Source organism: Pseudorasbora parva, chromosome 7 (assembly GCF_024679245.1).
Source record: "Pseudorasbora parva isolate DD20220531a chromosome 7, ASM2467924v1, whole genome shotgun sequence".
In the NCBI taxonomy this organism is placed as follows: domain Eukaryota; kingdom Metazoa; phylum Chordata; class Actinopteri; order Cypriniformes; family Gobionidae; genus Pseudorasbora; species Pseudorasbora parva.
This window is the reverse complement of record NC_090178.1, coordinates 24300932-24372370: the sequence shown is the minus strand read 5'-3', so window position 1 is coordinate 24372370 and position 71439 is coordinate 24300932. Positions and strand designations below refer to the sequence as shown.

Below are 71439 nucleotides of genomic sequence, written 5' to 3'. Positions count from 1 at the left end.
TTTTTTATAACTATGCACTATGTAGTATTTTTGCAGTAAAATATCCAAAAACCACTAGGCCAGTGTTATATATTTTGTTACAATATCCCAAATGTTTCCAAATATTGGTAAATTGGGAGAAAATTGCTATTTTAACATGTCACATGTTAACATGAACATGTCACAGCAGCACCGAGCGAACACACTGAGTAACGTCATAACATAATTTTAAACAAACTTAAATGTATCTAATATGATTAACAGAGCTGCTTTACCTTAAACTCATGAAAAGCGGAAATAGTGCACACGCCCGGCGACTGTGTCCCGTCCCGTCATAATAAAAGTCCCGGTGCTCGCGAGCCGAGTGTTTGTATAACAATCGCTCCAGCGGCCGTGCTCAGCTCCACAACACTCGGTCGTGCTCTGCTTCACACTACAGTAACGTTAATAAGCGCATCCATCAACATGATTTCTGCCCGAGTCCTATTGTCCACCGGCTGTGAGGTGAAGACCACATGTCCCAAAATGCTGCACTCAAACTTTGCGTCATCCAACTACACCTTTGTTTTGAATAGGCGCCCTCCAGTGGACGGAAAGTTGCATAGTGCACCTTTAAGTTAATTTATGATTTGTTGTCTGAAATAAAGAAATAAAAGTATCTGTAATATAATGAAATGCATATCATCATATTTGTTTCATTGCATCATACTGCATCGAATCGCATTGAATCAAATCGAAAACGGATCGCACTGCATCGTAACAGGTGTGTATCATATCGTATCGCATCGCTAGCTGCTTCATGTATCTTTAATGTATCGTATCGTTGGCTATGCATCGAGATGTGTATCGCATCAGGCTCAGTTATGTAGTGCAGAATGTGTTCTGTTTTATTGTGCCTGTCTAGTGGTTATAGTATGGGTTCTTACAGGAGCTTGACATCTGTCATTTAATGGAATAGAGCTCAAATTGTGAAAGATAACTTAAAAATAGCATATTAAAATGATTTCTGAATGCTCGTGTGACACTCAAGACTGTAGTAATGATGTTGAAAAGTCAGTCACAAAAATAAATTACATTTTACAATATATTCACATAAAAAACGTTAATGTTTCTTTATGCATTGTCTGATGAATAATGTAAAAGGCATAAAATCTGAGAAATTCAAAAAGGTCAGCAGTAGCCAGTTTACGTCCCTGAAAATAAATGTATGTCATTAAAAAAAAAAAAAAAAAATCGTAGGGGAGAGCAGGAGCAAAAGTAAAAATTTTCAGAAAAAACAATCACTTTGAAAATATGCTGCACATTGTTACTTTTGACCCCATCAGTTCGGACAAAAGTAACACAGGACTCTATGATGCAGGATTGCGTGGGGAATTTCTGGGTATGTTTCGAGTCCTGGGAGTTATTTTGTAGAAGTTAAACAAGGAGCAATTCTACGAGCAGAGGAGTTTGGGGAGGTGAGGCAGACAGTAGCTGCAACTGTACAGTTGAAATCAGCCCCAGATACATCCAAATCGGTTGAGGAAATTAAAAAGGAGGTTTAATCCAAAAGTTTAATTTGGTGGTTGCTAATGGGTTAGTTATTCCACATATTGGATATACTGAGGTGGATTTGAACATATATGGGACCAGTGGCGTAACTTTGTTTTAAAAAAGTGGGTGGGACATAAATTGCGTATCATGCACGCGAAAAACTGCGTACTATATGCACGCCAAAGCTCATTTAGACGTGTGAGGGGCGCTCATACGTCAAAATTAGCTTTGGCGTGTATATGGTAGGCAGTTTTTCGCATGCATATGATATGCACAATATGGCGTGTTAAGGGGGGTTGCATTGCTGATACAATGTTATATCAGATGTAAAATATGTACAATAACAATTGCAGAAAAATTAGTATCAAGATTTAGTCTGGAAATCAATTAAATAGTTCATTTATTGATATAGATCTCGTTTAATAATTGCATCTAAACACAATATAGCGTTGTGCCAAGAATTTTCACGTGAATAAAGGCATATAGATTTGCACACTTTGCTTATAATCCCTGGTCTAGTCTGTTAAACTTGTTAGAAATTCTCGTTTCTAATCTGCCCTCGTAGCCTATTTTTTCTCTCAACAAAACCGAATATCATCAGTACATCAAGAGTAGGGACTGTTTTTGTGCATTTTGTTTCGTGATCTGACCGGAACAAATAGAAAGTCTCTGCAACGGCGATATTAGCGTTAAATTAAAGCGCTCGTTTGAGTGAAGACTGCATGAGCCGGGAGAGAAATCTGCTCCACTGATAACAGCGGCAACGAGCGCCAGATCGCCTCTTAACAAACGAACAAAATGATACTCTTCTAGTTAACCAAAGATGTTTTGTTTGTATTAGTTAGGTTCATCCGTGAAGCAAGATTTTAAAAAAAGTGGTGGGGACATGTTCCACCTGTGCCACCCGTAAATTACGCCTATGTATGGGACGTTTATACCAAAAACGGGAGCTTTGATTGTTATGGTATGAATGTGAGTGCAGAGATTTACTGATGACGCATGCTGGGAATAGTTGTGTGGGATCTAAAGGTAAACTTAAGGTTAAGGTGTGGCATCAGATGTTTTCGGTTTGTGAAGATCTAAGTTTGCTGATGAGTCAGGACAGATAAGTTCAATTTATTGACCACAAGGATGACGAAAGATGATACCAGCACAGTCAGAGGTGGTGATAGAGGTATGTGCATGACCTGATAGGAAGGATTATGTGGGTTTTGCAGAAACTTGTCAAGATGAATTGCCAGGTCAGTTATTGTTAGCCAAATAACTGAGCACAGTTTCATAAGGGAGAGTTATGGTTATAATTATTTTATTCTTTGTCGAATAGGGCAGATTTTTAATGATGATCTGTGTCCAAGTCGGCAAAAAGATGCCGAGTTAAGACCATTAGAGAATGAGACCGTGGAGGTTGGGGTAAGGCAGAACAGAGTGCAGGATGTAGAACAAGAGCAAGTGTTTGGGTCGGTAAGAGTCCCATTAGATCCACTGCAATTTATTACTGAACAACAAGAGAAGATTGCCAAATTGTTATCCAAGCACCAGAGGGTTTTTCAGAACATGATGAGGATTATGGGTGCACTGATATAGTGTTACATGTGATACCAACAGGTAATGCAGCCCCAATGAGAGAACGGTGTAATAGGATTCCACCTAATTTTACCAAGAAGTGAGGGGACTTTTAAAAATCTTGCAAATGGTATTATTAGGGAGGGTTATAGCCTTTGGCAGCACCTGGCAGGTTGGGGTGCACCCAGCTGATAAGGAGAAAACCGCCTTTTTGACCCCCATGGGGTTATATGAATTTAATCGGATGCCAATGAGGCTATGCAAAGCTTCAGGAACATTTCAGAAACTGCTTGAAAGTTGCCTGGGTGATCAAAATTTTGAAACATTGTTGCTCTATTTGGATGATATAATTGTCTTCTCTCATTCTTTTGAGGCCCACATTTGTCATCTGGAGAATTTCGGTTTTAAAGAAAAGACTAAGTGCTCTCTATTCCAGGATAAAGTGCATTATTTAGGTCACGTGATTGCAGAAGGAGGGGTGTCACCAGACCCAGAAAAGTTACGAGCAGTGGAGGCCTGGACAACTCCTCAGAATATCACCCAGCTGCGTGCATTCCTGGGCTTAGGTTATTATAGACGTTTTATTAAAACATTTTCCCAGATTGCAGTACTCAATGCTGTGGGGGACATCAAAATGACACACTCGACCGGTCACAGGTAAACAAGACTGCTGGGCATGGGGAGAGTCACAGGACATGGCATTTGAGAAATTAAAGGAGAGTCTTCTGCAAGCACCCACTGGCTTATGCTGATTTTCAGTTGCCATTTTTGTTGTAGACTGCTGCTTGGGAGCAGTGCTGGCACAGGTACAAGAGGGGAGGGATAGAGTAATCTATGCAAGCAAAATGTCACATAACCTGCTTTAGTGTAACCTTTATTTAACCAGGGAATGAAGCACATTGAGATTAAGAATCTCTTTTATAAGAGTGTCCTGACCAAGAGTGACAGCAACACATCTCACGTGGGTTTAAAAGATAACACCCATACATACATAAATATTTACACACAAAGAATTGAAAAACAACCCCACTGTCCTTGATCTTGCCATAGTAAGCATGCAGTTAATCCAGTTCTAGTGTGTCATTGTGAAATGAAAGGTGAGAAAAGTTCACATTTTAAATTTGGGCCTTTTATCTTTAAAAGTCCAAAAAATGGTGCTCTTTAGAGTCAAAAATAAGCCTGTTAGGGGCTAACAGTTTATAACCCAAGACCAGTAGTGAGAAATGAAGACAAAGAGTCAGGATTGTAATTAATTAAAATAAAATTTTACTTAAGAATAGTTTGCAGTTTCAAAAAGCAGAAGCCAGCTTCAAGTCTCACAATGAGTTCGTAGGTTCGTAGGCCCTCTCTCACCGTCTTGTTGCCCCGCTCTATCGTACATACAATTGTCTCAACAGTTATACTGTTTTCAAGGTCTATCCATGTCATTCTGATTAGCTCAGATAACATGCAACGTAAGCAACTTTCCACACAAAGACAGATAGGAGCACATATCGCAAAAATCGGTAGACTGGTCGTCTCCCAATAACTATTATTGCATCACTTGTGACCTCATAGGCCACAGAAAAGCGGCTTCAAGTCTGTTATCATCCGCAGAAATGTCCATCTCCAACATAAGGCATGCATAGATATGGCACACACACACACACACACACTCATAAACCATGAATAGATAGGGTACATGTAACGATTGTAGTTTCTGATGTGGCCTCTACACGTCCCACACAACCGTCACAAACGTAATGGACAACACGTACAAAATTCTGGTTGCCTGTAATTTTATTCTCCACAGCAATGATGTTCTGAGGAATACATTAAAATGTATTATACTGGCTGAATACACTGCAGACATAAACCACCACAGCAGTGTCAGCCATTTTCTGCTGAACTACATTCAAAATAATTCCATGTTAAAATAAAAACAATAACCATGAAAAATCGCATACCTGAGGAATACATAAAAATGTATTATATTGGTTGAATACACTGCAGACATATACCACTGAAATCAGAAAAGCATAAAATGAATAAACTCTCTCATTAAGGGTAACTGTGCGTTCAGTATGAGACACGAGGCACAACATTAATTACCATTTGAAACAAAATCGCATTAATCAGTCTTTTATCACATTTTTAAACATAATACATAGAGAAGAGAAGAAGCACCATAGACATAATATACGTAGACGCCCCATAGGCTTCCGCTGCCTATTGGAGCGGACATATCAGCGCCCCCCACATTTATTTCTACTGAGGAAGATGTATTCTCAACTACAATGATCATAACTCCCAGAGTTTTTACCGGATTTTCACACAGTTTGGTTTGTTACAAACTGTAGAGACTTAGTTATGATACAGGATGCTGTCACACATTGAAAAATTCTGCTTTCATGTAGAAAGACTTTGTATTACGAGCTTTAACTAAGACATATGGTAGACTATGACATATTGATAAATGTACAAATGAATTAATTTTATATTTTAATAATGAAACCAGTTTGATTGTTCATTTGAATTTATTTCTCTCACACACTCACACAGGCATATTGATAAATGTATAAATTTATGAATTTTATATTTTAATAAAGAAACAATTTTTTTTCACTTAGATTTATTTCTCTTTCACACACACACACACACACACACACACACACACACACACACACACACACACACACACACACACACACACACACACACACACACACACACACCTTCTGTTACACATACAAGCTCCCATATATACTGTACCAGCTCAGAATTATTATTTTTGTAAAGGCCTAAAGTAAACGTTATAATTCCAGGTCATTCCAGCATCTTACATTACCCTGTCAGGCTTGCAAATGGGACTGGGGAGCTAAAATCCTTTAAAAAGAACTGTTTTGCACAGCTTCTTGCGTATGCTTGCACTCTGTAACTCCAGGGTAGTTAATTTTTAATTTAGTTAATTGCTCGCTCTCCATTGACTCTGAATGCTAGCGTTGAGTGGACAGACCCAACCAATATGGCGGCGACACTGGATCACGCTCCAGCACATCATGGGGGGTCTACGTATATGATGTCTATAGCTGTGTCTCATTTCAGAAGGCTGTGTCCTCCAGAGGTCGCATTCGAAGGATGCATACGTCATAAGGCCGTCTCATTTAAAAAAAAATGAGCAGGACACTCCAAATGCGACCTCCGAATGCGTCCTTCTTTCACAGGAATTCGGAGTGTGCATGAGGAGTATCCTTCACGGCTGGAGATAACCCACAATTCTTTGCATCTCCGTTAACAACCGTCATATTTTTTTTTATATTATATGAAAAAACGGCACCACCGCCAGATATACATGCGAGCGTAGGTGTGGTGTTTAAATTAAGTACGCTTTTTTGTTGTTTTTTTTAATCTCTATTACATCAAACAGACAGGGATGGGCAGTATTTCAAATACATGTATTTAAAATACGTATTTGAAATACAAAATACTATTTTGTATTTTGTATTTTAAAGCCTTTGGAAAAAATCGAATGTAATTTGTATTTAAATACATTTAAGATGAGTATTTTTGTATTTTCAAAATACTCAAAATACTTTGAGCCAGTCAACCTCTTTATCAGGAGCTGTTTTCATGCATCTACTAGTTCAGACCAGACACGCCCCTCCCCCCAACATTCATTCAGGTGAGCCGCAGCTGTACAACCCTAGCCTGACAAGCCTGACCCACATCAAGACGTTTGGTCTGGAAACTCTCCATTGACAGCTCAATCTGAGGGGCGGATAAACGGTTGTCTGTCAAACTCCCTCTGCACGCGATAGGATAGCGCTACAACCAACCAGAGCAACGAAGGTGAAGCGGAGCTCGCTGACAGATTAAACATTCGCCGTATCCGGTCGGCTAAACTCTGAACACATCTTCCCTTCTTAAGAATGACTTCAGTGCCGTTCTTTGTTCTTTTCTCAGAGAAAAGCTTAACTCAAGTCTTCCAGAGTCACGGCCAAAGCTGATTCGAAAGACCGCCGTTCGCCAGCGTCTGTGTTTACTAGAAGCACGCAAACCAGTGTTGCCAACTATTTTCCAAGGAAAGTAGCTAAAGCCTGCCCAAAAAAATCGCTAAATGTCGCTAGATGACGTCATGCGTTAATTAGCATATTAGTGACGTCATCACGCCGTCCTTGCGTTCAGTCTGCCTGACGTTTTTTCTCTCCTAAATCGTGCTCATTTTCTATATTTTACAATAATATAATACAGCCGACTGTCCAATAAATGTTTTCATTTCCTATACCTTTTTGTCATACAATATATGATATAGTGAATTACAAAAAAATTATATGTGTAAAATCTGAATTGAGAAACTGGATGAACTAAAGCTCTGTACAGTGAGTAATATAAGTGATAAGCACAAGAGATGGAACTCATCATAACTAATTTATTTAAATATAAAATAAAAGAAGCAGATAACATTAAGTGAGAAATCGATGGCAACCTTGTGTGCTCATATGTGTAGCTCGCTCATTCACGTCTGTCAGCTGCTGTCTGTAGGCGCGAGGAGCTCCCCTCAGCCATTCACTGAACAGGGCAGACGCAGAGAGAGGTGTGTGTGACGGCAGAGGGGAAAAAAGACCTCGCGCTCGCAGGACAGTACTGGCGACATTTGTAAACTAAAGTAGCTGAAGTTTGTCCAAAAAGTCACTAGATTTGTCGCTAGTCGCTTTTTTGAAAATAAGTCGCTAGAGGGGTCTGAAAAGCCACTAAAGATAGCGACAAAGTCGCCAAGTTGGCAACACTGACGCAAACGCAACTCTGCCGTCATTATGTTAAGCCCCGCCCACCGACTCTATACACGATGTGATTGGCCCGACCAGAGTTTGGTTTTTACAGCTCAGAAGTGTATTGAGAGTTTCTAGACGGCACTCGTAGCAGATTAGATTTGCTGCCGCTAGGGTGCGTCTAGATTTCTAGGCTAGTACAACCCAGCCTTGGATCGGCAACTTTACAAAATTGTTGGAATAAGGTGAGGATGTCATGGTCAATTCTACTTGTTGATTAAAGTAGCTTGTCAAATGTGTTTGAAGTATTAACGTTACTGCATGTTAGGGATGAGTGATATCATATGACAATACATATCGTAGATTCGTAGCAATAATATAAAATGTGAATCGTTGGAACTTTTTCTAAATCATTTACATAGATAGGCCTATCGGGGTAAGCACATATATATGTGCAGCTTTTAGTGGGCAGGAATAATTGGAATGTTGGAGTGGAAAAAGAAGTGAGGGCGAATGAGTTATTGACGTAATTTGTGTTATTATAACTGCCGCTAAAGGAAATTCAAAATCAAATTGAAAACGAAAGTTTCTAAGCAGTTGCACACATCTAAATGCTTTTTGGCATTCAGAATAGGCCCAGATAGATTACAGCCTAATATGGATACCTTCACTGAATTGCCAATTTCACATGTATTTGGTGTATTTTCAAAATACAAAATACTGTATTTGTATTTAAATACATTTTTTCACACAGTATTTTGTATTTGTATTTAAATACATTTTTCCACACAGTATTTTGTATTTGTATTTTAAATACATTTCCATGTATTTATGCCCATCTCTGCAAACAGATAGTTGTGGTAAACAGGATTACAACTGTTTAGTGCATTTTAAACGTTTAGAACAGTACATTGCTGTCAAGACAAGAAACATTTCATAGTCATTTTCAAGTTATAAATAATTTTCATTCATATAACTGGCGTGAGATCGCAACGAGGCTGAACTTGTTGGCATAGCAACGTGATACTTCTTGCCTTTGTGTCCTACGAAGGACATCTCGTTTAATTCTGATTGAGGACACTCCGTATACTGCATCCTACACAGGACGTGTCCTACGGAAGACGCAGCCTTCGAAATTTAACCAAATGAGACACAGCTTATGAGAAGCATGCTTACCCACAGCAGTGTCAGCCATTTTCTGCTGAACTACGGTAAGCATGCAAGGACAAAATAACGAATGTCTGCAACGCAATAACCATTAGGGGGCACTAAAACACCATTTGATTCATTTTAACCTCTAATTTCATGTAATTAAACACCATGAATACATCTAGAGTTACTTTTCTTTTTAACTCTGTTATATACACACACATCTAAAAATCCAGAGAATACTGGTGTCTGGGAATATCTTAACTTATTATAGACAAAAACATTTCTACTATTACTACATCTAGTATAGAAGTGTCATTCTAAGTCATTCTATTCTTTAGTAAAGATACATAAAAATAGGTACTTTCTGTAAAACCCTAATAGTCACGTAGAAAAGCACTTATGTGACCCTAAGGTCATGTTTAAAAAGGCGTCACATTAACACATGCTAAAGGGGTCCTCTCCCTTCCGTGCTCTATGTTCCTTTGTTGCCAGGGTGTTTACAACCCTCAAGGACGGGCCTGTCAGTGCACTAACACAGACATCCAAATGGCACCTAGAAATGTGGATTTAAAAATACACAGCAAGCAAATGCACCAAAATCTTCCAAATCACTTATAAATATAAATTATAATAAATATAAAGGTATTATAGATCATCTGATTTACTGAATGTAGAAATGGTTATGACTTTATAACCTAACGTAAGACCGGACAACCAGAGAATGAACAAGGGAGAACTTAAATAAATAAAAACACTGATGACTGGAATGACGAGGGACACAGGTGAGAATGATCAAGATAACTAAACACAGCTGAACAGAACTAGACTAACGAGGGTAACCAAGGAAACAGAGAAAGTAGCTGGGAAAAGGAACAAAGGAACATGACAACGAAGGAAAACACAACCAAAACAGACTGGACATGTGATATTACTCTCCCCTCCCAGTAGACGCATCCTTGCACCATAGAAGTCCAACAGTGGAGGTGGGGTGGGCACTGGGACCAGACTGACTGAGAAGCTTCCAGGGTGGAGCAGTGGGCGGCCATGGTGGGTCAGGAGCCTCTATGGGCCATTATGGGTCAGGAGCCTCTATGGGCCATGGCGGGTCAGGAGTCTCTATGGGCCATGGTGGGCCAGGAGTCTCTAAGGGCCATGGTGGGCCAGGAGTCTCTATGGGCCATGGCGGGTCAGGAGTCTCTATGGGCCATGGTGGGTCAGGAGTCTTTATGGGGCATGATGGGTCGGGAGCCCCTATGGGCCATGGCGGGTCAGGAGTCTCTATGGGGCATGATGGGTAAGGAGTCACTGTGGGCGATGGTGGTTCAGGAGTCTTGAAGATCCATGGCGGGTCAGGAGTCTCTAAGGGCCATGGCAGATCAGGAGTCTCTATGGGCCATGGCGGGTCAGGAGTCTCTATGGGCCATGGCGGGTCAGGAGTCTCTATGGGCCATGGCGGGTCAAGAGTCTCTATGGGCCATGACGGGTCAGGAGTCTCTATGGGCCATGGTGGGTCAGTAGTCTCTACGGGCCATGGCGGGTCAGGAGTCTCTATGGGCCATGGCGGGTCAGGAGTCTCGAAGAGCCATTGGCAGGTCAGGAGTCTCTATGGGCCATGAAAGATCAGGAGTCTTTATAGGCCATGCTGGGTTAGGAGTCTCTTTGGGCCATGGCGGGTTAGGAGTCTCTATGGGCCATTGCAGATCAGGAGTCTCTATGGGCCATGGCAGGTTACGAGTTTCTATGGGCCATGACGGTTCAGGAGTCTCTAAGGGCCATGACGGGTCAGGAGTCTCTATGGGCCATGGTGGGCCAGGAGTCTCTATGGGCCATGGCGGGTCAGGAGTCTCTATGGGCCATGCGGGTCAGGAGTCTCTACGGGCCATGGCGGGTCACGAGTCTTTATGGGGCATGATGGGTTGGGAGCCCCTATGGGCCATGGCGGGTCAGGAGTCTCTATGGGGCATGATGGGTCAGGAGTCACTGTGGGCGATGGTGGTTCAGGAGTCTTGAAGATCCATGGTGGGTCAGGAGTCTCTAAGGGCCATGGCAGATCAGGAGTCTCTATGGGCCATGGCGGGTTACGAGTCTCTATGGGCCATGACGGTTCAGGAGTCTCTAAGGGCCATGGCAGATCAGGAGTTTCTATGGGCCATGCGGGTCAGGAGTCTCTAGGGGCCATGGCGGGTCAGGAGTCTCAAAGAGCCATTGGCAGGTCAGGAGTCTCTATGGGCCATTAAAGATCAGGAATCTCTATGGGCCATGCCGGTTTAGGAGTCTCTTTGGGCCATGACGGTTCAGGAGTCTCTAAGGGCCATGGCGGGTCAGGGGTCTCATTGGGCCATGGTGGTTCAGGGGCGGTTCAGGAGTTCATCTCTCGGGAGTCTTTATCTCACTCAAAAATTACCAAAGAGTCGATATTTTACCTTTTTAAAACTTAAATCTTCTGTAGTTACATTGTGTACTAAGACCGATGGAAAAATGTTCTACTTTACTCTTATTCCTGCATAATAATCAAGGAACTTTGCTGCCGTACCATGGGTGCAGCAGGCACAATGATATTATGCAGCGCCTGAAAATAGGCTAACTTCCACCGTATATATTTGAATTGGAATACACTGACGATGAGCTTATGGAATGTGAGAGGCAAGAAAGTGTGGCTGAGGGGAGGAGAAGAGCAGATTAGAAACTTTACAATACACAGAACCATGGATAATCGCACAGGTAAATCCACTACCTAATTTACTGGCTGCAACTCTGCAATTGAACAAACATAGGCTGAATCCGAAATCGCCCCCCTAAACCTTCATTCACTATTCCCTACATTAGTCCACTAATACAGTAGTGAATGAAAATGAGTGAGTAAATTCGGACAGCCGCTTTGTGTACATCAGCTATACACTCGTTATTTCGGTGCAATGTGGGATTCAATGCGTGCACTTAATAACGTCCACTATGGTTTCAGACACCACTACAATGGCTGTCCCCTCAAATAATGCCCAATTTTGAGGGTATAGTCTAGTGGGCGATTTCAGATTCAAGTTAGCTAGTTGGGGACTTTTTTTAGGAAATGCATAAAAGCATTGCGCCTGATGCACCCATGGTAATGCAGCAAAGAATGAGAGAAGTTCCAAGCCATATTGGCCTAGAAAATCATAACTTTTCATTTTCAGTCTGTCTTAGTAAAATATGCCTTTTCATCATATGACTGAGGTCTAAGGATGTCCTAAAATATACACCATAGTTAAGAGATTTGTTTGCTAAAAACAAAATTGAAACTGCATGGTGAACCCATTCGAGGACCAAATTAACTGAATGCAGACTGGAGGGTTAGTCCTAGAGCTTTTCCTGGCCAATCTGAGACGTCCAACATATTATTTATGCACCAAGAGAAAACCACAGAATACGACAGCCAATATGGGGAAGAGACGAATAAAAATAAATTAAAAAAACATAGAAAAAATATTCTGTCTAAAACTGATGCTAAAATTAAAATGGTCAACAAAAGAAGGTAAATCTGCTGTATATATACACACACCTCTTATCGTTGATTAGCTTGATGTGCTCCACTCGTGTTTAATTAGGTTTAATTATCTGAGCGTGCTCCACCCTGTGTTTAATTAGGTTTAATTATCTGCACATGCTCCTCCCGAAATTTTGTTAATAAAAACTTCACTTATACTCACAAACAGCCATGGAGGTGTTACTGGCAATACTACAGTAGGGCAAACAGTTACTTATTCCAATTTGATGAGCCTCTTTATATGATTTCCATCCAAAGCAATTCAGATTTTATATTCTTGTTCCTATCAATTCTCTAATACTCATTCTGACTCAAACTTAACTTAACTGGATGTACTGTACTTCTGAATGGCTTTTTGCAGTTTCCCAATATACCAATTTTAGTTCTAACCTATGACACGCAATGGCATGCCACTTTTTGGCATCCTCATTTTACCCTGTAGAGCTGACACAGGTGATGTTTTAAATGCTCCACAGCATATTCTTAATGCTTGATTTAAAAAAAAAAAAAAAAAAAATATATATATATATATATATATATATATATATATATATATATATATATATATATATATATATATATATATATATATATATATATATATATATATACTTTATCAAGCAGAGATGCTGAGGCTGTTCCATAAATCATACTCCCATAATCTACTGCAGACTTTATGAGTGTACAGTATATTATTTTCAAAGACTGCCGGTCAGCACCCCAATCTATACCTGCCAAACACCTCAAAACATTAATTCCTCACTTACTTGTATCTGTTATCTGTTGGATGTGTGATGCAAAAGTTATTTCTGAATCCATCCAAATACAAACCCGATTCCAAAAAAATTGGGAAACTGTACAGATTGTGAATAAAAAAAGAATTCAATAATTTACAAATCTCATAAACTTATATTTTATTCAGAATGGGATATAGATAACATATCAAATGTTGAAAGTGAGACATTTTGAAATGTCCTTCCAACTATTGGCTCGTTTTGGATTTCATGAGAGCTACACATTCCAAAAAAGTTGGGACAGGTAGCAATTAGAGGCTGTAAAAGTTAAATGTACATATAAGGAACAGCTGGAGGACCAATTTGCAGCTTATTAGGTCAATTGGCAACATGATTGGGTATAAAAAGAGCCTCTCAGAGTGACAGTGTCTCTCAGAAGTCAAGATGGGCAGAGGATCCCCAATTACCTCAATGCTGCAACGAAAAATAGTGTAGCAATATCAGAAAGGAGTTTCTCAGTGAAAAATTTCAAAACGTTTGAGGTTATCATCTACAGAGCATAATATCATCTAGGGCTGGGTGATAAATCAATTTTATCGATTAACTCGAGTCTGTAGTTTACGTCGACTTGTGTGAATGAAAATCGGTTTCCACTTTAGTGGAAGTGTCTAGTGCAGAATTCTCTGTTATAAACCACAGATATCAGATCAAACAGAGCTGACGTTGAGACCTGGAGAAACATTGAGCCAACATGAGCGAAGGTCAGGGGTTTCAGTCACAAATTACTAACATTCACTATGATTTACTGTAGTAACGCCACATGGATTTAAAGTTGTTGTTGTCATTATCTCAGGATTTATACAACCTTTTGAGATTGAAATTCAAGCACTTTCCAAGGGTTTTCAAGAGCTTCACACTTGTTTCCAGCACTTCAAAGCTATAAATATCCAATTTTTATATTATTTTTAATGTGATGATTTGTAAAACTAAAGGTTTAAAGTGGTATTGTGGTATTGTGGAAGAAATAGACAAATGTTTTTTGCTGTTTGGTTTTTGTTTTTGTTTTTAATGTGTGTAGACCATTTTGATTGAACACAACTCGCTCAAGGGTCTTTGCAATGAAAGGCAGAAGGGATACCGGTCGGTAGTTTTCTAAAAGTGCTGGATTCAGAGAGGGTTTCTTAAGCAGTGGGGTTACCCGAGCCTGCTTAAATGCTGTGGGAAAGGTTCCCGTGTGAAGAGAAGTGTTGACAATGTGAGTGAGTGCAGGAGTGATTGAAGAAGAAATGGCCTGAAGGAGGTGAGTGGGTATAGGATCAAGTGGACAGGTAGTAGGGTGATTTGAAAGGATGAGTTTAGAAATATCTGCCTCGGAGAGCGGAGAGAAGGATGGAAGCGTGTTCGTGTTAGTTGTTGAGATGTGCTTGTCAGTTTGTGATGAGGAGAACTGTTTGCTGATGAGGGATGTTTTGTTTGTGAAAAATGATGCAAAGTCATCAGCTGTAAGAGTTGATGAAGGAGGGGGAGGAGGAGGACAAAGGAGAGAGGAGAATGTTTTAAAGAGTTTGCGAGAGTCAGAGCATTTGTTGATTTTGTTGTGGTAGTATGTTGTTTTAGCAGTGGAGACATTTGTAGAGAAAGAAGAGAGAAGAGACTGATACAAGGTAAGGTCAGTATAGTTTTTAGATTTCCGCCATTTCCTCTCTGCCGAGTCCAGAGCGATGTTCACGGAGAACATCAGACAGCCAGGGGGCAGATGGGGTGGGGCGGGCTGGTCTGGATGAAAGGGGGCAAAAACTGTCTAAGGAGGATGTTAGAGTGGAGCAAAGAGTGTCGGTAGCACTGTTAGTGTCCAGTGCTGAGAACTGAGCAGGTGGAGGGAGTGAAGATGAAACCATAGTGGATAGGCGAGAGGGAGAGAGTGATACAAAGACGTTGTTCGCATACCTCCGTTGGATGCGAAAACACCATAGGCACAGCTGATGATGTCAGTACTATGCGATCCACTCCTTACTTTGTAAAATCATCAGGGGAAAAATTATCGCTGCAGACCCTCCACAACTTTAGTACATTTATGGCTGTGTTGATATCCAGCCGAAGAGCAATCAACCATAACTCCATGAGAGCACGCTCATAAATTGGGAATTTGTGAAAACTCACCTCAAATTGTATTGAAAAACACCTTTGCTGATATTGAGGTGGATCCAGGTAGAGTTAGGGACAGGTGTGGTGGTGTGAGTCAGTTTAAGGGTAGGGTTATGTGTAAGGGAAGTGCCAACTGTGTAATTACAAATTTAACTACAGAAATTAATTACAGACGTAATTACATGCATTTTTACAAATGTAAGTACAATGTAAAAACATGCATGTACACAATAAGTACATTGTATCAAATGATTAATTACAATGTTAGTACATAGTAAAATAAAACTACCCGCTGAAAACATTTTTAGACCAATGCATAGTAATGTTCGTGTAAGTAAACATCAGTAAACAACACAATTGTGTATAGTTAATTTATCAATGGAGCATGCGATGTATGGTGTGTGTGTTTAAATACAATTGTTTAGCTGACCACTATAGGTGTCTGTTTGTTGTAAAACTACCTCAAACATAAACATAGCGGACGTTCACAAAAAGACGCTTCTTCATTCAAATGCGCTATTTCATTGTTTTTCTATGTAAAAACTTGTCTGATGTCCAAAATTGTTTTGCTTGCTACTGTTAAGGTTTAGTAGCATACAATAGTCCATAAACCAAATCATGTCCTCATACACCACAAGTGAACACACATAAATGCTGACAAGCCACTAAATACAGTACATACCACAGAGACAGACATCCTGCTGTTGCTGCTTCTCCTGTTCAATTTTAATTTCAGCCTCCGGATTAATCTGATTGATAGCCATGTTTTATTAGGGTAACGTTTTCTTTTCCACGCTTATGTGTTTAAGTGTTTACCACTCTACCAAATTTCTAATTTTCTACCTTTTGTTTCCCCTTTTATCTGTGACCTCAGTTGAATGTTTATTTGTATACTTTTTCCCTCAGTCAATCTCCATGTATGCAGATGAGCGAGATGTCATATTAAACCCGAGAAAAATATGCCAGCTTGCATCTCTGTATCTTTATCTGCGACATTGTTTTATTTCTGAGCAACAACACCTCAACTGTGCGTTATGAACAAAACCTACAATTTACAGACTTTTAGAAAGAGAACCCAAGTGCACATTAATATCTCTTCAATACATTTGTTTTTTTTCCAAATGTAGTCTGATCTTGATCTTTCAGGTGGGTTAATTTTACCAAATCAGAGATTAATCTTTGATTAATTTATCACTTTAGATATCCAAAAGAAAACATAGAAAACTTTGGGTAGGCTTAATAATGTTACATGTCTTGTATTGAACACAGCATGTAAACTCTGTTATGAAAATGCTATTGCTCTTCTCAGTGAAATCTTCCTGGTGCCTAATTGATGTTCTTGATTTTCTCTGTTACAAGCGATCAGGAGATGTTTTGTCTAATAGATAAGTGGCAGCTCTATCATATTATAGCATTAGATGTCACCAAAATGTTTAAATAATTTGGCACTTTGGGGAGTCTCAGATTGGAAAAAGTTTAATCAAAACCGTTAAAGAGAATCTGTGAAACATTAAAGAGATATACACTTGTAATCATTGGATTTAGAGTTAAGATTAACATGTTGATTTCTTTATCTCTGGTAAGTGAATCTGTGTAAAGAACTTAATTAAATGCTCATTCAATGGTATAAAGCCCAGGAACTTTACATGTTCTCCCACCTGAGATGCTGGAATATAGGCTACAAAAGCATGCAATCCTGAAAGTGACATGGAAAATGTATGGATGGATTTATGGAAATCATACTCAGAAGGCTGAAGATAGATGCAGAGCTTAAACAATGACTACAACTCTTGTGAAGTCAGACACTGGTTCGAGATTAACAGCGGCTTCTCGTGTTTAATTCACCAGCAAAAGAAGGCAAACCACCAAGAGGATCAGAGAAGAAACAGTCTTGGCACTGGAATTGCAAAATATGTCCAGACATTCACTAAAAGAGGAGAGAAATACAGATGTGATAAATATGATAAATTCAAAACACTGTCTGTCTACACAATGGCATCTCAATGTAAAATATTAATTTCATGGCAAATATTTTTATACTGCAGTTTGGAGTGTTCATAAAACAAGTAACTGTTTCATACTAATGCAGAACTACATACTACGTAATAACTATGCAGAACTACTATTCACCATATTACCAGCATAAGCAGATTATTTTATTCTTTTATGTATTATGTATTAGTTCTATGTCAGGAACTACGGATGAAGACTTGGCTGTACTGCCTCCCTCTGGCAAAGTGGCAACGGTCGAGTCGGACCCCGAATTGACAGCTATGCTTTCCCGGGCTGCCGAAAAGGTCGGGCTTGAGTGGAACCCTCCACCACGTCCCGAACCTTCTAGATTGGATGACTGGTTTCTTGGGGCGGCCCACAATGGTTCTTAGGGTCACGCCCTGGTGCCATTCTTCCCGGAGGTGCATGAGGAGCTAACTAGGTCATGGGGGCACCTTTCAGTGCCAGATACAGACCTGGTGGCTCCTCCCTCCACACTACCCTCGACTGTGTCCAGCGACCGCTTCCAATTGCCGTGGTGACCCGCATCTCCCGTCCAAGCCCTGTAAGTTTACTTCCAACCTCGTTACTTCCAACAGGTCTTGTGGACAGGCTGCGTCCGCCCTGCATGCCTTGAGTTTGCTCCAGGTGCACCAGGCCCAGGCGCTCATGGACATGCACAAGGGTAGGTCTGACCCAGAGCTCCTCCAGAAGTCACTCCTGATGAAAGTCACTGCCTGTTCCAGTGTCAGGTGATGTCCACCTTGGTGGTCCAGGAATGACATCTCTGGCTCAACCTAGCCGACATGAGGGAGACCGATAAGTATCAGTTCCTGGACTCCTGTCTGGAATCTCTCTGTCTGGGTTGTTCGGCGACATGGTTGAGAGTTTCGCCTAACAATTATTGCCCGCCCAGAAGCAGACGGAGGCCATCAAACACATCCTGCCCTGGCGGCCAGCGGCCGCTCCCACTCCGCCGCTGGCTGCAGCACCCTTTGCCTGCTCGTCGCCCAGCAGCAACTGACATCTCGCCGTGGGCGTGGAGCCGGCTGCAGGAAGGACGTCCAGCCGGCTCAGGCCGCTGCCAAGCCAGGTGGCAAGCACTGTTACAAGAGACCCTGAGACCCAGCCCTAGCTTTTCTCTGCCCATCCGTGCCTTACGGACTTACGTGGACAGAACGCGAAGCTTTAGGACCTCAGAGCAGCTCTTCGTCTGTTATGGAGGACAGCTGAAGGGAAAGGCTGTCTCCAAGCAGAGGATGGCCCACTGGATAGTGGATGACATAGCCTTGGCGTATGAATCCCGAGACGTGCTCTGCCCGCTCGGGGTTAGAGCTCAGTCCACCAGGGGTGTGGCCTCTTCATGAGCATTTTTCCGTGGCATCTCGCTGACAGATATTTGTAGAGCTGTGGGCTGGGCAACACCTAACACGTTCGCTAGATTTTATAGCCTACGTGTAGAGCCGGTAGCTTCCCATGTGCTCGCTTCCCATAGCCAGTAACACTGAAGTGCCCATTCTAAGTGTCGGCTTGCTGCGCCACTCCCTTTCCCATGGAACGGATATGTGGGCTTATCTGCTCCAGTGGAGTTCCCCTTAAGAAGGCAAACCCTGTCGAGTCCTCTGCAAAAAGTTTTATGTTTTATGTATATTATGTGTTTTTATTTGTCTGTGTGGTGCAAGGGTGGCTCTGTGGGAGCACCCTAAATTTCGTTGTACTGCCACAGTACAATGACAATAAAGGCTACTCTACTCTACTCTACTACTCTACTCTATAATACTACTTATTTGTATTATATCAGGTAGCATTGTCAGCTGTGATTTGGTCATATTACAATGTGCCCCTTACGTTACAATGTACCCCACCTATGGGGCATGTTGTCACATTTCACTTCCATACTTTTGGGGTAAATCAAGAGAAAAAGAATATTCTGTATTAATGAAGCAAACCCACATAATTGCACTAGACGTGGGAAATTATTGTGGAAAAAAAATAAATACTCTGAACTCTAAGTGAATTTACACAAACAGAGAAAGTCAAAAAGCACTGTGTCCTGCTCTCCTCGGGGGTCTGTACAACTAAACCATGTTCTTCTAAAGTTGTATTGTTCCAATGGAGGGCCGAAAGTTTCAAAGTGTAGTTTTAATATTTTGAGGTAACCATTTTATAAAAGCAATTATTCATTGATGCCTTGTTGTATTAGTCACATCTAAAGGGTTTCTGCATGATGTGACTAATGCTATCATGATTATATTCACACAAATATAGCACATTCTCTCATACCTTATTTCTTAAATATAGTGTTTAATGTTGCATTAAGCCTATCCTTTTTTGCACAAGTTAACAGCAAAAGTTAAAGGGATATTCACCTTATAGCACATGGTCCTTTCTGGGCACTTGCATCAGAAGTAATGTTGAAATTCTTCACTGTCACTTTAGGGCAGGGTAGAGAGTCTTTCTGAAGTAACCCTGAGATATCTATGAAAAAGTATTCAGGATTATGAAACAACATTTAGCTAAATATTCTCAGACCATTTTCATCTGATATCACAGCCGCCTATTTTAATTTATGCCATCATTGCCACACACAGAACGCGTTGTGAAACGTGAAAGGAATGGAAAAGAATGCAGGGTTCTAAGGCCAGTTTTAAGAAGCATAAGTAATTTACAAGATGTGAAAAAAACACAAAAATGTGAAATCACAGACATTTGTCTAGCACGTTTCCATTAAAAATTCCATTTTGTACTTCACAAAACCTACCTTGCATGCTTAAGAGAAATATGATGTCACCACCCTTGATGAACTCTCTTCTAGTCAGATCATCTTTCATAATTGCATATGTATAGAACAAAAAAGTATCCACATATACGGTCTCATTGCCAATGGTGACTTGAGTTCCATTTTTTCGAGGATTGTCCCAGTAATATATGCCATCTGTTACAAAAAAAATGTGTCTTTTAAAAAGCCCTTTGAGGTTAGAGATAACAATGTATTTGTAGTAAAATGCTGCATATAAATGTGTGTGTGAAGGTGTGACAGAAAAATAATCAGATTCTCACTGGAAGAAATCAAAGCAGGGTCAGTGGTGATACTTTGCTCTAAGGACATGCGCTTCTGTATGTGTGGATTCTGGTCGAGCATCTGGAACGTTATTTGTCTCCATGGACAAGGCCACTTCAACTGGTCATCATATTCACCAGATACCAGACGAACATACATGACAAGGAAATGTTGATACACTTCTAACACAGCCTGAAAGCGATAACCATCACTGGAGTAATATAATGGACTGTAATATGTTGAAGATTCCTCTGTTGAAAAGTTCCTTATCTGCCATGTGTGGGGACACTCAGTCTCTGAAATATTGATATCGTCCACTGAGAAGCCTCCACTGGAGTTTCCAGCTCCTTTACGGCCTTCAAATACAACTTTGAAGGGTTTTTTTGCATTCAGTGACACATGATGTAGTTTCCAATAATAACCAGGGAGTTCTGCAAGAAATAAAACTGTACTATTAAACATTTTTAGAAACATTTAGAAACAGTCCTACATGTTTTATTGTTTGTTTGTTTTTTGTTTGTTTTGTTTTGTTTTTCGAGTCAGACCTGTGATCTGATCCATAAGTCTGAGTGTTCCTCTGGTGTCTGTATCACTCTGGTATTCTCGGATCCAGATGTTGAGCTGGTCAGACTCATTACCACTGTGATAGTAGTAGAACTGCAGGCACTGGACTTTGCAGTTTCTTTTAGGGGTCATTGTCTTGCTCTCCATTCTGGCTGTGTCACTCTCGTTTTTGCCCTCAGTGCTGAAGTGCATGAAAAAAGACATCCCTGCAGGCATGAAAACAGGTGAATAGTTGTGTGAAACTGGGTGATACAGTGACTGCAAATGTGGATGGAAGTGAAGAAATTATTTTTGTGTAATTAGTATAAATCCCTTCCAGTGATATCAAAACAGACACTATCCATTGATTGACTGACTGTAACAGATCTCACCATTCTGTTCTTTGCTCAAGTAGGTGTGGTCAGTCACATTGACACCTCTCACTGACTTCACTCTCTGCCAGCCATAATCAGCAGCAGAACAGACGCTCATCTCACACAGAGATTCATCATCAAAACTGCAGTGGTCAAGGAAAGAGATTGAGGAATCTGTAATGCAAACAGGCAAACACTGAGGCAAAATCAATTCCTTATAGCTTCAAATTCGTAACAGGTTTTTCCTGGTCTCTCTTACATCAGACTTTAAGTCCTACTGAAATATATAAAGGGGTGATGAATTGAGAAATCAACTTTCCCTTGACCCTTTGATATATGGTAATGGTAATATAAGATTATCCAGAGGGCTCCTTCACCCAACAATTAGCCTTTCCTGTACTACATTTCCCATAACACGTCCGCCATGTCCGCTCCGTCCTGCAAAGACTTATAGAGAATCAACTCTATGCCAAAGCTGAGAAGTGTGAATTTCACCAGACTGCCACTTCTTTCCTGGGTTACATTATTAGTCCTGAGGGGGTTGCCATGGATGACAACAAGGTCCAGGCAGTGGTTAAATGGCCCTTACCAACCACCATCAAGGAACTGCAACGCTTCTTAGGATTTGCCAATTTCTACAGAAGATTTATCAGAGGCTTCAGCACAATTGCTTCACCTCTCACCTCCATGCTCAAGAAGGGAAATACTATCATGCTCTGGTCTACTTATGGTAAGAATGCTTTCCACAAGTTGAAGGAATTGTTTACCACAGCCCCCATCTTACATCATCCAGACCCCGAACGGGAATTCGTCGTCGAGGTGGACGCCTCCAGCACGGGTATAGGGGCAATCCTCTCTCAACCTCAGGGCAATCCCTCCAAACTGTTTCCTTGTGCATATTACTCCCGCAAACTACTACGCAAACTAAACTATTACACCCACTGAACAGAATTATGACGTGGGAGATCGTGAGCTACTGGCCATGAAGGCAGAAACTCAACAATGGCGGCACTGGTTGGAGGGAAGTAAGCACCCATTTGTTGTCTTAACCGATCACAGGAAGATGGAGTATCTTTGTTCAGTGAAACGTCTCAACCCCAGACAGGCCAGATGGGCCCTGTTCTTCACCAGTTTTCAATTTACTACATACAGACCTGGCTCCAAGAACACCAAGGCTGATGCTCTCTCACGTCAATATGAGTCCTCCTTAGTACCACCAACCAGCGAACCTATACTTCCTCCTACTATCATTGTTGCACCCATTCAATGGGACATCATGACAGAGGTCACAGATGCACACCATACTGAACCACCTCCTCTGAACTGCCCTGCTGGTCGCACTTATGTTCCCACATCTCTCCGCCAGAAGGTCATTCAGTGTGTATATACATCACTCAGTTCCGGTCACCCAGGTATAGCAACCACCACTCAACTTGTCGAGAAACCGTTTCTGGTGGCCTTCTTTACAGTCTGATATCATCATCTTCATCCGCAATTGTACTATATGTCAGACTACCAAACCATCACACCAAAGGCCTGCTGGTCTTTTACACCCATTGCCTATTCCACAACGTCCCTGGTCACATACTGCTATCGACTTTGTCACTGACGTCCCAAACTCTCAGGGCCAGACCACCATCCTCACTGTAATTGATCGCTTCTCCAAGGCCTGCCGCTTCATTCCCTTAACTAAACTTCCAACTGCTTTAGAGACTGCTGAACACCTTTGCAATTATGTATTTCGATTTTATGGCCTTCCAGAGGACATTGTTTCCGATCGGGGACCCCAGTTCACTTCAAGGCTCTGGACATCCTTCTTCCAGAAACTCAATATCAACATCAGCTTAACATCTGGCTATCACCCTCAGGCGAATGGTCAAGTGGAACGCCTCAATCAAGAGCTCACCCAGTATTTACGTTCCTATTGTTACAACAACCAAACCGACTGGAGTCGGTATCTGTTCTGGGCCGAGTATGCACAGAACTCCCTTCAGAAGCCTTCGACAGGACTCACACCCTTTAAGTGCATGCTCGGATATCAACCTCCACTGTTCCCTTGGTCAGGAGAGCCCTCGGATCTCACATCAGTTGACCACTGGCTTCGGCGGAGTGAGGCTGTTTGGAACGAGGCTCACATTCACCTACAGAGGGCAGTTCGGCGCCAGAAGGAACAGGCTGACCACTATCGCCGTCAGCATCCAGATTACCGCCCTGGTCAATGGGTCTGGTTATCAACCAGGGATCTTCGTCTCAGGCTACCCTGTAAAAAGCTCAGTCCCAGGTACGAGGGTCCGTTCGAAATCATGCCTGTACGACTATGTTTGTTTATAATAAAGCTGCAAATGGATTCGACCGAGTCTGCTGCCTCGTTACACAACTGAAAAAAAAAATTATGTGATCAGTCACTTGAAAATTTTCAATTGGAGACCTGATTTTCTTTTTTTACAGTGTGATGAAACACACCTCTACAGAATAATAAGCACGTCTAATTCAGTAGCTCCGCCCACCGACTCATGGAGCTGTTTGGGTCACGCTTCCAGCAGCACTAAACATGCCGAAGAATAAAGCAAGATATTGCACTATTCCTGGTTGTGGGAGAACACAGTCGCTGCATAAGCTTCCTTCGGATCCTAGTATTAGGAATGTGGGGGTGAACTTTATTTTTAATGAAGTTCCAGCTTACATGGGGAAGATATTATATGTGTGTTAGCTTCATTTCACTGCGGAATCGTCTCAGGTGGTGGATTTGCAGACATATTGTAATTAAAACACAATGCTGTGCCTTCTATATTGGATCCGACAGGCAACACACTTATGTAAGTAAAACGTGTTTTTATATGTAATAGTATTGCATTGATATAGATCGTTTTGATTATGTTCACGCGTCTAACAGAACATACATTAAGCACGCTGTCACAGGCAGTAGAATCCCTTATTTGATGGTTCATTGCGATTTGGGATCAGACTCAGACATGTATGAGCCAGGACTTGCAAAGCCCAACTTCCCAGGGCTATGTGTTTTTCCAGACGGGCTTCCAAAACGTAAGCCCGTCGGCAGGCTGGTGAATCTCAAATAGTGAAATAATATTCCTTTCTTGATCTGAGATCTTCACTCTCTTGACTTGACATTTGAAGGGTGTGCGTGCGAGTGAGTGTGTGTGTGTGTGTGTGTGTGTGTGTGTGTGTGTGTGCGGTTTACACTTATATCCACTGATCAGACGGGCCAAGTAATACATGAATAATAATAATAATATTCTAACCTACGCAGGTGGGTGAGAAATAAATAATTGTGTTATCATTGTGGATAAAGACGTTTACAAGCCCTGTGATCGAGAGCATCACATTAATCAAAAGTAATCAATAATGTTTACTTCCAAGTCTCCAGTGCAGCACGCCCATCAAAACCCAGCGCTTTGGAGAGAGCTCAAAACCAGTGTAGAAAATACTTATTCATTATGATGTTTTTGAATGTAAAAACTATACGAACATCTTTAGTTGACCTCAGACAACAGTATAAAAAAATAAAAAGACACCTTTAAAGGGATACTTCACCGCTTTTTCATTTTAAACTGTTATTCCCTTACCTAAGACGAGTTGATACATACATCTCTCGTCTCAGTGCGTGCACTTAATCTCTGACGCGCGGTGACAATCTGATAGCATTTGGCTTAGCTCACTAAGCCCAGTTCATTCACTATGGTACCAAACAGAGATCAAGTAAGAAGCGACCAAACACCTCCACATTTCCTCTATTTATATACAGTTACACAAATAGTTGAACGATCAAGTATGGTGACACAAAATAAAACGTGGTGCTTTTCTAAGCGGGTTTAGAAGGAGAACTACTTTGACTCTGCGCAGTAAAAAGTCACGCCTAAAAAATAGACAGCAATTGACAGAAATGAGAGAGGGACGGGGAGATTAAGTGCACGCACTTAGACAAGAGATGTATGTATCAACTCGTCTTAGTTAAGGAAATAACATAGTTTAATATGAAAAAGCGGTAGAGTATGCATTTAACAGACTGTAAAATGAAGACGATGTGTGAGAAAAACTCACTGCATTTATAGAGTTTGTTGAGCTCAATCGCATCATATTCACTGATGTCCAGGCGTTGACCAATCACATCTTGGAACTCTGGACGCTTGGTGATGATCGTGGATCCATTACCGTTACTGAAGGCATTTTTATCATAATGCATCACAGAGTAATAGTCATATGGGGTGCCTTGGATGGTGGTCAGGTTCTCGCCGTATTTTTCAAAATTATACTCATCCCCTGAAAAAAAAGACTAAATGAGTTATTAAGGTGATTGTTCATAAATAATGGCTTATTTAAGTGTTTATGCTGATTAGTTTAATGAATACTGGAATCAGTATGTCAGTGTATGTCTTTATAACTGTTTCACTCTTTTCCTTAAAACTATAATAAAAAAGTAAATCATACAAATACAAGGCCACCTTTTATGATGTTTTGAAAGTTGATTGTCACATAATCATCTCTGTCATATCTTGACTGTTCATGCAAAAATCCAAGTGCATGGAGAAACTCGTGCTCAACAATGCCTTTTATTCCACAGCCATTTCCAATGGAAAGAGGCTGACCTCCAGGAGATGCGCGGCCAATGTATGACCAACACCTGCAAAATAAGAGAGATAAAAGCACATTCATGTAGCAGGTGCATTAATATGTAGTTTATTTAGTTTATTTAATGAATGTGTTATACTATATTCATTCAGTACAGCATAGTTTAGGCTGCATCAGACAATAGTCTAAAATGCCATATATTATATTGTTGAATGCTATTGAAGACATACTATACCCTTCACGACTCTCCACAGAGATGTAAAATTCTTCTGCTGCTCTGGGCTTAAAGTCAATACATGATTTCAATCTGAACTGCTCAAAGGCTCTCAAAATGACTCCTCTGTAGTTCATACCTACACAATGAAAAATGCATAATGGTGAAAAAAAAAAAAAGTTAAACTAATTTAGAAGTTGATTTTAGAAATCAATGTTTTCTTACTGAGATTCACGCTCAGCGTATACGGGACGGGAATATCCCACCGGTACTGGTTCTCAAGAACGGCACTCCTTTTATTAGGCTTTAAAGCAGAATGATTTAAGTATCCTGATAAATATTATATTGACTGATTTCTGAATTATCCAATGTTCAATATACTTGTAGAATTTCTTTGAACAGAACTCACCATCATGATGTCTCCTTCTCTGAGATTTAAACCTGGCATTCAGTATAAAGTAAATATGCTTGTGTTCAGTTTACAGTAAATATGCTGACATTCAGTTTACAGTAAATAGTGTTAATTTACAATGAATACTGTTTAATTTACAGTAAATAAAATAAATAATCCTTAAAATAAAGGATTTAATAAGGAACAACAGTGTTTTTATAGTAAAACAAGGGACACTCGATATATGCACTGTACCACACAATGTATGTAATTTAAGTGTTTGCCGATAAATATGTACAAAAGGTTCTCACACATAACAAATTTGTTTTTCTTAACCTATTTATGTTCAATTTAATTCAAAAAAGACTTTTAATATATATTTATATATATATATATATATATATATATATATATATATATATATATATATATATATATATATATATATATATAGAAACACATTTATCTCTAGAAAAGCTTTTGTAACATACCACTGTTCAAAACTTTGTGGTCAGTAATATTTGTATGTGTGTGTGTGTGTGTGTGTGTGTGTGTGTGTGTGTGTGTGTGTGTGTGTGTGTGTGTGTGTGTGTGTGTGTTTTACAAAAAATTATGTTACAAAAGCTTTCTATTTCAGATAAGTCTGTTCTTTTGAACTTTATATTCATCAAAAGATCCTGAAAAAAAAAAAAAACTGTTTTCAAAACTGATAAAAATCTTAAATGTTTCTCGAGCAGGGAATCACATCAGCACATTATTCCCTCAGGAAGATTGTTTTTTTGTCATTCTAATATGGGGCAGTTGCCAATCCTAATGTAACCTTACTGTTATGTATTTGAGTTCTTGAGATAATATAGGCTAGTAGTTTTACCTTTGTTTATATCTGGAATGTCCTTCCATTCCTCAGTAGTGCCTTTAAGGAAAATATAATGGAAAAAAAAATAGAAGAGAGGTGAAGTTGGAATATAGAAAATAATAATTTTAGTGGAACGATCTGAAATTTAAATGAGCAAAAAAGCAATCAAAACTTCAGACAGTAATGAAAACAAGATATTTTACATGGCACAATTTAGACATTAAAATAACAGCTTCATATAAGAGACTGTGTTGTACTTACCATTTATTTCAGGTGATGGCTGAGAACACGACATATAGAAACAATACTCAGGCATTAAGAAAAATATTTTTCAACATTTTATAACATAAGCCGTCTATCCAACTTACCATTGGTGATGCAAGACAAAGAGCCAAATCCAAACTCAGCAGAAGAAAAGCACGTAACTGCATTTTTACTGGGAATCATAACGATCACATTTTATAATTAAGGGTTTATCATTTGCATTAAAAAAATTGCAAGCAAAATGCACGGGATGCACAAGTATTTTATAATGTTGTTTGAATCTCAATTACATTTAAGACTATGAGAATATGTGATTAAAAAATAAAAGGAGGATACATACCAGGTTAAGTCATTAACAGATAAGGTTAAAACATAAAACAGTTTGACCACTGAGCTTGTAATAACAAGTGAGAGTCCCTGAAGTTATTTAAATATGCAACGTTTTCCTACTTCCTTGTACTGAATTCCCATTGGAAACAATGACATACATACATACATACGCCCACTGAAGGCAAGCTGGAGTGAACCCAAGCTATTGTTCAGAAAACTTAAACAAATACAAATAAACAAAAACATGATGTGACGATGACATGACTTAACTATAACTTAATTTGAAATTAAACATGAAGATGAATATGAATATGAACATGAACTTGACAATGACTCAAAAACAGCAGGTTACATAATCAAAGCTTGACAAAGAACAATGGTAACACAACGCTATTTATACACAAAGAAGAATGACTAACAAGAAACACCTGAACAATAAACCAAAAAAACAAACAAGAACATGACATGAGACTATGGAAGCACACGACAGGATTGCATGAGGAAATAAAGGAATCATGACTTGAAAAATAAGACATAAACTATGAACATGAAACAAAACAAAAAACAGACATGATAGATACCCCCTGCCCTCTATGGGTGGCTCCACAGACACACCAGGCTCCCACGTCACAGACACACAGCGCACGCTTTCACATGAATACTAATCACCCACACCTGCAATCCATCATTCACCCCAATCACCCACAGTATAAGAGACTCACACACACACGCAGTTATTGTCCGGTCTCATTTGAGAAAGGTACTAACCTCTTCTGCTTATACCTTAAGGACTCCCTCGATGATACTTACCCGTCTCCAGTATCTTCTCCCCAGTCTCCAGCGATCTGCAGTGACCTCCAGTGTCCAAGCGTGTGTGTGTTCAGTGTTCTCCATCGTTCCTCTCCTGCGTCTTCTCCAACGATCTCCAAGTGCACCCTGAGAACCAAAACCCTGAGCCATCACCAGCATATCTACACTCCGTCAAGTTATTACTCTACTGGTTGCTCAATAAACCTGAATAACCCACCATCTTGTCTCCGTAGACTCTGTACCGTAACACTAAGCTTGTGAAGGGGAACAAGAACTGGATCATGGCCTGAGCCATGGAACAGTTAAAGGCCCGGACCATCGAGCACAGCTGGGCTTTGACCGTGTGGTAGGGGTGTTGAAATGAATCGTTTCTACGTTGCATCGTGATGCAGATGAAGGCGATTCATTATCGTTTCAGTACAAACCAGATTCCAAAAAAGTTGGGACACTGTACAAATTGTGCATAAAAAAAGTATGCAATAATTTACAAATCTCATAAACTTATATTTTATTTACAATAGAATATAGATAACATATCAAATGTTGAAAGTAAGACATTTTGAAATGTCATGTCAAATAAGCTTATTTTGGATTACATGAGAGCTACACATTCCAAAAAAAGTTGTGACAGGTAGCAATTAGAGGCCAGAAAATTGAAATGTACATATAAGGAACAGCTGGAGGACCAATCTGTATTTTATTCAATTGGCAACATGATTGGGTATAAAAAGAGCCTCTAAGAGTGGCAGTGTCTCTCAGAAGTCAAGATGGGCAGAGGATCACCAGTCCCCCTAGTGCTGCAGTGAAAAATAGTGGAGTAATATCATAAAGGAATTTCTCAGAGAAAAATTGCGAAGAGTCTGAAGTTATCATCATCTACAGTGCATAATATCATCCAAAGATTTAGAGAATCTGGAACAATCTCTGTGTGTAAGGGTCAAGGCTGGAAAACCATACTGGATGCTCGTGATCTTCAGGCCCTTAGACGGCACTTCATCACATACAGGAATGCTACTGTAATGGAAATCACAACATGGGCTCAGGAATACTTCCAGAAACACTGTCGGTGAACACAATCCACCATGCCATTCGCCATTGCCGGCTAAATCTCTATAGATAAAAAAGAAGCCATATCTAAACATGATCCAGAAGCGCAGGTGTTTTCTCTGGGCCAAGGCTCATTTAAACTGGACTGTGGCAAAGTGAAAAATTGTTCTGTGGTCAGACAAATCAAATTTGAAGTTCTTTTTGGAAAACTGGGACGCCATGTCATCCAGACTAAAGAGAAAAAAGTTGTTATCAGCACTCAAATCAGAAGCCTGCATCTCTGATGGTATGGTGTTGCATGAGTGCTTGTGGCATGGGCAGCTTACACATCTGGAAAGGAACCATCAATGCTGAAAGGTATATCCAAGTTCTAGAACAACATATGCTCCCATCCAGACGTCATCTCTTTCAGGGAAGACCTTGCATTTTCCAACATGACAATGCCGGACCATATACTGCATCAATTACAACATCATGGCTGCGTTGAAGAAGGATCCGGGTACTGAAATGGCCAGCCTGCAGTCCAGATCTTTCACCCTTAGAAAACATTTGCCGCATCATAAAGACTTAAGACAGTTGAGCAACTAGAACTGACCCTGTATTAGACAAGAATGGGACAACATTCCCATTCCTAAACTTAAGCAACTTATCTCCTCAGTCCCCAGACATTTGCAGACTGTTAAAAATAAGAATAAGAATAGAGGTCACACAGTGGCACACAAAGCTATCTGATTTATCAAAATTATTTAACTTACACTTGGGCACATAACTGTATCTCCAATCTTCAATTCCCGCACTGTATGTGTCACGCCCTCACAGCCACCAGACACTGCCACGCTCACTCGTTCACCATCACCTGAATTCTAAACACCTGGGCACCATCACCAGCAACACTACTCAAGCACTCCTCACCTTCACATTCACTGTCTGGTCTTGCACCGATGCAACCTCGACTACCTGTCCTTCTTCGAAGCCATCACCTGCCATCCTCTTTGTCTCCATCATCATCGTCATCATCGTCTTCACCTCCATCGTCTGAGTGTCACCACCTTTCTAAGTATCACCTGTGTCCATACCTCTGTTGAATAAACTTCGCACTAACACTAATCCATCTGTGTCCTCGTCTGTGTCTGACAGTATGTCACCAAAAACAACAGATATGAGTTGCATTTTACTAATCATTATTAACCTTTAATTCTTACATTTATTAACGTAAGAATTAAAGGGGTATGAGTATATAAGTTCTACTTCTTCCTACTCCTTTTTCGTGCATGAGATAAAAGCATGTTTTTACAGGAAAGTAAGATACTATACGTTTTTATATATATATATATATATATATATATATATATATATATATATATATATATATATATATATATATATATATATATATATATATATATATTCTTCTATTTATCATCTTTACTTTTTCTTTTTTAAATGTTTGAACATTATTGTATTTTGATTATTCTCTCATGTTTGAAAACAAATAAATAATCATCAGCTAATTTCAGAATCAAAGACCGCTACAGGAGAGCTATGCAACAGCATGCTAAGATCATTTAGTTTCTTTACTTTTAATTAGTACGATTGTGTGTTGAGCATCTGCATCTTTCGGTTTTATTTGCAGTAGTTTGCGCGCTGGCCTGATGAAGAAATACACAGCTGCTCGTCTGCCATGATGTGTGCTGCAGTAACACTGTCATATACGTCATATAGCGGATAAAATGGTCTCAAACGTTATTTTTTTTAGCATTGTTGTGAGGAGTTAAGTTTACATAGGGTTTCAACAACCAGATGCGTTTAGGCCCACCTCCTGAAGTTGCTTGTACCATTTACTTTTATGTATTTGTTCTAAATGCTCCAATTGTCTTCCATGCCCAGACTTCAGTTTTGTTTGATACATTCAAGAAAGTTTTCTTTGAGCAGGCCTTTAATTTGAGCAAATTAAAGGTTCAGCTCATATAATTGACTGACAAAATTACATACATGAGGATGCAGTGCATCATCAATGCATTTTGAAAAAAATGTTGGTTTTTGTTGGTTTAACTTAAAAAGTAACCTGGTTGCCTTAAAATTTTGAGTTTATTGAAATAAAAAATCTGAGTTGATACAATGAAGGAAATGTGTTTAATAAATAGAAACTCAAAATATGTTTGTATCTGAACCACATAAAAAAAATGATAAATCATGAAAATAGTTTCACTGCATCATCAATAAAATCAATAAAAAAGTTTCACTGCATCATCAGAAATATAAAACACACAATTACCCAATATGCTTAAAAATCGTTTAATAATCTTTTAATAAAGGTTGTCGAATCTCAAGAAATGTTCATTGTATTAACTCAACATTTTAATTTCAATGAACTCAAAATTTTAAGGCAACCAGGTAACTTTTTTCTAAATATTTTTTTACAGTGCAACGGTGATGGGGGCCACCGGGATAGAGCTGGCGGATGTGAGGACTACCAAAACAACTGAGATGACCTCTGGGAATCAGGGGGCCATGGAAAACACAGGCCTGGGCAGCTGAAGTCTCTGGGATGGTGGCAATGATGGTTGGAGGCTCTTGCGTAGCAAACACAATCGTTCAAAAACTTGTTTGGGAAATACTGCCATTTAAATGGCCATAATCTGAAAACACTTCTAAGTGAAATAATTTGTTCACTTAGAAATTAAAACACGTTTTGAGAAACAAATACAATTCTCGCCCTTGCATTTCATCAGATCGGGCTGCGTTTATCCAATCTAACTCCACAGTATACTGAACATGCAAAAGAATTATATGTTCAATAATTTATGACAACATATGTTTTTACATTGTTTTAACTCATCAAAATAAGTTAAGAAATGTTCAACTTTTTATTATTAGTTATACAAGATGTATCTCATTTTTAATTTAAGTTGAAATAACTTAAACATCCAAGTCAATTGTACTGCAAAATTTCAAAATTTGCCTCTTTTTTTTCTTTTGTTTTTACAGTGTACAGGATAGTGTTTTACATTTTTCATATCCATGTCTAGTTTGGTGTGTATTTGGCTAGTCATTTGATGGTTTGTATTTATAGTTACTATACTTTTTGTAACTTTGTGTGTAAAGTTCAGAGAAAATGAGTCATAGTTTGAGAAATGGTGCGTCATGGTGAGCAATGAAAATTATATATTATATTGGTTACTTCTCTGAAAGCTAAAGTGAAAAAAATATATAGTTTTATTTATTTATTTATTTTAAATGTGGCAAGCACAAAATTAAAACACAATAGTAAGTTTTATATAAACCTTTTTGCTACTTTTTGTTATTATCCTATATTTTGAGTATACAAGCTAATTGCAGAAATGTGATCTGAAGTCAGTCACCAGTAAACTCATGGCATGGCAATATTTTATGTCTTCATTGTTTTTGTTAAAATTCATTGTAATAAAAAAACTTTATCTTTTATTGAGACTTCTTTATCCCATCATGTGATCCTGTCGTGTGCTTCCATAGTCTCATATGTCATGTTCTGATTTATTTATTGGTTCATTGTTCAGGTGTCTTTGTGTATGAAGAGCCCTCATGTTACCATTGTTTATTGTCAAGCTTTGATTATGTAACCTGCTGTCTTTGAGTCATTGTCAAGTTCATGTTTATATTCAGCTTTATGTTCATGTTAAAGTTCCTGATTTATATTAAAATTATTATATTATTATTATTATTATTCATGTTAAAGTTCCTGATTTATATTAAAATTATTATTATTATTATTATTATTATTATTATTATTATTATTATTATTATGTAAACATTTTAATGTTGTGTTAGCTGACCTTGTTCTTGTGTTAGTTTAGCAAAATCATCTGCTGAAGTCTATTGCAGCTATTTGCTCCTCATGTACATTTTTATAAATTCAGCAATTTTTTGTCTTGTGAACTATTTGGAAACATCTTTTATGTAAAATATCTTATTCAGGACAGTACTAAATAAAATAAAATAAATAATAGCATGCATTTTGTATGACTCCTCTTATTTAATACGTAATTTTAAATGCTCTCACTGGCGTCTCGCCTTCCTCTGCTATTGTATGCTACTGTGACAAAGCACGTTCGTGACGTATTGACATCAGAAAAGTGCCAGTGCATTATAATCGTTTATGGTCTATTACTGAAATGATACAGAATCATCTTCGTCTGCATCCCGATGCATCATAGAAACAATTAATTTTCGACACCCCTACTCTACGGTAAAGGCCCAACTCTGCTCGATGGTCCGGGCCTGCAACTGTTCCATGGCCCATGCCATGATCCAGTTCTTGTTCCCCTTCACAAGCCTGGCCCTCCATCCCTCCCCCTTACCATCTCTCCTCCTTCTCCTGTGTTTTTGTTTTGGGGTGGCTGTTCCATTAGGGCGTAAGGAGTCACCCATAGAGGGCAGGGGGTATCTATCATGTGTTTTTTTTTTTTTGTTTTTTTTTTTTATGTACATGGTTCATATCTTATTTTTCTAGTCATGATTCCTTTATCCGGTGATCCTGTCGTGTGCTTTCATTGTCTTATGTGTCATGTTCTGATTTATTTATTGGTTCATTGTTCTTGTTAGTCATTCATCTTTGTGTATAAATGGCGTTGTGTTACCATTGTTCTTTGTCCAGCTTTGATTATGTAACCTCAAGCTCATTGTCAAGCTCAAGTTCATGTCTATATTCAGTTTTATGTTCATGTTCATGTTTATGTTCATGTTTTATATTAAAATTATTATTATATTTTACTATTTATTTATTTTTACTATTTTAATGTTGTGTTAGCTGATGCCTTCATCTTATTGTGTCAAGCCGTGTGCACACTGTGCGATTTGGCCATCTGAGACAAATTTAGCAAATCCTAAAAGATTTCTCTGATCCTAGGCTAAAATCTGACGTCTTTGGTTGTTAGTTTGACATGTTCACCTGCAGCCGATTAATGAGCGCTGCGATCAAATTTTACCTCAGACGAAATTCTGGCAGTGTCAGAAGATTTGGCACACAATCCTGCAGTGTGACTTCTCCTACGACGACAGTCAAACATCTCCATTTTTCAAGACAAACTATGACCAAAACAAGAGCTAGAGATTTCTTTGTAGCCAGCATTTCAGTCCCGCGTGTAATGCAGCTCACTGTCACTGAACGCGTCATTCATTGATGATATAAAACTCTGGACGAGTTTTCTTGTGCGCGTCTATGTTTATCGCGCCTTCACTATCATGCAGTCTGACATTAATGCCAACTGAGATCTTACAGTGTGACATGACTTACATCGGGGATCATTAAGATTAGCAAAATCATCTGCTGAAGTCTGTTCCAGATATTTACTACTATTTGCTCTGTCATGTAAACATCTTTTATGAAAAATATCGTATTCAGGATAGTACTAAATAAAAATTAAAACAAGCATTTTGTATGATCCCACTTTAGTTAAAATTATTCACAATTTCAGATTCTGTAAGGGGTTCGCAAACTAAGATTCTGCAAGGAGGATTCTATTCCTTTATTAAATCCAGCATTGAATAAAAAAAGCCATGCCCAGCCAATCGAGCAACTCGTTGTGTTCACCTTGGTGCTGAATAAGGTTTGGTCGACCAGGTATGGGCGAGAACACATCCGAAAAAACTTCCTGAAACCGTGCTATGTCAGTGAGTTACAAAGGAGAGAGATGATCTCCTCCTGCAGCGAGGGATGTACCTTTTGTGCTCATGCGTTTGGCCCGAGATCGTCTTCTCCACTCACTGCTGTTGCCAACATCACTGACTTTGCTTCGTTCCATTTTTTCAGGAGGTTAAGGTGGTATACTTGATGTGCCCCGCTCCTATCTGGTCGAATCACCTCATAATCAGGATCTCATATTCGCTGTGTGACCACAAAGGGCCCTTGCCACTTGGCAAGCAATTTCAAGCTAGAACTTGGGTAATACAAGTACTTTATCTCCTGGTGTAAATTTGCGCCGTTTCGTTCCCCTATTGTATAGCCGGCTTTGTTTGTCCCTGAGCCTGTAACAAATTCTCCATGGATAGCCACCCCAATGTGTGAAGTTTTGCTCTCAGGTCCATTACATACTGAATTCAATTTTTGCCCTGCGAAGGTCTGTCTCCCAAGCTTCTCTGAGAACGTCCAACACCCCACAGGGCTGACATCCATAGAGGAGCTTGAATGGGGAAAACCGGTGGAGGCTTGCGGGACCTCACATACAACGAACAATAGCGGAACAATCATTTTGCGTCTCCTGTATGAACTTTCGATTCATTGTTTTTAATGTGCAATTAAATCGTTCCACCAAACATCTGTCTGTGTGTGATAGTGTGTGGTGCTGGCCGATTTAATGTCCAATAACTTGGACATTTTGCGTAATGTACATGACATAAATGACTTGTCTTGATCACTGAGGATCTCTTTCGGGATCCCCACTCGGTCACTCGATACAACCTGTCTTTTAATATGGCAAAATAAAGATAAGAAAGTGTTTTTTCAGGGGGAAGGGTGAACCTGTCCGTCAATCGATCAAACCTGTGCCTTGTCCAGCAAAGCAAGCCTGTGGCACTGGACTCATTGCGCAGTCTTCCTGGGCAACTGTGTAATAAACTGCTCCAGTACCTCTTAATCCAACGTCTTGCTTTTCATCCATCAGCCATCTGCGGCAGGCCTTCCGGAGCTGCTGTGCCATCACGAAGAGATGGCTGTTCTCCCCCAGGGTCAGAGACCGGAATTGCTGGCGATGTGGTTCAGGGGAGAGCCCAACACGTTGAAGGATGGCCTGTCATAGGTCATTGTAAACCAGGAGGTTCTGGACTGGCAGTTGTTGGGCCGCAATCTGCGCCTCACCAGACAGCAGCGGGAGGAGACGCACTGGCCAGACCAGCCGCTGCTACCAACATGCCTCAGCGGAATGCTTAAAGGGGTACTTCAGCGCTGGGAAGATGAATCTGTATTTAAACTGGGTCATCAATGCAGTAGAAATGTGAAATTATTTTTGAATTTGGTGTCTTCTAGACTGAGAAAAGACAGAAAATGTATTTTTGTCTCATGGGGATGAAAGACTACAATTCCCAGAATGCTTCGCTGCCCTGTGCAAATCCCCAACGCCACCAACTTGATTGCAGTGACTTAATTAGAGAAGACACTACAATTAAAAACTGAACGTGTCTGTTCAATATAATGAGTGAGTCACCGCGCAAGTATCACAGCACTGCATGAGCACTAACTGCACGAGTGATGAGAGCTGAGGTAATCGCGACTACACTCGCGGCATTCACAACGGGAGTTCAGTCTGGCGCGTTTCAGTTCATGCCTTTACAAGCTTAACTTTCATAGAAATTAATTTGAGAAGTTAAAAGACTTACATTGCACACCATAGCTCCGTTTAAATGAGTGCCTGTAGCTGCCACCTGAGCTCTCCCTGCAAGCTGAGTGTAATCTCCCATCCCCCATGCGCGGTTTCAAAACATGCGGAAATGGCTCCCTCTGCTGGCTGTAGTCTTTAGCCTTTGGGCAAACATTCCTTCTATGATGCAAAAATCGTCAATTTGCATCATAGGAGGAATTTTGCCAGAAATAAAATGCATAAATCTCTTGTCTCAGGGAGATATGAGGGGGGAAAGCACAATAATTTGAATATACTCCAGGGTTTCTACTGATACAAAGCCATATGCTAATCGCTGAAGTAACCCTTTAAACAGAATGAGGAATGCTTCCAGATCATCCTGCGGCCCCATTTTGTTGAGATGAGAGTAGGTTTGGCTGGGGTCGATGGTGTTCCCCCAACCTTGAACCTCCCGGTCGATCCAGCTCCGGAACAGCTCATGTATTGCGGTATAATCAAATTTCATATCATAACGAAAACAAATACAGGCATTCGGTATGAACCGGTATACCGCTAAGCACTACTATCTAGATAAATACAGTTGCACTTTGAAGAAGAAAAAAAAAGAAGAAAAAAAAGTCCTTGTCGCCAATTTTGTTTTTATGTAGACAAAAAGCACAACAAACACATTCCTCATATATCCTCTTTAACCCTTTGATGCATACAATCACACCAGTGTGATCAGTCTAGGTTGGTCCTTGGGGCGCACAATCACATAAGTGTGAGTAGAATGTTCAGTGCATGAATAACAGCTAAATTAAAATTTGCTTTTGTATGTTAGCTGGCGCTGAGCCAGACATTTTATTCATATCAGAAACATATTTTGTAGGTCACTATAAAGTTTACTTTATTCTTCTCCCACTTCTCCGGCCACTTACTTTCATGCATTTTGGGAGAAGTGGATGAATTTATGTGTTGTAAATCTGACAGATCTGATTCTCGCAAACTAACATGGCAGAGCCTATCGCACATTCTAAATCAACTAACATGATCAGTATAACGGGTTTTAGATTACAAAACACATTTACTTACATGTTTGAAAATATTTGAGAATCAGGTTGTTGATGACACAGCCAATAAGTTTGTTAATATATAGGTCTTTCTCAAAAAGATTAGCATATTGTGATAAAGTTCATTATTTTCCATAATGTAATGATAAAAATTAAACTTTCATATATTTTAGATTCATTGCACACCAACTGAAATATTTCAGGTCTTTTATTGTTTTAGTACTGATGATACAATAATGTGTAAGACTGCCGACCCGACTGCTGTCCAGAAGGACATCATTGACACCCTCAAGCGAGAGGGTAAGACACAGAAAGAAATTTCTGAACGAATAGGCTGTTCCCAGAGTGCTGTATCAAGGCACTTCAGTGGGAAGTCTGTGGGAAGGAAAAAGTGTGGCAAAAAATGCTACACAACGAGAAGAGGTGACCGGACCCTGAGGAAGATTGTGGAGAAGGACCGATTCCAGACCTTGGGGGACCTGCGGAAGCAGTGGACTAGTGGAGTAGAAACATCCAGAGCCACCGTGCACAGGCGTGTGCAGGAAATGGGCTACAGGTGCCGCATTCCCCAGGTCAAGCCACTTTTGGGCTACAGAGAAGCAGCACTGGACTGTTGCTCAATGGTCCAAAGTACTTTTTTCGGATGAAAGCAAATTTTGCATTTTTGGAGATTTTGGAGCACTTCATGCTTCCATCTGCTGAAAAGCTTTATGGAGATGAAGATTTCGTTTTTCAGCACGACCTGGCACCTGCTCACAGTGCCAAAACCACTGGTAAATGGTTTACTGACCATGTTATTACTGTGCTCAATTGGCCTGCCAACTCTCCTGACCTGAACCCCATTGAGAATCTGTGGGATATTGTGAAGAGAAAGTTGAGAGACGCAAGACCCAACACTCTGGATGAGCTTAAAGGGATCCCCTGGTGTTGAGACTTGTATGGCTTAATATAACATAAATGATGTCTCTTACTGAATTATGTAGTAGAAAACCCATGAAAGATCTACGTTATTTTAAAAATCGATTTTATATTTGGACCATGGGCGGCGCCATTTTGTTTGCGTTCTACGTCGATGACGTAGAATGGTTGAACTCCTCAATCAGCTGGCGTTACCCGTAGCTATTTTTACCACAACGCAACTCGAAAATTGTTTCAGAGTTAAACAAAACCAATGAATTCCTTTGTAATTGTACTTAAAACACACTTAAACATACATGTGCACACAAACTCACCTACACAAGTCACAAACAGATCGGCGGGCGCGCACACGACAGGCTCTGTTTCAATCGAGATGTTGGGCTGCTCAGTCTCCACGACAGGGGCTGAATCTGAAATCGACCCTATACCCTTAAATAGGGCATTATTTGAAGGGACGGCCATTTGTAGTGTTGTCCGACATCATAGTGGACATGTTCGAGTGCAGTCATTCAGTCTCACGTTGCACCGCAATAACGAGTGTACAGCCGATTTACAAACAGCTGTCCGACTTCACGCACTCAAACATACATGTGCACACAAACTCTCTCTCTCTCACAGACTCACACACACCCCAACAGATCGGCGCGAACACACACACACACACACACACACACGCACGCATACATAACACACACACACGCACGCGTGCGCGCATACATAACCCTCAATCTATTCCCTGTGTTGATATCCTGGATAGACTGTTGATATGCAGTAGATTAACTGTCATGCCTAATGTAACCAGCAGAGGGAAATATCTAGGTAGGACAATGGGATAATGTAACGTGAGGAAGAGAGGCAGGATGTTTTGGTGATGATGCATGCGATTGAGACAGAGCAGTCTGTCAGGTGTGTGTGTCTGCGCGCCCGCCGATCTGTTTGTGACTTGTGTAGGTGAGTTTGTGTGCACATGTATGTTTGAGTGTGTTTTAAGTACAATTACAAAGCAATTCATTGGTTTTGTTTAACTCTGAAATAATTTTCGAGTTGCGTTGTGGTAAAAATAGCTACGGGTAACGCCAGCTGATTGAGGAGTTCAACCATTCTACGTCATCAACCTAGAACGCAAACAAAATGGCGCCGCCCATGGTCCAAATATAAAATCGATTTTTTAAATAACGTAGATCTTTCATGGGTTTTCTACCACATAATTCAGTAAGAGACATCATTTATGTTATATTAAGCCATACAAGTCTCAACACCATGGGATCCCTTTAAGGCCGCTATCGAAGCATCCTGGGCCTCCATAACACCTCAGCAGTGCCACAGGCTGATCGCCTCCATGCCACGCCGCATTGAAGCAGTCATTTCTGCAAAAGGATTCCCGACCAAGTATTGAGTGCATAACTGAACATAATTATTTGAAGGTTGACTTTTTTGTATTAAAAACACTTTTCTTTTATTGGTCGATTGAAATATGCTAATTTTTTGAGGGGTTTTCATGAGCTGTATGCCAAAATCATCAGAATTAAAACAATAAAAGACCTGAATTATTTCAGTTGGTGTGCAATTAATCTAAAATATATGAAAATTTTATTTTTATCATTACATTATGGAAAATAATGAACTTTATTACAATATGCTATTTTTTTGAGAAGGACCTGTATTATGAATAAAAAAGGAAAAACAAAAAAGCTAGTGTGTCAAGTGACAAGCTTGATGTATCACCATGGAAATAAGGTGATATGCTCCAAAATAAAGGTTGCCTTAAAAAACTTGTGCTGGGGGTCACCTAGAATATTTTAATCATGTGTTAATAACTATTTTGAACAACTTATTATAACATCTGCACATGCTCAGCATTCTCTCTCCTTCTACTACTCTTGCTTCACGCATATCTAACTCAAGAAGCTTGAGTGCCATCTAGTGGTGCATTAATGTAAGAACATCCCAGCAGGTATCCCCTCAGGATGCCACTGTGGTTATTCGTTCCTCATAGCTCCATTGTCAATGCAGCGTTAAAGTTCCACTTTGAAAAGGAGCATCTCAGGTTACATATGTAACCCTGGTTCTCTGAGAATGGGAACAAGACTCTAGCCTCATTGCCATGCATCCGGTTTGACTGGGTTGTCTCCTTCAGACAAAAGAGTCGATTATGCCTAGTCATCTTTCATCTGGCAGTGCAAGACACAGATTGTCAAACTGCTTGTGTATTTGACAAAGGAATGGTGCTTAGATCTTTTATTTTACCTACAATATTCTGAGACAGAAACATTGTACTGTAAGTTTATTAATAAAAAAGTACAATTATTTAAATTTAAATGTATTTAAATTCCCTTTAACCTATGTGTTCTATTTGCATGCATTTGTGGGTCATACTTTTACATGTTTTACTTTTTAGTTATTCACGGACAATCAAACATAGGCCACATGAAACCTCATAAAAATAGGTTTACACTCATTTGTTTACAAAAAAACCAGGGCATTCTCATAAGAGAGTGACACAGATTGCATGTTTTTCCTGTGCTCTGAATTTCCAAGGCTACAGTAAATGTTTTTGTTTTATGTGTGGAGGAAATCAGATATCCAGTTGAAGTGTTGTAAGTGGACTCTGCCCCTCCACGCTGGCTGGATGACGGGAGAGGTGTGTCTGGTTTGGGGTTTAACAGAACATATATAATAATGCAGAATGAGCCACTTAGTGTAAACTCTATAGTTTTATGTGAAAACAAACAATTCTTACTTGTCACACAAAAACTCAAGATAAATAATCACATCAAATTATGTACACAGAAATTATACAATCTAATTGAATGTAGGAAGCTGAAGTCTCTAAAAATAGCATTTCAAGAATTTTTGTAATACAGTTTGTAGGGTTGTATCAAATAAGCATTTCGTCAAAATCCACATAGAATGTTTTCAACAAAATCTATGCGACAAAAGTCCAATTGTCCTTGAGTATAGCTATTGAGCGCCTGTCCACACTCATGTAACTTTTCAGCTAATACAAAGACTGAATCAGAGAATATGGCACATAACCCAAAACAAGTGTGGCCCCATTTAACACTCCAGTGTTTTCCATGTTGCTATTTTGTATTCAAAACCACCATTGCATTGCATAAAAAAGCACATTTAAAGTAGCCTGACAAGCCAGACCCACATCAAGATGTTTGGTCTGGGAACTCACCATTGACAGGGCTCAATCCTAGGGGCGGGATAAATGGTTGTCTTTCAAACTCCCTCTGCACGCAATAGGATAGCTCTACCACCAACCAGAGCAACGAAGGTGAAGCGGAGCTCGTTGACAGATTAAACATTCGCCGTATCCGGTCAGCAAAACTCAGAACACATCTTCTCTTTTTAAGAATGACTTCAGTGCCGTTCTTTGTTCTTCTCAGAGAAAAGCTTAAATCCAAGTCTTCCAGAATCGCGGTCAAAGCTGATTCGAAAGGCCGTCGTTCTCCAGCTTCTGTGTTTACTAGTAGCACACAAACGCAACTCGGCCGTCTTCATTATGTTAAGCCCCGCCCACCGACTCTATACACGATGTGATTGGGCCAGAGTTTGCCGTTTACAGCTCAGAAGTGTATTGAGAGTTGCTGGACGATTCTACCTAAGTTACGCACCCACCTTTTTTTATGAAATCTACAGAAAAATTTGGTTTCTCAACCAGCCATAGACAGCAATGTCATTGCAAAATTCGAGGCACAGAAAGGTTGTAAAGACATTATTAAAATAGTCCATGTGACTCCAGTGGTTCAATCTTAATGTTAAGAAGTGACATCTTTATCTTTTGAGAGCAAAATATACAAACACAAAAAACTATTTTATTCAAGCATCTTTTATCTCCAACATCATTCTCCTATGCTATTCAGTAAAAACAGTGCAACAGTTCCAGGTTCAACGTCAGAATGCCGGCTTATTATTACCTCCTGTATCAGCATCACACACTTGTCATGGTGCTCAAGTGAACATTGCATCAGCCAATAATGAGCCGGCATTCTAAAGTAGAACCTGGAAGTGCTGCACTGTCTTTTCTATGTGAACAGTGTAGGACAATGGGTGTGTTTACATGCACACCAGTAAGCTGATAACTCAAAAAAATCAGCTTACTTGAAATAATCAGTTTTCCCCATTTACATGCAAACCAGTAAACTGACAATGCAAGTAAACCATGCTTACATGACTTTATTAATAAACTGGGTTATTTTCTTGTAGTGGCGTCAAAAATAATAATTTCCGTATCTGACTCAGAGTTTTTCAAATTTTACATCAGTTGTGATTTTAAATAAAGCGTGCACTGTGTCAGCGGGGGATTTATGGCTCAAATTATCCCTCATGCAGTTCCAGATGCAGTGTTTTGAATGAACCTTTTCTACTTCTGCTGCATGAGATGAGAACACATCTTTAAAAATTTTTGGGTCTTAAAAGAGTCTGTGTTTGTGATATATATGTCCTTATTTTATGCAAAACGCTAGCTCGCTCTGTCTGGATGCATTTAAATCTGCTCTAAGTTTGCGTTTTTGTCTCCTATCACACATGCGCACTTCAATAAACCGACAGCAGGTTAATGCGTTTTCATGCTACCTGTTCCAACCGCTTTATGCTTACACCGTTTATGACCTTACTCTATTAAAAGAAAACGGGTTACCGTGTTTACATGGCCATGTTCATTGTCGGCATATTAGGCATAATCGGCTTAAGAACGTGTATATAAACACACCCAATGATGTTAAAGAGAAGAGATTATTGAATAAAGCCGTCTTTTTTTCTGCATAAAATTTGTTCTGGTCACTTCATAACATTTTGTGTGGAAAATAGATATTTTGAATAATAAACTGGTCACACTTTAAATGACACAATAAAAAAACAAATAATAATAATTTTAAAAAGTGTCCTTTTCACATAAACATTCAATTACTAGCATAAGCAGTCCCTATTAATTAGAAACATTTTTAAAGCACTTTATTTTAAATCCAGTTTTTCTTGAATGTATTCCTATTCTTTTTTTTTCTTTTTTTTTTAGTAAAAATATTATTTTGAAAAAGTATGTTGCAAAAAAAGAAAAAATGTACATAAACACGTTTTATGATATAAAAAATGTAAAAGTTGATGCAGCCAAATGTATAAGAAAACTGCCCTGGTTGACAACTGTCCTCTCAGTTGAAAGTTTACATCTCTATCTGACCTAAATACTGTGAGCACAAAGGTCATAACTTTACAGTGATTACTTAAAAAATATGAAAGTAAAAATTAAGAGAAATGGCATTTTCTACCCACTCGCTAATAAAAGTGTGCTTATTTTTTATATTAAATTAAATAAAGGTTATTCAATAATTTATCATTAGTGAATTATAATGAGAAGTAAACAATGCATTCAAAAAATCTAACTCCTTTCAAAGATCTCATTATCCAAAGCTAACAGCGAAGATTGAGTTAAATTCCCACCATGGCTCTGACCAAACTCTAGAGAAAGTTTATATATGTAACAAAAGATGTCTATTGCAAACCACTTGTATATTCAGTATCAGTGGGTTCAAAGCACAACAACATGTGACAGCAGGCTGAAGTGACAGTGGGGGGAGCGGCACTGACAGCATGGCACTGGATGCTGGACTTTGATTTTTTTCTGTAGATTATTCAACCACACACACACACACACACACACACACACACAGAGAGAGAGAGAGAGAGAGAGAGAGAGAGAGAGAGAGAGAGAGAGAGAGAGAGAGAGAGAGAGAGAGAGAGAGAGAGAGAGAGAGAGAGAGAGAGAGAGAGAGAGAGAGAGAGAGAGAGAGAGAGAGAGAGAGAGAGAGAGAGACGTGTATATATATATAAAGCATCAGACTGACTGGACTCACAGAAGCTTACAGGACTGAGCAATACCTGGGGGACTTAAAGGTAATTCAAGCTTAACCGACTATAATAAATGACTATAATAATATGACAAATAGTATTTTAGTGTCAGTGAAAATATATTGTGCAAATAAATATTAAATGTTTTAAACATGTAAATATTAATTTATTTTGTTACTTCTTTTTTAGCAAACAACTGTGAAGATGAAACTGTATCTGGTACTTGCCTTTGTGGCATTCACAGGTAAATCATGTTAATGCTTTACCAATTTATCAACACATTTTGAAAACCTGTGCCAAAACTTCCATTGAATTTTAATTTCATGTTGAAATACTATACCCAAAAAAAACTAAACAATACAAATTAAACAAGATAATTAAACAGAAATTATAGTTATATTTAGTATATTGCAAACTGTCTGGTGGACTTAGAACTGTTTGAAAAAATTCCAGGTTGCAAAGCCAACCTCTTCTATGCTGATGAGCCCAAGCCACAGCTAGAGCAGCTGACTGATGCATTCTGGAGCTATGTTGCTCAGGCCACACGCACAGCAGAGGACACACTGAAAATGATCAGAGAGTCTCAGCTGGGTCAGGAAGTCAAGTAAGTAATGTTTGTAAGTCTCAGTCTGAAATGCTAAAATATCAAACTGCATTAACATAAATAAACATTTACATTTTCCCACCACAGTACTAGACTGACCCAGAGTGCTGATATGGCCGGCGAATATGCGGTCACCCTCAAGAAACAGATGGATCCTCTGGCTGAAGAGCTGATGACCAGAATCACCAAAGAGTCTGAAGTACTGAGGGAGCGTCTGGGCCAGGACCTGATCACCGTTAGAGACCAGCTGGAGCCCTATGCTGACAACCTCAAGAGCCAGATCCAGCAGAGAGTGGAGGAGCTCCGGGCAGCCTTGACTCCATATGCAGAATCCCTGGATTCTGAGACCCTGAAGGCCACTCTGCTCCAGAAGAGTGAGGAGCTGAGAGGAAACCTGGAGCAGAGCGTGAAGGAGCTGCAGGCTCAGCTGGAGCCCTACACTGCTGAACTCAAGGAGAAGGTTGACCAGCGTCTGCAGGAGTTCCAGAAGACCGTGACCCCTCTGGCTGAGGATCTTCAGGCCCAGATTAGAGAGAGGGCCCAGATGGTCCAACAGAGTCTCACACCGTATGCTGAAGACCTGAAGGAAAAGCTGGACCCCTACGCACAGAACCTGAAGGACCAGCTCACCTCACTGTACGAGTCCTTCATCAAGAGAAATTAGATGCTTCAAAGACTTCTTACTTTGTCACTAAAAACAGTTTTTCCTACTATGAGAATTGAGACTCCAAAATCCCATACATCACCCATAACCATGACCTATATCATATTATTAGGCATCAACGAGATCTTTTTGGACTTCTGTCTTACAGTTGATTGACTAACACTAATAGGAAAAGTTTTTTTTTGTGTGTGTGTGTGTGCTAAACTTCGGTTATTTACACCCTAACTTTGCATCTATATAGATACAGAAATGCTCTCTTTCTGTAAAATGTTTATATTTATTTCAGTTTAGCTCTTTATTACCTCTGACAGAAAATGTGTTGTTTCTTGCAAAAGTATAAATGCCAAGTGTATCATTTGTCTTATTTATCAACAATAAAACTCCTGCCATTATTAACAAAGTTTCTGAATATTATGTCCAATTGTGTAGATCAGCATAGCTGAATTATCACTTAAATATTACAGTTATGCTATTCACATTTGTTTTAAATAAAATCTAATTAAGTAGCCCTCTAAAAATGCACAAGGCTAATATGACAAAATAGGAGTTATAAATGGTATTGTTATCTACTCATGAGAAATGCACATACAATAACATTACGGTCACTGTCTGGTTTGAAAGGTTCAAATGTGGTATTTGACACCATACTCAGACAGATTTATACAATATCTTTAAATACTGTATAAGTGACAAAAAGCTGCAGAAATGATAATGGTCATCTAAAATTATTTATTGTAGCACATAAAAAGATTAGATAAGTTTATGAAATTTCCAAAAATTACCTTTTCCAGTCACTTCTGGTTGTACTAATAATAGATCATACACCGATCAGGCATAACATTATGATGACTGACAGGTGAAGTGAATAACACTGATTATCTCTTCATCAAAGCACCTGTTAGATGGTGTGACGACTGGGTCAGAGCATCTCAAAAACAGCAGCTCTTGTGGGATGTTCCCAGTCTGCTGTGGTCTGTATCTATCAAAAGTGGTCAGAGGAGAGAACGTCTCGGTGACGTATGTAACCCTTGTTCCCTGCGGAGGGAACGGAGACGTAACGTCAGTGACTGATGAATGGGGGTTTCGCTTAGAAGCCTATCATCTTCGAGATCTAGAAAATGCCCAATTGCAGTGCCATTGATTTTTCGAGATTCGAGATTTGCATGTGTAAATCCGCATACCCACATGGGTATATAAGGAAGTAGCTGGCATGATCACATTATGTTTACCTGCTGAGGAGCCACGGCTAAGCTCTCGGCCGTTCCAGCGGTACAGCGGATGTGGCAAAGGCACGTTACGTCTCCGTTTCCTCCTCAGGGAACAAGGGTTACATATGCAATGAAGACGTTCCCTTTCGTTCAGTCACTCCGAGTAACGTCAGTGACTTACGAATGGGGGTCCCAATTTAATCACGCCACACGGCTGTCTTCCAGTGCCATGTGTAAGAGCGAGTGCCCTGTTGTAAGACTAGTATGGCAGAAGGACTCCCACTTATCACAGGAATTACCAAAGTACACTGGGAAGCATATTCCAGGTGGAGATATATGCGCCAAGATGCCTATCCGTAGGGGGACTTAGAGAGTACACATATGACCCACTAAGGGCTGGGTCATATGTGTACACTGGGGATCACTTGGGTACCAGCTGCAGGTGGATTTTAACCCCAGGGGGCAGCAAGCTTGCCAAGGGAAGAAACCTGCTCAAAGAGGCTTGCGGTGGAAATACACATGTGGGGGTCGCCCGAAGGGGGAACCATGCACATAGAGGCACCTGGCCGGACACAAGTGTCTGGGCTAGACTTACTGGCGTCAGTGTCGATAGTGCTGGAGGAGCTCAGGGCTTTCGTAAAGCTCACCTGATGAAAATATTGCACGTATCCAGTCCGTGGAGTGGAATGGCGAGCAAGCGAAGACACCTGAGCCTAGTCCATTGCAGGCCACTTGTAGAGACAAGTACGTAGTCAGACACAGGCTCCACCCGGAGATTGTAGAATCTGGCAAATGTGTTTGGTGTCACCCAGCCTGCAGCTCTGCAGATGTCTGTTAGCGAAGCGCCATGAGCTAAAGCCCAAGAGGAGGCCACACTCCAAGTGGAGTGTACCCTGACCCCAAGGGGGCATGGACACCCCAGCCTCTGGTAAGCCAAAACAATGGCGTCCACTATCCAGTGAGACAACCTTTGCTTTAAGAGAGCCTTCCCTTTTAGCTTCCCACCATAACAGACAAAGTGCTGGTTTGAGGTCCTGAAACACCGTGGCCTGTCTACGTAATTGCAGAGAGCGCGTACTGGACAGAGCAGTGCCAAGGCTGGGTCTGCCTCCTCCAAAGGCAGCTCTTGTAGGTTCACCACCTGCTTTCTGAACGGAATGGTGGGAACTTTGGGCATATATCCAGGCCGGTGTCTCAGGATCACGTGAGAGTCACCCGGCCCGAATTCCAGGCATGCTTCGTTAACCGAAAATGCCTGCAGGTCCCCTACCCTCTTGATGGAGGCCAATGCGGTCAGGAGTGCAGTCTTTAGACAATGGACTTTAGACAAGAACTTAACATCTACTGATGCAAAGGCTCAAAGGGAGCCCTCTACAGAGCATCTAAAACTACTGATAGGTCCCAAGAGGGCACGAGGGGAGCGCGAGGGGGATGTAGTCTCCTCGCTCCCCTCAGGAGCCTGATGATCAGGTCGTGCTGACTTACTGGTTTGTTGACCAAGAGGTCATGGTAGGCGGTGATAGCAGCCATATCAACATGGAAGGAGAAAGCTTTTGATCCAACACTTCTTGGAGGAACGACAGCACAGACCTGATCGGGCATTTCCAGGAGTCTTCTTGGCGAGAAGAACACCAGGTGACGAAGAGGTTCCACTTCAACACATAGGCGTGTCTCGTAGACTCTGTCCTAGCGGAAGTGATGGTAGCCACCACCGGAGGTGGTAGGGCACTCAAACCTGCCGCGTCCTGGTGAGCCTACTCCTGCCAGCAATGCATGCTTCTCCCCAATTAGCTGAGATAACCTTCAGGGAGGCCTGATGAGGCCTACAACCTGATAGCCAGCCAGCCTAGTTGTCCAGATGCCATACATCGGTACTTGCCTTCAGGGAGGCCTGGTGATGCATACCACCCAATAGCAAGTCATGCTAGCTGCCCAGGCACCCCGCCTTGGGAGGTCACCTTTAAAGAGGCCTAGCGAGGCCTTCTATCTGATAGTAAGCCTTCTAGGGAGGCTTGGTGAGGCCTACTATATCCCTGGTGAGGCCTACTATGGGACCTAATTGGCCATATCACGCTAACTCCTCTCCACCTATCGCTGGTGTGTGGTGAGTGCACTGGCGCCATTGAACTGTGGATGGCGTCGCATCATCCATGTGGATGCTGCACACTGGTGGTGGTTGAGGAGAGACCCCTGTCATGAGTGTAAAGCACTTTGGGTATACAGTAGTACATATGAAAGCGCTATATAAATGCCCCATTCATTTATTTATTCATTCATTCATTCATACTACCTGTAGCAATGTCTGCTAAGCCAGGCAGCTGAGTTCACCTTCAGGGAGGCTTGTCGAAGCTTACTGATAGGAAGCCTTCAGGGAGGACTGGTGAGGCCTACTACCTGACAGCCAGTCAGACTAGCTGTCCAGTTGCCATACACAGGAACTGGCCTTCAGGGAGGCCTGGTGAGACCTACTACCTGATAGCAAGCCTTCAGGGAGGCCTGGTGAGGCCTACTTCCTGACTGCCAGTCAGGCTAGCTGTCCAGTTGCAATACATAGGAACTGGCATTCAGGCAGGCCTGGTGAGGCCTACTACCTGACAGCAAGCCTTCAGTTTTTTACTGCCAAGCTGACCGAGTCAGTGGCGACTCCAGACAATATTGATTGGGGGGGGCAATGGGGGGTCCTTGTCATTTCAATGGGGGGGGGGGGGGGGTCTCATGAAAATCAACAAAAAGAGTGAGAGTGAGAGAAAAACAGTCTCGGGAGCGCTCTTGTTCAGAAAAGCAACCTGCTCCACATTCGTTCTAGCCGATTGTAATGTATTTAGTTCAATAAAATACATGTACTGTAAGTAGTGTTGGTGTTAATGATTTACCTCGGACATTAGTGAGAGTGAGCTTTCGGCCTGCGGAACAACAGGATTCACACCATACAAACTTATGTTCGGACGACAACCAAGATTGCCAGTTGATTTGATTTTCAACACTTCAGTGAGTCAAGACAATCCTAAATTCCACTCACAATATGTGCAATCCCTGAAAACCCATCTTCAAGAGAGCTACAAATTAGCTCAGAAAAATGCAGCCAAATCTGCAGAGAAATAAAGTCTGTTTGGACCGTAAAGTAACCGAGTCATCTCTCGAGGAAGGTGACCGTGTCCTGGTCAGAAATGTGAGGATACGTGGAAAACACAAATTAGCTGACAGATGGGATCCCATGGTACACATTGTAGTGAGTCGTGCTGGTGAATTGCCTGTCTATACAGTGAAACCCGAAAGACAAGAAGGTCCCTTACGAACTCTACACAGGGATTTGTTGCTACCTTGTGGATTCATATCTCCGCCAATGGAAAATGAAACTGAAACAAACCCTCAGAAAAAAGTAACCACACGAAACAGAGATGAGGAAACTGATGATTGTCAGGAAAACTATCAAAGTTCTGATGATGACTGCATACCCCAATTCTCTGAAGTCCCAGCCATCACTACGCAAAGGTTCATCAGAGAGTACGATGTGGGCAGAAAACCTAATGACGTTTCTTCTGATTCTGAAATTCAAACATCCGTCCCAAGTTATGGTTCAGAGACCGAGGATGTAAGAAATAAACCCATAATAAATGATTTATCTGAAATGGAACACTTACCTGATATTCGGCACTTACTGGATACCCAGTCTTCATCCTGTGGAACAGGACCTGTAAAGGAAAACCTGAAAGAAAGAAACCACTTACCTCAAGTAGAGCAGCAAGCACTGGATGTACCTGATGGAAACCAGAAGGACAATGACACACAAGCTTTACAAGTTGAGGAAAGTGTACCTGATGTTTCATTGAGGAAAAGCAGAGTAGAACCTGCTGAACTTACTGAATCTGTGGAAGAAACAGATCAAAGTGCAAGTGAGGATGAAGTTCAGTTAAGAAGGTCCAAAAGAGTTAAGCAGAAGTCAAAAAGACTGACTTACCCGGAAATGGGGAACCCGATGATATCCATTATCCAATCCCTGCTTCAAGGACTGAACACTGCTTTTGTAGAATCACTTGCAGAACAACCCAAACCAGCAAGACACCCCAAGCCCTAAAGCTTTAGATTTTAACTATGCAAAGGGACTTGATTTAAGAGGGGAGGGTGTAACACAGGTTGTGGGCCAGTTCTGCTTCATGCGTTTTGTTCATGGCTGACATGTGGCGTTGCTATGGCTTGATTGCGGCCTAAATCTGGCAAACGGGAGCGGACCGCCCAAGTGCCATCATTCCACGCGGGTAGTGGGCCAGATCAAAGTGTAAAGTGTGGGCCGGATCTGGGCCAGAGCAATTTTGCTATCTGGGCCAGATGTGGGCCAGTTCTGCTTCATGCGTTTTGTTCATGGCTGACATGCGGCGTTGTTATGGCTTGATTGTGGCCTAAATCTGACAAACGGGAGTGGACCGCCCAAGTGCCATTATTCCACGCGGGTAGTGGGCCGGATCTGGGCCAGAGCAATTTTGCTATCTGGGCCAGATGTGGGCCAGTTCTGCTTCATGCGTTTTGTTCATGGCTGACATGCGGTGTTGCTATGGCTTGATTGCGGCCTAAATCTGGCAAACGGGAGCGGACCGCCCAAGTGCCATCATTCCACGCGGGTAGTGGGCCAGATGAAAGTGTAAAGTGTGGGCCGGATCTGGGCCAGAGCAATTTTGCTATCTGGGTAGAATCCTGCTATGTGAGAAACAGGAAGAAAAGAATATAATTTCTAAATAATTATAATTCTAACAAACCACAAAAAGAATAAATATAATGTTGCTTAAAGTCATTGCAGTTTAATATAATAATAAAATAAATAATAAACTGACTAAATGCTGAAATGATATATTCAGTTCAAACTGCGACCGTGTGTGACGTCATGGAAACGAGACGGGGAAGCAGTGAGAAGCGCACGCATTGCTGATCGCGAGCGAGCGAGAGGAAAAAAGAAACGAGATCAATCTAAGGCAAATATCTAAATAATCCTTTCTAATATCTGATTAATATTATATATATATATATATATATATATATATATATATATTGTGGCAGGGTGAAGGATCACGCAACAATGGAATTGGTGCAAAGCCCCCAGAGGGTGGATTTATTGGTATGAACAGTGACAAACGTGGTGATTTAGGTGCAGGTGCGCTGTGGGTGTCCTTCTTCCTGGTGCCCTGGTGCTAGCGGTGACGTAGGTGCGGCGAGGTGGCCGAAGCATCACAGGCTGCAGTCTGGGTGAGAGAGAGAGAGACAAGGATTAGTTCAGTGCTGCATGGATCGTGCTCCAACTGGTGTCCCAGAGTGAAGGCTTTTATGCCCGGGCCTGATGGCCTGCAGCTGTGACGATCCGGCCCGTGCTGATCGTGTGCAGGTGTTTTCAATCAATTGCCAGGGCGACGCTGATGAGAGCTCGGGAGACTTGTCACAATATATATATATATATATATATATATATATATATATATATATATATATATATATATATATATATATATATATATATATATATATATATATGTTGTATACCTGTTATGTGATTATATTGGGTTATTTTTAGAACGAGATTGTTGATATTTCCACTGACGATCGCTGATTGAGAACCGCTGTTAAATCCAATGTGGGTGGTAAATGCACATGAAACCCCCCGGATTTGGTGAGTTTTTAAGTAATATTGTTCACTTTACTAAAAACTGAATGTTATATTTGTTTACTGAAGGTTTTGAAGTGTTTCTAAAGTGTTTAAAGTGTGAAACAGTCACGGAAGAAATGTGAAAGGTGATAAAATATTCCATTTAACCACTTAAATGTTGTATGGTGCAAAATGACGTATTCTGGTATGTTATACATGTCATGCCTAGAGGAAAAATTAGTATTTTAATACTATTTTCATATGGATGGTTGATTGATGAATGTAAAGGCCGGAACACACCAAGCCGACGGTCGGCCATTGGGCAGTTTTTGTGCGTCGGCCAACTAAGTTTCCTCTGTGTGTTCCACACAGTTCCACGCCGTCGGCTGGCGTTGGTCCTCGTCGGCTGTTTTTCAGCCGATTCGACATGTTAAATCGGCGTCGCCGCATGTCGGTCAGTCGGGACATAAGCTAGGAACACACCAAGCCGACGCCGATCAACTAGTGGCGACGAAAGCAAACTGCTGAGTCGGCTCATGTTGGCTCACGTCGGCAGCGTCTTGGGTCCAAAGCGGTCCAAAGTTGCCCTGACACACCAAGCCGATGCTCGACATCCGACGGCCAATAGCGCGTCCGTTCTGCGCCTGCGTTAGAGGAAATACCTTTCCGTCCCAGCTGGTGGCAGTAGTCTGTTTTCGTTATTCGAAGCGGGAAACCGGAAGAGCTATAAAGATATCAGCTGTCGTTTTCGTTTCCCCACACAGACGGATTCGTGCATTTCAGAACGTTGCAAATGGCATTGCCGTTGTCAGCCCTTGGTCGTTTACTTGTGGAAGAGGAAAGGTAGAAGCGGACGCGAAAAATACGAGGAATGCTCACTAAATGGGTGAAACCATGGATACCCGAAGTCGAAATGTGAAACCATAGATTATTACACTTGTTCACCTATCAATGAACCATAACAATAACAGGGCATAGCTCAAACAAAACCCTGCAAATTGGCTCATTCAGATGCATTGTGGAAGTTAATGTGACACTATCTGAACAATAGCCACTTACCCAAAGGATTGTTAAAATAAATATATGTGTATGACGCATTCTGATTTACAGTAAATTATGTTTGTGACAATGCTTGGTGCTAGTTCAATGAATTATGACAGAATTTGTGTATATTTTTTTCATTGGAAACATGCCTATGGTGACATTTCTTCAAAATGATATCATGCTGGTTCTTGCACATCACATAACAGCAGTTTGGAAATGAAATCTCCAGTGGCACAGAAATGTTAATGAAAATAATGTAACACTAAACCATACACTGAACTTAACTGACAGTAACCATGCTAACTATTAGTTTACAGATAATGCACTTTGATAACATTGTATTGTGGAAGTAACACATTATGAAAATATGTCTCTATTAATTGAAAATCTATTTATTCTTAAATTAAAACATCAATACAGATGTGTTTATTGTGTTTATTTACCCTGCTAGTTAGATGTCAAATTGCAAAATAAGGGTTAGAATTCTGCATCATCTTGTGTCTTGTGATCCTTTTTTACATAAAGAACTGTGAATGCAAGTACCCAAAGTCAAAGTTTTTTATTTTTCAATGTTCAGTACAATGGGCACAAATAGCTATATAGAGAATAGCTATAAAAGTAGCTATGTAGGTAGATTCAGCCAAGGGCCTTAATGAAGCTGGGCTCCTCACGGGTGCCAATCCAGGTGTCACTGTTGGTACCATCTGAGGGTAAACAGGATTCACTTTCAGACAAAGGTTCCTTAAAGACACAATCAAAATGTGAACAATGTGATACAATAGATTCTTACACTTGTTCACCAATAACCCATAACAATAACAGGGCATAGCTAAAACAATACCCTGCAAGTTGGCTAAATGGATCTATTCAGATGCACATTGTGGAAGTTGATTTGTTGAATTACTTGTAAATAGACCCATCTGAACATTCATTGGCCACTTTACCAAAAGCAAAATGTTCATTTGTTCAAATGGAAAGAAAAAATAAATAAAATAAATTATACACACACACACACACACACACACACACATATGTGTGTGTGTGCGTGTGTGTGTGTGTGTGTGTGTGTCCTGATAGTTAGATTTGAGGTGCACTCCTTCCTTTTTGTGTGAGGCTCTAGAAACGGCAGGTGGGTCTTCTGAGCTCCAGAACTTCCTGAGGGTCCATGTTTCTTGTAACACATGTACTGGGTTCGCAATGAATCCCACCGCTTCTTGAGCTCTTTCTCTGAGGGACAATAAAAAATAAAAAAAACATTACGCTGAGTTATGTCAATTTCATGGCTATTGTAATGTTCATTTTTGTTCTACTTTTAACTGGATGTATTCTGGATGACAGCATTTTTTTACAGTCGCTAGAACACATTTCTCAATACATTTAGGTCACTTTTGCAAAACTCTCCACACAGTTACTACAACCGAAATATATGAGGGCTAAACTGTGGATTTATCATTGCTTTTGGACATAAAGACATGCATTAAGTGTTTTGATATCTTTAGTGCATTTTGAATGTGAAATTAACTGCTGTGCAAAGATGAAAGTTGCACACAACAATCTAACATGCAGGGTTTTTTAAATATGGACTACTGAAGAAGAAAAAACTATTGCAAAAAAGGAAATCTTACCTGACATGACAACTTTATTTGCGATCTCACGCCACAGTTCTGCTTTCGCCACACAGTTGACATAACGTTAACATTTTCCCGTAGTGTGATACTAAGCTGGCCTTTGCTGGATCATGCTGATCAGTTTGTCTTCACTTGCCTCGGTCTACACAGCCATGTATATTAACATGTGTTAACATGTATCGTAATGAGGAATATAATCAAATGAGACGACACCTTTCTTTTACTGTCTATGGAGGAGACAGGCGTTCTGTGTTCCCTCTTGACTCTGTCGTTTACTTGCTTCGTCACTTCCGTTTTATTTTCTCGTGCACTGGTTTGCTAGCTGAACAGCAAATCAGAACGATCATATGTCCCGACTGACCGACATGCGGCGACGCCGATTTAACATGTCGAATCGGCTGAAAAACAGCCGACGAGGACCAACGCCAGCCGACGGCGTGGAACTGTGTGGAACACACCGAGGAAACTTAGTTGGCCGACGCACAAAAACTGCCCGACGGCCGATCGTCGGCTTGGTGTGTTCCGGCCTATATGATCGTTCTGATTTGCTGTTCAGCTAGCGAACCAGTGCACGAGAAAATAAAACGGAGCGGCAATGTGACGAAGCAAGTAAACGACAGAGTCAAGAGGGAACACAAAACGCCTGTCTCCTCCATAGACAGTAAAAGAAAGGCCTTGTCTCATTTGATTATATTCCTCATTCCAATACACGTGAATATAAAAAAAAAAAAAAAAAAAAAAAAATATGGCTGTGTGGACCGAGGCAAGTGAAGACAAATTGATCAGCATGATCCTGCAAAGGCCAGCTTAGTATCACACTACGGGAAAATGTTATGTCTGTGTGGCGAAAATGGAACTGTGGCGTGAGATCGCAAATAAACTTGTCATGTCAGGTAAGATTTCCTTTTTTGCAATAGTTTTTTCTTCTTCAGTAGTCCATATATATAAAAAAAACTGCATGTTAGATTGTTGTGTGCAACTTTCATCTTTGCACAGCAGTTAATTTCACATTCAAAATGCACTAAAGATATCAAAACACTTAATGCATGTCTTCATGTCCAAAAGCAATGATAAATCCACAGTTTAGCCCTCATAGATTTCGGTTGTACTAACTGTGTGGAGAGTTTTGCAAAAGTGACCTAAATGTATTGAGAAATGTGTTCTAGCGACTGTAAAAAAAAAAAAAAAAAAAAAAAAATGAAATAAGTGCTGTCATCCAGAATACATCCAGTTAAAAGTAGAACAAAAATTAACATTACAATAGCCATGAAATTGACATAACTCAGCTTAATGCTTTTTTTTTTTTTTTTTTTTTCCTCAGAGAAAAAGCTCAAGAAGTGGTGGGATTCACATGTGTTACAAGTTCTGGAGCTCAGAAGACCCACCTGCAGTTTCTAGAGCCTCACACAAAAAGGAAGGAGTGCACCTCAAATCTAACTATCAGGGTACACACACACACACACACACACACACACACACACACACACACACACACACACACACACACACACAGTGTGTAACGACGCCAAGGTCCCCTGTTAGATAGGTAGACAAGTACACACATACACACACACACACACACACACTACTTTTTTTAGAAGGTATACTATATTCAAAATAAAATAAAAATACCTTGAATAGCATAATTGTAATATTTAGAATGATAATACAGCTATGCTGATCTACACAACTTGACATAATAGTCAGAAAAAATTGTTTAATTGAAGGTGGTTTATTGTTGATAATTAGGACAAATGATACACTTGATGTTTAGACTTTTGCAAGAAGAAAATTTATGTCAGCAGTAATAAAGAGAAGCTAAACTGAAATAAATACACAACAGCTTTTACAGAAAGAGAACATTTCTGCATCTGTATGGTGAAAGTGAAGGGAAACATCACTTTTCCTATTAGTGTTTGGTTGATCATCTGTAAAACTTAGGTCCTAAAGATCTTGTTGATGCCTAATAGTATGATATAGGTCATGGTTATGGGTGATGTATGGGATTTTGGAGTCTCAATTCTCATAGATGGAAAAAGTAAGAAGTCTTTGAAGCATCTAATTTCTCTTGATGAAGGACTCGTAGAGTGAGGTGAGCTGGTCCTTCAGGTTCTGTGCGTAGGGGTCCAGCTTTTCCTTCAGGTCTTCAGCGTAGGGTGTGAGACTCTGCTGGACCACCTGAGTTTTCTCTCTAATCTGGGCCTGAAGATCCTCAGCCAGAGGGGTCACGGTCTTCTGGAACTCCTGCAGACGCTGGTCAACCTTCTCCTTGAGTTCAGCAGTGTAGGGCTCCAGCTGAGCCTGCAGCTCCTTCACGCTCTGCTCCAGGTTTCCTCTCAGCTCCTCACTCTTCTGGAGCAGAGTGGCCTTCAGGGTCTCAGAATCCAGGGATTCTGCATATGGAGTCATGGCGGCCCTGAGCTCCTCCACTCTCTGCTGGATCTGGCTCTTGAGGTTGTCAGCATAGGGCTCCAGCTGGTCTCTAACGGTGATCAGGTCCTGGCCCAGACGCTCCCTCAGTACTTCAGACTCTTTGGTGATTCTGGTCATCAGCTCTTCAGCCAGAGGATCCATCTGTTTCTTGAGGGTGACGGCATATTCGCTGGCCATATCAGCACTCTGGGTCAGTCTAGTACTGTTAAATGGAGAAGGACATTTGAGTTTCATATCAGCGCATAAGTTTAATAAATCACAGTGTCCCGCAGGTAAATATTCCTGACTTACTTGACTTCCTGTCCTAGTTCAGAAGACCTGATCATCTTGACGGTTTCCTCTGCGGTTTGTGTTGCTTTAGAAACATAGCTCCAGAATGCATCAGTCAGCTGCTCCAGCTGGGGCTTGGGCTCATCAGCATAGAAGAGGTTGGCCTGGCAACCTGTTGATGGAGAATTTCAGTTTATCAAATTATTTTGTTAATAGTCTGTGAATTTATCAAACCTTAAAACATTTTCACATTGTAATTTTCTCTGAATTCTCACCTGTAAATACAGCAAGTGCAAGCACCACAAGAACCTTCATGGTGTTCAGTTTTAGTCTGTTAATGTAAAAAAAAAAAAAAAAAAAAACTTAATGAATGTCTCTATCTTTTACATAAATGTAAATAGTGCTGTATTTTGAATTTACTAAAAAGTTCTTACCTGTGTCTGTGTATAATTGACGCTGTCCTGTCTGAAGAACAAGTGTGAAGTTGCCGTTTCACATCTGTATTTATATAGTATGGGGACGTGATTGCCATTGTGGAAACCCAAAGTCCAGTGGGGAGTGCCTTGCTGTCATTACTCCACATCATAACGCAATGACTGTACCTCCAACCACCAACACAGACGTTCAGATTCAGCGCAGATAATGATAACAGTGGAACTTTGTCTTTAAAATCAGTAATGATTTATTTTTTTATGAAGTTTTTAATTTGGTCAAAATGAAAATACATATAAAATATTTTTAGTGCTATTTCAGCATTTAACATTATACATATGTCAATAATGTGAAGTTAAAATAGATTTCCACATTACTTAAAACAAACAAGAAAAGTATTTGGAAACATTTTTATTAACATTGCACCGCCTAAACTAAGTAATTCAGAAAATTCCAATAATTTAAGGTCCATCTTAGGTACTAAAACCAGACAGAGCCCCAAGTTTGAACATTTGACCTAATAAAACAACAAGCGATAAAAGACGTTCTGCTCACCCTGATAAGATCTGACACGCTACTCAAAGCCTCTAGATTCTGCTGGCATCAAACATTTTAACTTTTGTCCTTTAGCCTTGAATCTAGGAGTTATCTTCATTAGCAATGATAATCATTTTATATTTATTATAATACATAGATTGTTTCAAATTAAATAGACTCCACGTAGTTACACGTGCAAGTTACATTGCACCTATGTCTACTAACTCACCTTAGAGTATAGTAGACTGGTGGGTTAGGATTAAATATGTTGAAATATAGTTTCAAAGTTACTTAGTTATATCCAGTGGAATTTCTCTTGGAGGGCCATCACAATAAAGAGTTAGCAGATATTAAGCAGACAGTCTGGCTAATACTTGTTGATGTGTAGATGCAGAGTTACTTATAGTCAAAAGAAGGTTCAAAAGGGACCATCAAAATAAAGTATTACCAAGTAATGTGTCATATAATTCATTTGACCGAAGTTGACATAAGTAGGCCTAGTTATATAGTCTAATTTGAATCAGAGATGAGTGGGAAAATGCATTTCTCTCCACTAGAGAGCCCTACCACTAGTGATGCTAAATGTGCTAGTTAACCATTTATCAAAAAATGTTTTACTATATTTCTTTACAATATACAAATATTCTGTATTAACAATATGATCACTTCTTGCACAGAAGGAAAACAATTATTTGATTTATCAGAATTTATTAAACACAAGCCGGAAGTGAAAAATCAATCTCAAATAAAACAGTTGTAGAAAATGATTGACATTTATTTAAAATATTGATTGAGTGAAAATTATTGAAGGGTCACAAGAAAACGCACTCATAAAATGCCACTGCTCCAAGGAGGCAAGGGGAACTGAGCCTCTTCAAATGTAAAATGTGAGCCTCTTCAAAAAATTAACTCTTGTTTTTAGTCAGTCAGGTTTTATACATATATTATTATAACGCATACATTTTCTGAATTGACCAATCGTCTACATATTATTGACAAATAATATAATATGGCAGATGTTTTATTGTTGCAATAACAAGATTAACAATTCTAGAAACATCACAACATAGATATGAAAACTCAACTCTGCAGGAAGTCTTCAGTTGACACAATAAAAGATTTTTTCATATCCTGCAGATTTTGACCCACATTCTCCTTGAGTTCATCAGTGTAGGGCTCCAGCTGAGCCTGCAGCTCCTTAACGCTCTGCTCCAAGTTTCCTCTCAGCTCCTCTAGGGTCTCAGAATCCAGGGATTCTGCATATGAAGTCATGGCCGCCATGAGCTCCTCCACTCTCTGCTGGATCTGGCTCTTGAGGTTGTCAGCATAGGGCTCCAGCTTGTCCCTCAGGGTGTTCATGTCTTGGCCCAGACGCTCCTTCAACACTTCAGACTCTTCGGTAATTGTGGTCATCAGATCTTCAGACTGAGGAGTATGTGTTCGTCTAGTGTGGTGATGTAGAAACGAAAGTGTAATTTATGTCTAGTAACAGAAAATATTTTTTACAATTTTGTTTTTTTAACTAAAAATAATATTGCTGGTAAATATGACTTACTTGGCTTCCTGTCCCAGTTGGGATGTCTCTATCATCTGTGAAGTTTCATCAGTATAATGGACTGCTTGGGCAATATAGTTCCAGAATGCATTTATTAAGTGTTCCAGATGTGGATTTGGCTCCTCTTCATTAGATAAGTTGGCTTGGCTACCTGTTGTGGGAATTTAACAAATCAGATGATTCAAAAGTAATTTAGCCATTTTGCAGGTAAAAATAAATAAATAAAATAAAATAAAAAAATATATATTATGTTGTATCACTAGGAACATAGATATAAGATAAATATATTTTGAATTCCTGGTTGGAATTTGGAACCATCTTTTGTTTTGTTTTCCTTTTATTTTTTCTTTATTTTTTTAAGTAATTTATATCAGTGGTTATATTGTATATCTAACCTGTAAAAACAGCCAATGCAAGAATCACAAGAGCCTTCATAGTTTTGGGGGCTTAGTCTGTAAAATAACAATACATCTTGTTAATTTAAACAGTTTAATATAATGTAGAGTATATTACATAAAACATGTTTTAAACTGGTATGTAGTAAATGTATCTTCTTACCTTTGTCAGTATGATTTAATGTACACTGTCCAGTGTGAATAGCAAGTGTGGCGATGACCGTTTCATATCTGTATTTAAATAGCATTGGGAATGTTTTAATCTCCAAAATGTTTTTTTTTTAATCTAGAAACCTTGTTGCTGCAGACTCTGTGTGACCAGATGTGTTGATCTGGACGTCATTTGAAAGGACCAGGCCCATGAGTTACTCATACCTGCGTCAGCACTAATAATGAAGTACAAACTTTAACATAATGTATGATCTATTATAAGTACAACCAGAAGTGACTGGAAGATGTACATTTTTGCAAAGTTCTCAACCTTATCTAATCTTTATCATTTGTTACAATAAATCATATGAGATTACCGTTATCATTTCTGCATGTCAGTATTTGTTATAGAGTTGCTTTATTTATCTTTTTTTCCCCTTCTGCAGACTTTTGTAAATATTATATATAGTGTCAAATGTACATTTGAACCTTTCAAACCAGACAGTGACAAAAACTTCTCATGAGTAGATAAAAAGGCCATTTATAAATATATATTGTCGCCTCGGGCTAATTAATTTGAAAAAAAATTTTTAAATACAGCTATGCTGATCTACACAACTGGACATGATATTCAGAAACATTGTTTTATAATAGCAGGGGTTTTATTGTTGATAAATAAGATAATGATACACTTGATATTTATACTTTGGCAAGAGTAAATATTTTATGTCAGAGGTAATAAAGAGTAAATTTAAATAAAACACAACAGTTTTTACAGAAAGAGAACATTTCTGCATCTTTATATGAATGGTGAAAGTGAAGAAGAAAAAAAAACTTTTCCTATTAGTGTTTGGTTGATCAGCTGTAAAACTTAGGTCCTAAAGATTTCGTTGATGCCTAATAGTATGATATAGGTCATTGTTATGGGAGATATATGGGATTTTGGAGTCTCAATTCTCATAGAAGGAAAAACTGTTTTGTTAGTGACAAAGTAAGAAGTCTTTGAAGCATCTAATTTCTCTTGATGAAGGACTCGTAGAGTGAGGTGAGCTGGTCCTTCAGGTTCTGTGCGTAGGGGTCCAGCTTTTCCTTCAGGTCTTCAGCATACGGTGTGAGACTCTGTTGGACCATCTGGGCCCTCTCTCTAATCTGGGCCTGAAGATCCTCAGCCAGAGGGGTCACCCCCTTACGAAACAAAAATATATTGCAATATACTAGAATTTATATTGCAATACATTAGAAAATATATTTCAATGTATCAGAAACTTCCTCATATATTTAAAAATATATAGCAATATATGGATGGACAGCCTATTGCTATATATTGATTCATATATTAAAATACATTGATATACAAACAAAACGTCTCAGGTTACGTATGTAACCCTAGTTCCCTGAGGGAACGAGACGCTGCGTCGAAACGCTGTGAGAACGCCTCTGCGTTAATGCGTCGTGAAGCGCCTGTAGAACCATTCCATCGGAAAAAAGATCGATCGTCGGCGTGATGACGTCATCGACCGGAAGCTATAAAACGTCCGTGAAAACAAACAGGAACTAACTTCTGATAAAGCCTGAAGTAAGTGATCACGGACACGCCGGGAGTATGGCAGAGCGACGCAGCGTCTCGTTCCCTCAGGGAACTAGGGTTACATACGTAACCTGAGACGTTCCCTTTCGGGGAACTCGAGCTGCGTCGAAACGCTGTGAGAACGCTTATACCCACATCGCCATAGGACCAAGTGTCTCGTATGTGTGAAACCGAAGCGCACACGGTTACGAGAGAACCTGTGCCCCTACTGTAGATGCCAGGTCTAGCTCGTAGAACCTGACGAAGGTAGAAGGAGACGACCATCCGGCCGCGTTACATATATCATGGAGGGAAGCCCCCGACAAAAGTGCTTTAGAAGCAGCCATACCCCTGGTAGAATGTGCCCGGACAGCCAAAGGAGATGGCTGCCCGGCAGCTTCATAAGCAAGTGAAATGGCCTCGGCCACCCACTTGCTCATCCTCTGCTTGGATACAGGAGCCCCCTTCTTAGGGGGTCCGAAGCAAACAAACAATTGTTCAGTTTTTCTCCACAGGGCAGCTCTGTGGACATAAGTATCCAGTGCCCTCACCGGACACAGCAGATTTAATCTTTCCTGGTCTGACGTCAAGAATGGAGGAGGACAGAAGGCTTGTAGAGTGATGGGGCCCCGTGGGCTCGTAGGAACCTTGGGGACATAACCCGGCCTGGGATGCAGAAATGCTTTCACCATCCCAGGCGCGAACTCTAGACATGAGGGCCCTACTGACAGGGACTGAATATCTCCTATCCTTTTAAGAGATGAAATGGCCAAAAGGAAGATAGTTTTCAGGGTGAGGAACTTATCCGAAACCTCCTCCAAAGGTTCGAACGGAGGTCCGGACAAGCCCCTCAAAACAATGGCCAAGTCCCATGCCGGGACCCTCGAGTGCATAACTGGCCTCAACCTTAATGTGCCACGAAGGAAGCGTGTAATTAGAGGGTGTCTTCCCAAAGACACTCCACTGCAAGGGACGTGGACAGCGCCCAAGGCCGCCACGTACACCTTAAGTGTGGAGGGGGTCAACCCTGCAGAGAACCTTTCCTGCAGGAACTCCAGCACTGTACCAACCGGGCAGTTAACTGGATCCCACTGGCGTTCTCTGCACCAAGCTGAGAAAAGTCTCCATTTCAAAGCGTACAGCTTCCTCGTGGACGGAGCTCTGGAGTGTAGGATGGTCTCTACGACCTCGGCCGAGAGACCCTCCTCTATGAGCCTAGCCCCCTCAGAGGCCAGGCCCACAGTTTCCACATCTCCGGGCGTGGGTGCAGGAATCTCCCGCCCGCCTGAGAGAGTAGATCCCTCCTGGTCGGAATCTCCATCGGAGAGCCTTCCAGGAGAGATATCAGGTCCGAAAACCATACTCGGGTCGGCCAGTTCGGGGCCACTAGGAGTACCTGGGCCCCGTCCCGGCGTACCCTCTCCAGAACTCCTGGAAGCAGAACAATCGGGGGGAAGGCGTACAGAGGCAGCCTCGGCCACTCCTGTACCATGGCATCCAGCCCCAGCGGAGCCGGATGGGTCAGAGAAAACCACCGCGGGCAGTGAGAGTTCTCTGCCGAAGCGAACAGGTCTATCTCTGCTTTCCCATAAACCTTCCATAGGAGCTCCACCACCTCTGGGTGGAGTCTCCATTCCCCGGGCCTCGGCCCCTGTCTCGACAGGTTGTCTGCTTCCTGGTTTAGGGCCCCCGGGATATATACTGCCTTGATTGACAGCAATTTCCCTTGGGCCCACAGGAGGATCCGATGTGCCAATTTGTCCAACGGACGAGACCTCAGACCCCCCTGGTGATTTATATAGGCCACCACGGACGTGTTGTCTGTTCTGACTAGTACGTGGTGGCCCCTGAGGTCGGGCAGGAACTGTTTCAATGCAAGAAACACTGCGAGCATCTCCAGCCGATTTATGTGCCAGTGCCGCTGATGTTCCTGCCATAGACCCTGGGATGAGCGACCACTCATGGTCGCCCCCCAGCCCGTGAGGGAGGCGTCTGTCGTTAGCGTTACGCGACGAACATGAGCCCCCAACACGGGACCCTGAGATAAAAACCCCGGGTTTTTCCACATGACCAGAGCACGTAGGCATCGCCGCGTGACTTTGATCGTGCGGAGCGGATTTCCCCTCGGGGAGAACCCTTGTGTTTTGAGCCACCACTGCAGTGGCCTCATGTACAGTAGGCCAAGAGGTATCACGTTGGACGCTGCTGCCATGAGACCTAACAGTTTCTGGAACTGTTTCACAGTGACGGCTCGGCCTAGCTTCTGTTCTTTGGCGGCTGCCAGGATCGACGCTATGCGTGTTGGCGATAATTGCGCCCGCATAATTATCGAGTCCCAGTTCACACCTAGAAAAGTGGTTCTCTGAGCCGGAGAAAGCACACTCTTCTTGGCGTTCAGCCTCAACCCCAGCTTCGACATATGGGCGAGAACAGCATCTCGATGCTGAACCGCCATCTGCTCTGTATTCGCTAGAATCAGCCAGTCGTCGATGTAGTTCAGTATGCGGATGCCCTGAAGACGCAGCGGCGCCAGAGCTGCATCCACACACTTGGTGAACGTGCGGGGTGACAGTGCTAGACCGAAGGGAAGTACACGATATTGGTATGCCTCTCCCCCGAAGGCAAACCTCAGGAACTTCCTGTGATGTGGACGGATGGAGACATGAAAATACGCATCTTTGAGGTCTATGGTGACAAACCAATCCTCCGATCTGACCTGCGCTACAATCTGTCTGAGTGTAAGCATCTTGAATTTGAGCTTGGCCACCGAGCGATTCAATAGCCGCAGATCTAATATCGGGCGTAAGCCCCCATCCCTCTTCGGCACGATGAAGTAACGGCTGTAAAAGCCAGACTCCCTGCTGGGAGGGGAAACCCTCTCTATAGCCCCTTTTTGCAGGAGTGTCTCTACTTCCTGTGCCATTACCAGAGCCTGCTCCGGGCCCACCACTGTAGGTAGGACACCGCAGAAAGGAGGTGGCCGACTTCTGAATTGAATGGCATACCCCTTTTCTACTATCTGCAGGACCCACTGAGATATATTTGATAGACGTTTCCATTCGTCTAGAAAATCTACTAAGGGAACCAGCCTCTCGAGGCTGGCCTCTGGTGTATTTTGAGCAACAAGCACAGTGCCCTGAAGCGGCGGACCGGCAGGGAACAACTGACTTGACTGCTCGGGGACCCCCCGAAGGGGGTGCGGACCACCCTCGGGTGGCCCGCGGAGACCGACTGCGCCCCGGCATTGCGGCAGGGTTGGCAGCGCGGCCCCCCGAGGGTGCCGTAGGGAAACGGGTACCGTAGGCAGGGGTAAGCACCGTTTCCCTACGGGGGGAACCACCCTCAGCGTCCTGACGCTTCTGGCGTCAGGAACGCTTCGACGAAGCCTTCTTGGCGATCAGGACTGTCCGCAGATCAGCCCTGCCCCTCGAAGGCTTCGTCTGAGAGCGCCGCCCCTGGTCCCCGCGCTGAGGGGGAGCCCGAGCGGCGACGCTCTGCTTTTGTTGTGCCCTGTGAGCTGAGCTCGTACTCGGCTTGGGCTGCCTGATGTCAGCGGCAGCCCCAGGGACCTGGACTCGGAGAGGGAGAAACTGCTTCAGCGCCGCAGCTTGTTTCTTTGACTCCTGGAACCTCTCGGTGACAGTGTGTACTGCGTCACCGAAGAGGCCACCAGGAGACAGCGGCGCGTCGAGCAGAAAGCTCTTCTCCCTCTCTTTGATTTCGGTGGGGTTGAGCCATAAATGTCTCTCCGTAGCCACCAATGCTGCCATCGAGCGGCCAACACATCTGGCCGTCTCTTTGGTGGCCCGGAGAGTTATATCAGCTGCTGTTCTAAGCTCATTTATGACGTCACCCCCCACTTCATCGCGTCCATCTAGATCCCTGAGCAGGTCAGCCTGATAAGCCTGCATAATTGCCATGGTGTGAAGGCATGCAGCAGCCTGACCTGCCGCCGAGTACGCTTTGCCCACCAGTGCCGACGTTGTTTTCAATGGTCTGGTGGGCAAAGTCGGGGCCTTTAGGGACGATGCCGAGGAAGGCGAGAGATGGCTCGCAAGCGTCTCTTCTACCTTTGGCATCGCCCCATAGCCGTAGTGCTTCAGCCCCATGATGTTACTATAGACCGTAGTCTGAGGGCTGAACACACGGTATGATGCCGGTCTCCTCCATGATGTTGCCACCTCGGTGTGCAAATCATGGAAGAATGGCAGGCCCCGCCGCTGAGGTTCTGAAGCGCGAGCGGGCAGGAATCTTTCGTCTAATTTACTAGAACGTCTCTTTCCTGCCTCAGATCTTTCTACGGGCCAGTCAATGTTTAATCTGGCCACGGCTCGCGTTAGAACCTCAACGAGCTCATCACTCGCAGGAGACTGAAGTGGCGAATCTTCAGTCGCGATGCTCTCAACGTCCACATCCTCGGAGCTGGATAGTTGGAGCACCGGCGGCTCTCTCGGGGGGGAAGAAACCGCAATGCGTGCTTCCAAGCCCCGAGAAGAACCGCTGGATGGAGCGGGTGAGGGCAGAGATAAGGCAGCGCCCGTCTCAAACCCCTCCGCAACATCCAATTGTGAACCCCACGACTGCAGCCTCCGCTCTGCCTCGGCAGCAGCGGGACCAGAGCCGCGGGGAACACGAGCCGAGGCACCCTCCTCGAAGAGTGCCCGGCGGGAGCGCAGCGTTCTCAGTGGCATACGCTCACAGTGCTCGCAAGCAGCCCCCTCGAGGGCTGCCTGGGCATGCTGCGCTCCCAAGCAGGCAACACAAAGAGAGTGTGTATCCCCACTCGTGATGTAGCGTGGGCAGGGATGAACACACCTCTTAAAGTTACTGCTTTCGCTCGCCATTTCTCTATCTATTTTATTTTCTCTTTTTTGTAAAATATATGGAATATTTAACAAAGGGTGGAAAAACTCTTTCAATAGACAGACAAAAACACCAAATAGACAGACAGGTTCACACAGATCGCTTACTGAAGGCACAGAAGCTAGTTCCTGTTTGTTTTCACGGACGTTTTATAGCTTCCGGTCGATGACGTCATCACGCCGACGATCGATCTTTTTTCCGATGGAATGGTTCTACAGGCGCTTCACGACGCATTAACGCAGAGGCGTTCTCACAGCGTTTCGACGCAGCTCGAGTTCCCCGAAAGGGAACTGAATTATTTCATGTATGTTTATTGAAACAAAGTATTTTTTGTGAGTTAAGCAAGCTCCTGCATATGTTTACAGAGGTTGATTAACAATAGCCCAAATCAGATGGTGCATGACATTCAATATATTTTCTATATTTAGAAAATATGATGGTACATGACATTCAATATATTTTCTATATTTAGAAAATATTTCTATTAGGGCCGGGACTTTAACGCGTTAATTAAGATTAATTAATTACGTGACTTTAACGCGTTAATTACGTGACTTTAACGCGTTAATTAATTACGCAAAAAAAAAAAAAAAATTTTTACCACACTTATTTTTGCACCGCGGAACGTTTTTCAATGAATGAGTTTCGACGGACCAATTATACTGGAACACCAACTAGCGCTCCGGAGTCACGACAACAACGAACCATGTGAACATGAACGAAGCTATGGAACAAGCTGATGAGACCGCTTTGCTTGGCCCCGTGGATGGGAAATTTTGTTTTAAAAAACGAAAGAATGGAAGCGTCGTCAAGAGCATGGTTGTGAGCAAGCTATACAACAAGGAATTCGCGTATCACCGCAGCACATCGAGCCTCAGATATCACAAATATGCTTTTGCTAAACTGGCAAACATGCACTGGTCTGCTGGACTGAAATAAATAAACAATAATTTGTTGATTAAGCTTATGTATTCAGTCATTATTCAATGGTATACTAAAAATACATGTGAAAAATTACTTCTCATTGTTCTCAGGTCAAATATTTATATGCAATTAAAATGCGATTAATTAATTACAAAGCCTCTAATTAATTAGATTAATTTTTTTAATCGAGTCGCGGCCCTAATTTTTATATTATATTTTAATCTGTTATATTTTAAAATATATGACAGACAGTGTACATTAGATTATTTCATATTTACCATGTATACAATATATATGATAATTATATACTATGTAATATAAATCAATATATTTAAGACATATGTTCCCATATAAATCTGATTATATTATCCAGTACATTGAGGTATATTATCTCATATATTTTTACATATATATTTACATATACAATGACTCTTCCAATATATAATTTCATATATTGTAGGATATATTTCAATATACATAGCAATATATTGAATAGTATAATGATATGTATTTAGTCAATATATGAAAACGGCAATAATTGCAGTATTGTCCCATATATTGCAATATATGACTTGCATATATAATATATTATTATATAATATATCATATGATATATTACCATGTAAATTTCACAATATATGGAGACACATGAAATATATTGTCAACTAATATATTGAGAAATATATTTTTGTTGCGTAAGGGCCGTCTTCTGGAACTCCTGCAGACGCTGGTCAACCTTCTCCTTGAGTTCAGCAGTGTAGGGCTCCAGCTGAGCCTGCAGTTCCTTCACACTCTGCTCCAGGTTTCCTCTCAGCTCCTCACTCTTCTGGAGCAGAGTGGCCTTCAGGGTCTCAGAATCCAGGGATTCTGCATATGGAGTCATGGCGGCCCTGAGCTCCTCCACTCTCTGCTGGATCTGGCTCTTGAGGTTGTCAGCATAGGGCTCCAGCTGGTCTCTAACGGTGATCAGGTCCTGGCCCAGACGCTCCCTCAGTACTTCAGACTCTTTGGTGATTCTGGTCATCAGCTCTTCAGCCAGAGGATCCATCTGTTTCTTGAGGGTGACGGCATATTCGCTGGCCATATCAGCACTCTGGGTCAGTCTAGTACTGTTAAATGGAGAAGGACATTTGAGTTTCATATCAGGGCATACGTTCAATAAATCACAGTGTCCTGCAGGTAAATATTCCTGACTTACTTGACTTCCTGTCCTAGTTCAGAAGACCTGATCATCTTGACGGTTTCCTCTGCGGTTTGTGTTGCTTTAGAAACATAGCTCCAGAATGCATCAGTCAGCTGCTCCAGCTGGGGCTTGGGCTCATCAGCATAGAAGAGGTTGGCCTGGCAACCTGTTGATGGAGAATTTCAGTTTGATCAAATTATTTTGTTAATAGTCTGTGAATTTATCAAACCTTAAAACATTTTCACATTGTAATTTTCTCTGAATTCTCACCTGTAAATACAGCAAGTGCAAGCACCACAAGAACCTTCATGGTGTTTAGTTTTAGCCTATTAATGTAAAAAAAAAAAAAAAAAAACGTAATGAATGTCTCTATCTTTTACATAAATGTAAATAGTTCTGTATTTTGAATTTACTAAAAAGTTCTTACCTGTGTCCGTGTATAATTGATGCTTTCCTGTCTGAAGAACAAGTGTGAAGTTGCCGTTTCACATCTGTATTTATATAGTATGGGGACGTGATTGCCATTGTGGAAACCCAAAGTCCAGTGGGGAGTGCCTTGCTGTCATTACTCCACATCATAACCCAATGACTGTACCTCCAATCACCAACACAGACGTTCAGATTCAGTGCAGATAATGATAACAGTAGAACTTTTTCTTGAAATGTCTTTAAATTGTCTTTTAATTATTTATTTTATTTTTTGATGAAGTTTTAATTGGGTCAAAATGGAAATATATCTTAAAATAAAAATCCAGAAAAATCCAATCAGGCTGTGTTGTCAACTCATTAGGCTGAGCATAGGGTGTTGTTAGGTCTTCCTTTTCAATTTAGTGTCGCCATACTGAGGCCTTTACTTCCTAGAGCTCGATTAAGGTTTGCTAAATTGTTAGGCTCTCTGTGAGCCTCCTTGGCTTCTGTTAGCCCTAATAGGCCTCTTCCCGCTCAAGAGAGTTATCTTTTTTGAGGCCTCTGCTCTCTTGAGCTCCGCTGGAACAGCAAGTGTGAGTGGTAGACTCTCAATGATCCCCCTTGTTATCCTGAGCATAGGGAGTTGTTAGGTCTCCTCTCGAATTAGAGAGTTGTTAAACTGAGGCCTTTGCTCCTAGAACTTGGCTGGGTGGCATGCTAGGTCATTTGACTTTTGGAAACCACCTTGGCTACTGTCCTCAGTGTGGAATGTTGGACTCCTATTATGAGAGTCATTGTATTGAAGCTTCCACTCTGCAGAGCTTCACGGGCCAGTTAAACTGAGTTTTAGCTCTTTCTGAGCTTTCTCTGTATTGCCCTTGGGTTAGAGTGTTGTCTAAGTCGCTTGTTTGAGGCCTCCACTCTATTCAGAATTTGAGTGTGTTAGGCTCT

At 41.1% G+C, this 71439-nt stretch overlaps 5 protein-coding genes and 1 long non-coding RNA gene across 7 annotated transcripts; 1 reads left to right on the top strand and 5 right to left on the bottom strand.

The window, feature by feature from the left end:
• Positions 1-16846: 16846 nt before the first annotated feature.
• On the bottom strand, positions 16847-28073 carry LOC137083069 (meprin A subunit beta-like). 2 transcript variants are annotated; one of them, XM_067448755.1, is made up of 15 exons: positions 27997-28073; positions 27761-27828; positions 27654-27672; positions 27408-27449; positions 26555-26586; positions 26371-26449; positions 26167-26284; positions 25805-25983; positions 25404-25622; positions 21363-21518; positions 20973-21197; positions 20427-20858; positions 20128-20301; positions 19736-19844; positions 16847-17301 (listed from the first exon to the last, which is right to left on the bottom strand). In XM_067448755.1, exons 2-15 carry the CDS (start codon positions 27821-27823, stop codon positions 17211-17213), a joined length of 1938 nt encoding a protein of 645 aa, XP_067304856.1. In that variant the 5' UTR covers positions 27824-27828; positions 27997-28073; the 3' UTR covers positions 16847-17210. The 2 variants fall into 2 exon arrangements, with proteins under 2 accessions (XP_067304856.1, XP_067304857.1); XM_067448756.1 differs by lacking the exons at positions 26371-26449; positions 26555-26586.
• A 16864-nt stretch (positions 28074-44937) lies between these two features.
• On the top strand, positions 44938-46662 carry LOC137083733 (apolipoprotein A-I-like). Its single transcript, XM_067449682.1, has 4 exons — positions 44938-45039; positions 45184-45238; positions 45448-45598; positions 45686-46662. Exons 2-4 carry the CDS (start codon positions 45199-45201, stop codon positions 46260-46262), a joined length of 768 nt encoding a protein of 255 aa, XP_067305783.1. The 5' UTR covers positions 44938-45039; positions 45184-45198; the 3' UTR covers positions 46263-46662.
• Positions 46663-55059: 8397 nt separating this feature from the next.
• LOC137083731 (uncharacterized) lies at positions 55060-56291 on the bottom strand. Its single transcript, XR_010906580.1, has 2 exons — positions 55769-56291; positions 55060-55370 (listed from the first exon to the last, which is right to left on the bottom strand). It is a non-coding gene; the product is annotated as an uncharacterized lncRNA (long non-coding RNA).
• Positions 56292-57478: 1187 nt separating this feature from the next.
• LOC137083730 (apolipoprotein A-I-like) lies at positions 57479-59060 on the bottom strand. Its single transcript, XM_067449680.1, has 4 exons — positions 58909-59060; positions 58750-58805; positions 58496-58646; positions 57479-58406 (listed from the first exon to the last, which is right to left on the bottom strand). The coding sequence occupies exons 1-4, from the start codon at positions 59058-59060 to the stop codon at positions 57830-57832; spliced, it is 936 nt and encodes a 311-aa protein (XP_067305781.1). The 3' UTR covers positions 57479-57829.
• Positions 59061-60170: 1110 nt separating this feature from the next.
• On the bottom strand, positions 60171-61432 carry LOC137083729 (apolipoprotein A-IV-like). Its single transcript, XM_067449679.1, has 3 exons — positions 61394-61432; positions 60999-61149; positions 60171-60887 (listed from the first exon to the last, which is right to left on the bottom strand). Exons 2-3 carry the CDS (start codon positions 61031-61033, stop codon positions 60524-60526), a joined length of 399 nt encoding a protein of 132 aa, XP_067305780.1. The 5' UTR covers positions 61034-61149; positions 61394-61432; the 3' UTR covers positions 60171-60523.
• A 1035-nt stretch (positions 61433-62467) lies between these two features.
• LOC137083728 (apolipoprotein A-I-like) lies at positions 62468-70659 on the bottom strand. Its single transcript, XM_067449678.1, has 5 exons — positions 70508-70659; positions 70351-70406; positions 70096-70246; positions 69601-70006; positions 62468-62728 (listed from the first exon to the last, which is right to left on the bottom strand). Exons 1-5 carry the CDS (start codon positions 70657-70659, stop codon positions 62555-62557), a joined length of 939 nt encoding a protein of 312 aa, XP_067305779.1. The 3' UTR covers positions 62468-62554.
• Between the last annotated feature and the right edge of the window lie 780 nt (positions 70660-71439).

Coding starts and splice junctions, on each gene's coding strand:
- LOC137083069 (XM_067448755.1), bottom strand. CDS start 27,823: ATGCAGTTACGTGCTTTTCTTCTGCTGAGTTTGGATTTGGCTCTTTGT. Junction 26,587..27,407: donor CATTCCAGATATAAACAAAG/GTAAAACTACTA, acceptor ACTGAATGCCAG/GTTTAAATCTCAGAGAAGGA. Junction 19,845..20,127: donor ATTTCTCTTAAGCATGCAAG/GTAGGTTTTGTG, acceptor ACTTTTTCATAG/ATATCTCAGGGTTACTTCAG.
- LOC137083733 (XM_067449682.1), top strand. CDS start 45,199: ATGAAACTGTATCTGGTACTTGCCTTTGTGGCATTCACAG. Junction 45,239..45,447: donor TGCCTTTGTGGCATTCACAG/GTAAATCATGTT, acceptor AAAAAATTCCAG/GTTGCAAAGCCAACCTCTTC. Junction 45,599..45,685: donor CAGCTGGGTCAGGAAGTCAA/GTAAGTAATGTT, acceptor TTCCCACCACAG/TACTAGACTGACCCAGAGTG.
- LOC137083730 (XM_067449680.1), bottom strand. CDS start 59,060: ATGATGTGGAGTAATGACAGCAAGGCACTCCCCACTGGACTTTGGGTT. Junction 58,806..58,908: donor TCAATTATACACAGACACAG/GTAAGAACTTTT, acceptor TTACATTAACAG/ACTAAAACTGAACACCATGA. Junction 58,647..58,749: donor TGCACTTGCTGTATTTACAG/GTGAGAATTCAG, acceptor CTCCATCAACAG/GTTGCCAGGCCAACCTCTTC.
- LOC137083729 (XM_067449679.1), bottom strand. CDS start 61,033: ATGATAGAGACATCCCAACTGGGACAGGAAGCCAA. Junction 60,888..60,998: donor CAACTGGGACAGGAAGCCAA/GTAAGTCATATT, acceptor TCACCACACTAG/ACGAACACATACTCCTCAGT.
- LOC137083728 (XM_067449678.1), bottom strand. CDS start 70,659: ATGATGTGGAGTAATGACAGCAAGGCACTCCCCACTGGACTTTGGGTT. Junction 70,247..70,350: donor TGCACTTGCTGTATTTACAG/GTGAGAATTCAG, acceptor CTCCATCAACAG/GTTGCCAGGCCAACCTCTTC. Junction 70,007..70,095: donor GAACTAGGACAGGAAGTCAA/GTAAGTCAGGAA, acceptor TCCATTTAACAG/TACTAGACTGACCCAGAGTG.